Source organism: Dermacentor albipictus, chromosome 7 (genome assembly GCF_038994185.2).
Source record: "Dermacentor albipictus isolate Rhodes 1998 colony chromosome 7, USDA_Dalb.pri_finalv2, whole genome shotgun sequence".
NCBI classification, from domain to species: domain Eukaryota; kingdom Metazoa; phylum Arthropoda; class Arachnida; order Ixodida; family Ixodidae; genus Dermacentor; species Dermacentor albipictus.
Window position 1 is genome coordinate 80,119,640 of NC_091827.1, and position 72,089 is coordinate 80,191,728.

Genomic DNA, 72,089 nt, shown 5'->3' on the forward strand with positions numbered 1-72,089 from the left:
AATGCTGACATTAATATACCTGGGAAGCTAAGGCCACCATGGGCCTTTATTATCACTAGCTGCTTGTAAGCGCTCATAAGACATATCTTTTTTATCAAACACCCGCGGTGCCACCGGGAACAGAAAATCAACATGAACATGCAGATTAGTGGCCGAAGAAAAATACATATTGCCCCACACCATACAACGCTTCACGCCTCTTATCGAAAAGAACAAATATAAGGAAGAATAGCCAATTCCGTGCCGTTATAAATTATGGGATTTTACGAGTCAGAACCCCTATCTGGTTATGAGGCACGTCGTAGTAGGGGACACAGGATTAAATTTGACCTGGTGTGGTTTTTTAACGTGCACCAAAATCTAAGTGCAGGGGTGCTATGCAGGATGCGCCGAGTTTCTCGTTCACCCGAGTTTTGCCCGAGTTTGCTCGACGGCAGTCAGTGAACGGAGATAGCGCGCAACGCGCCGAAGGTGCAGGCAAAAAATTATGTAGACAGAACGCCGCGTATGACAACATGAGCGCACCCTGCGCGGCACGCTGCTTCCACGTTTCAAGCGCAGAAGGCTGCAAAACGAAACGCGCCAGCGCCGCGTATTGTTATCAACGGATTATCGCAACTTAGCGATACCGTGACTGTCCCGCTGTCTGTCTGCACACTTGCCGTGAGCCGCTTGCCACGCCTTTCCCGGGCGCGTCAAGGGCGTGCCTCATCTTTCGCGCACTGTCTTTCTATTCTGCATCGAATGCGGACAGGGTACATGCGGCGCATTCTTGCACCTACACTTTCACTCAAACGAATACGTTAAAATACAACAAATAAAATAACAAACATTTTTGTTTCTTTAGATATCTGTTTTTCGTTTTCAACGCTAGAAATTTGTGATGACAAACGGAGATCGAGCAAATTATTAAATTTTGCACTTCTTGCCGCGAGTGGCGACAGGGAGGCGAAAGCTTAGAAGCGGTACATTGAAACGGGTCGCACGCACGAGGGCGTTCATACGGTGATAAGTCGCCTAGGGGCGCTGCAGTGCTATTCGCAATAAAGTCGGTCTTGATCCATGAAGAGTCATGGCCACTCTTTCTCTATTAGGGGAATAGAAACGCAGCGCCGCGGTACGGCTGTTCATCGCAAGCGTTTCACTAGGCAATTAAGGCCCCCGCTTTACCAACTAAAAACGACACAACAGCTGTCGCTGCCAAATGGTGGTATGTTATTTTGGAGTGCGTAGTGACGCAGTTCAGTGAAAATGTACCTGTTTATCTTTGTGCGCGAAGCCTCTGCGATACATTGCGAAAAGTGCGTGCTGCCCCAGCGACACAATTCATCGCTTGTCATCGCTTGCCCAGTGAAGGCGCCTCGGAGCGCATGTGCGCAGTATATGAGTGTGTTGTGCAGTCGAAGGTGCTTGCGGATTACCTCTGCTGGAGCCAGCAGCGATCGCAGATGGATATCGTAACGACACCGCAGCACTCGCATTTTGGCAGGTGAGGGCTCTTGTGTGCAGTTATGAAATCAGATTTCGAACGGAGAGAGGTGTTGGAACTGTTGAGTGCGCAGTGCTTGTGATGAAGAAATGCCATGGCACTGGGTCTAGAAGAGCGAGCGATTCTCGGACGCTGATCGTGTTTACGACGCTGTGGCTCCGTTTCATCACCGATGACAGAGCAGCCATCTCAAACGACTGCACTCCTCAGCATCGTCGTCCCCCTCGACGCCTTGCAAGCAGCTACAGTGACGTGCCGATAATTATTTACTGTGCGCTACGCGCCACAATGCAGGCAATGAAACCGTGTTGTGCGGCCATCTCAGCCCGAGAAGATGTATGCATGAGCCAGCGACAGTCAACGCTTTGTTTTTGATAGTGGTGCTCAGTACATCACCGATGACAGTGCGTTGTGCGTGTTTTGTGTCGGCGGTCAAGATTGTTGATGCCTCTCAGCTCGACACTGCGTCGCTGTTGCCGGAATATAAGTTGGGCGTGGCCCAACCGTTGTGGGTGCGCGCGCAATAGTTACATGCCTCGCGCGGGGCGTGACCTCTGGTTTTGATTGACAGGCGAACTCGTGCTAAATTCGTACATCGCGAAACCCCCTCCGAGTTCAACTCGGGAACATGGCGGCGGCAGCAGCAGCCTGTTTCATTGCATCCAGCGGCAGCAAGCGTCACTATGACCGTCCGGGTCCGTTCACCTGCATGACCGACGGGGAGTTTCACCGTCATTTTCGCCTGTCGAAGACATCAGTGTGCTGGCTGTGTGACGAGCTAAGCGAAGACTCTCGTCTTCGGAGACAGCGTGGCGGTCTTCATTCGCTCACCGTCGTAGAGCAAGTCATCTGTGCCCTCCGTTTCTACGGGACTGGGAGTTTTCAGGGAAGCGTCGGCGCCGAGAGTTACATTGGACGCCATCATACTACTGTTAGCAACTGTGTCAGAGATGTGTCTGACGCGCTTATCGATGCGGCAGTGCGTAAGCTGTGGCTAGCTTTCCATAATACTGCGGCGGAGCGGGCATATATAAAAGAATGCTTCCTACTTCGTGGGAACATTACGAACGTAGTTGGGTGTGTCGACGGAACGTACGTAGGAATTAAGGCGCCTTCAATGTCAGCGTTACTGTGATTAACAGACTTTTTCGCTGGTTGATCACTTTTTGCCAATTGTTCTAATTGTCTGTCAGGGTGCCTTCCAAATGGCTTACTTTCTTGGGAAAGAGGTTATTTAAGCATAAATAGATAAATGGATATCACAAATTGTGTAAAGTAACCTATGAATCCTAATCTCATAAAGAACTTGGGGTTCTTCATTGGTGAAGTTACTAAGTATGCACAATGCTGAATTTTGGTCATGTGTAATCTATCGGCCGCACTATGAAACAGCGAGGCATTGCACAATTTGTTGCAGCGCTAGATGTGGATGTTGCGCCAAGCCGGTTGTGCCTATGCATTTGTGGTGAAATGAAAATGCATTGAGGATCTTAGTGTGTTGGCTTGCATGAAGCAAATACTTCAGATTGTTTGCTGTGTTCACTGTCGATGCATGTGCCAGAGGTTCAGTGCATCTTCTTTGTTTTGGGGGGGGGGCGGCGTTATTCTGGATGGATAAATTGTATATTTTCGTCTCATAATGCGGCTCTAATTCTTAAGCAGTAGAACAATGCACATCTGATACTTTGCAGAACTCTCTCTACGTGAAGATGTCATGAACCACCAAGGCAAAATTACATATAGGGAGAAATGTGGTGCAGATGCCAATGAAAAGTGGGTCTTTAACCCACCATGATAAAAATAAAAATTGCAGAGCAAATAGACCATTTGTACATCTTTAGAGCAATGATTACAGAAAACGTGTCTACGCCCAAACGAGTAAACGCTTGCCGCAATGCCAAAGTAGGCTGAGCGACATGCAGCATATATTGGCATTGAACATGTCTCGTAACCGTTATTTTTATTGTAAGCCCTCGCTGTCACACCTTTCCCTCCAGCACTCCCTTTACTGAAACGTGGCCCTGTCTTTCCATTGGTGTCATGATGATAATGGTAACGGCAGCAGCAAGGCTGGTTAATGCTTGTCTTTTTGATTCCTGTGAGTTCAGTGGTAAAGAATATGGCACGTGCATACATACAGCTGTGCTGCAAAATTTAACATTTGTGATTTTTTGGAGAGCTAATTTGTGTTGCGAAATTTCAAAGATGTGCACCATTGTGGCCTAATAACTAGAGCATTGGTGAGGTTGAAGACGGTGTATTGGTATCGAAGCTTGAAGTTTAATTGCACAACAATTTGACGGGACACAAAGAGAAATACACACAGCAGAATGCTTTGCTGTGTGTGTTACACTTCTTTGTGTGCCGTTGAATTGTTGTGCGATCCAACTTCAATTAGAGCATTGGGCTTCTTTGGTGCAGGACTGAGGAAGTGTGAGCTATTCGACAACATGCCAGTGCCTTGCCACACAATTATGGAAGTCGGAAGGTTCGCAAACAAAGCTTTGCTTTCAAATCCACCTGCTCATGTAATACAAGCACTGATTGAAAGAACCATCATACAAAAATAATGGTGAAATCAATGGCCTGTAAAAAATGTAATTCGTATATAGGCACTGTTGACATAATAGGTGCCATACCGGCCTCAAAATTGTACTCGACAGAGCAGTTGGTTTCCTGTGTGAAGCACACCCTCCCATTACATGCTGTAGAAATAACCAAGCTCGGTTTGTTTTGACGTGCTACACAACATTCAGTGTAATCTGTTTTTGATTCTAAAGAAGTGCCAAACACCACCTCTTTTTCAAGGATGTCATGGGAATATTTGGCGAGACCTTTTCGAGCCCCTCATAATGGAAGTGTGGCCAGCCAGCTTTGCTTGGATGCCTTTATAGATTTCTGCTCCTGATCATTGTGTGCTATCAAGTTGCAGAAGTCTATGCAACTGGTGCAAGGCATTACGTGTTTCTATAGTCGGATGCAACTTTAGGAGGCTGCGGAATCTGCACTTTAAGGCAGGTGAACACAAGCCTGCACCAATGGGCACGCACTCTAGACTGACATCGTGCCGCCGGACAGACTAATACCTGCTCGTTGGAGAGGGACTATTTCTTTAGACGTGTAAGCAATCGGCTGCTGCGCTTTGGTCATCTGGGTGGGGCCTCTCCTGTCTTCTGAAGTTTTATACGACTGTAAAGGCTGCTGCTTTTCATACAACACAAAAGGACAAAGTGTACAATTACTTGGCCTATGAAATGGATACATCAGAAGTGTGCTATGCAAGGGCTTAAGATGTGTGAAATATGGTACATGCAATTATAAGACAATGTTAAAGAATATGTGGTATCGAACATGCATGTAATGGCACATTTGAATCGGGGAGTGTTGCAGTCATATGCGCAGTCTATAGGTGATAGCATTATTAAGCTCCTGCTGTTTCCTGTCTTCATTGTGAATTACACACACCGTTCATCTTGTGGCTAATCAACACGCACTGTATTCTTGCACATAGAAAGAACAAACAGCACGATGACGTGTATGCTGCATTGGTGTATTTTTTATTTACATGGTCCAAGAGTGGCACATGTTGTCTTACGTTTCTGCCTATTTTGAAGGGACACCAAGTGCATGTTACAAGTCTCCTAATATGCACAGCAGAATGTTTGCTGCAATAATTTTATTCATGTTCTTGAATAATAAACAAAATATTAAACTGAAAGCTCCTTTATAAGGTGCCTTCTGTGGACTCAACAGGAGAGCAGTGAGGGCACTGATACTACTGTTGCAGAGCAGCCCTCTGGACCTCTGCCACACTCTCAAGAGCACGTGCCTGGCGCTCGCCTACTGCCACCAGGCAGTTGAGTGCCTCCAGCAGCAGAATGTTTTGCTGCAAAAAAGTGTATTGGAATGAATCAGCCGCATACAAACAATTATTTACAAAGAAAAATGCTCGTTGCACTATTAGTACTAAGTGCCCTTAACTGTGGAAGCCTCTAGTGTAGTATGCATAATAAAACAATGCGTTGGGACAACGTTGCTTTATTTTTCATAACTGGGGTTTTCTTTTTCAGAGCCAATTGTCATGTTGATTAGTGTGCCAGCAGCTGAGGTGGCACCGCACCTTCACGAGTCTCTACTGTCAGCACCATAAACCTATTTTTGTTCGCTGCAAAACAAATGCCTCACCCTACAATCCCGTCTTATACGAACTGATTGCATCCTATGCCTACAAACATCATATTTTTGTCCCATTACGCAATTTTCTACCATCCTCGGCTGTGGTTCTCTCTCCTTGACATCCATTCTGTCATGCTTATGTAATCACCTGATATGAATTGGCAACAAGTGATCGAATACGTGCATGGCCTGCCTGCCGATTCCTTTCTTTCTTCTTAATCTCAACTAGCATATCAGTTGCCAAGGTTTACTACGCCACTGTCTTCCTGCCTTAATGCTATCTCCAACAATTTTTTTTACTTCGCTTTCTGCACAGTCCTTGACATCTCAAGTTTCTTTGTTAACCTCCAGGTTTATGTCCCATATTGCATAACCGGTGGAATGCAATGATTCTAGACTTTTTTCAAGGATATCGGTCACGTGGCGATCACGATTCGGTAATGCCTTCCATGTGCTGTTCAACCCATGAAATTTTTGTATAAGTTTCCTGCTTTATATCAGTACTTGCTATTGATATTTCACTTGGATAAAGATACTCTTCCATAAATTTTGCTGGCTTAATGTCACTCATGAATTTCTGTTATCTCACCAAGTTAGTGAAGGTTACCTTCATCTTTTCCATATTTTCGCGGGCCCACTTGCATGTAAAAGCACGAACACTCATTGGTTCTCACTGCCTTCTTTAAGCTGCTAGACATTCAGTTCGTTACTACGAAAGTGACTTAATCCGTGCACTCTTATTATGCTAAATATGAAACAGTAGAAATATACTTACCTGCAGTTTGTCGATGTCTCCTTCACTGTGTTGGTAGCGAGATCCATCGTCGGTACCACCTCCTTGTCGCATCGTCGCTATATAGGATGTCTGCCTTTTGCCCACACTATGTAATGTTCGTGACGCTCGCAGTCACGCAGAGTGGAGGAACTCGGCGCACTCGCAGAAGCAGCACCGGACAAGTTGTTTCTTCAGCACTTCGCCGTGAATAGTAGGTAGTAGGTGCGCGTTGCGATCTGTAAAATCGCCGAAGCTATTGGCAGTCTTACCAGGTGCACGGGAAGATTGCCCACGGAGGAACAGAACTATCCAAGAAATAGTGGCCATCGTCGAGCCTGATCACTACGTCGCGCACTGCAAGCTCGTTGTACGGGTTTGTTTACACTGGGCCTCTCTGATGCTTAGCCGCCATGCTTGCCCGTTGAATGGATGTGATGACGCCACTACAGCGCTCCCTCGTGGTATAATGCGAAGCGTACTAAATTACAAATTAGTCTAAGACGCATTCAGTGCACATCTCGTAGGCTTCAAAATGCTTCTAAACCACGTTAAAGTAACTAATAATACTGTACTAAATGCATTTGTTTTACAACTTGCTTCTGCATGTAATGCACTCGGTGGAACGACAAACAAGTGAAAGAAGGCACGACCATGCACCGACGGTATGATCACGTGAGCCCCAGTATGTCGGCCGCCCAGAAGGCAACGCCCAAGGAATGATAGCCAGCCAGAGTGAACCTTGATAAACCAATGAAACTGGAGGCTTGTCGAAAGATAAACTGTGTCTCGGTACCATTCGTGCTTTCATCTTGGGGTGTCGCCAGAGCTCGTGAAGATCCCGAGTTTCGCCAAACTCGACGCATCCTGCATAGCACCCCAGGAGTGTTTTTGCTGTTGGCGACCATTGAAATGCGACCGTTGTCGCCGGGATTTCATTCTACAAACTCGTGCATAGCAGTGCAACACCAAAGCCACTGAGCAACCACGCCGGCTATTTTACAGATTAAGTTTGATGGGCTCAATTTAAAAGCCGTTTTGGTCATCCTTGCCGTCCGCTGCCGCCGTCGGTATGCATCGCAGCTATCGCCAGGGATTTAGAAAAATAGCCAGTTAGCACCGCGATCAGACTCAGGCCTAGTGTGCGAGAGTAAGCAACCACTACGTCACGTCATTGCTTGCTGGCTGCTGTGACAACATGCCATATACAGAGGTCCTAGCGTGCGAGGAGTCAGGCAAAATGAGATGCGCGAAACATAGCGTCAATACGTGTGCAATCGGCATTGTGGTTGGATATTATTGTACCAGGTGGCGCGCCATGCAACATTTGCATTGTATCGTGCCACTTGTCACACGATGTGAGATGCACCGCGTACAGTTGATACGTGCAAACTTTGCATTACACTGGTATTGTATGCCACCACGCGTCATGGCATGTAGCAGATGCATCGCATCGTGACAAGTGTCAAGGGATGTGATATGTCCGCCACCTAGTCTTAATATCTGAGCTTATTTTCGGTACATGTGATGACGTCGTCTCTCAAGGTACGAACCGCTGCTGAAGCTAATCGTACAGCTACGCGCGCGGCTGCAACAAGGCAACCTCGGGCTCGGCAGGCCGCTCTACAGGAAGCTGCCGAAGCGGCAGCTCGCCGTCGACGCCGGGTGAATAGTTCAGTTCGCCCTCTGGAAAAAGTCGCCGGCAGACTTTACTCAGCAGACCCTCAAGTGCGTGCTGCCGAAAATGCAGCTCTTCGAACACCTGTCCGGTTCACATTTTCTATTATAAACAAAAAGTCCGAAGTGAATAGCCGCATGTACTTGGTGAACTACTTATCGGATCACACAGCACAACTAAGTGTGTTTCATTAAACTTTACAACTGCAAACTCTACTTTCAGAATACCTAGTACTACAGGTTACCGTCTTCAGGCAGTTCACAATGGCCTCCTATTGAGCCGCTCCTCTGGCTTACACTTTCACAATGCTGTGTGTGCCACTCTGCCTTACTTATTTGTTTTCTGATATTCCGCCGAAATCGACATGCGAACTTGAGGTGATCCGCGAGGCAATGGGACATAAGCTGCCATAACTCATCATCGCACACACTGTGTGTGTGTGTGATAAACTAGATATTGAAGAGCAAATCTAACACTACCCAAATTGTATAATGGTGCCAGTCAATTACGCTCGCTCATTTTCATGATGTCACGGTGAGGGTGAACCTATGGCAAATTATTATGGTGTCATTTGTAACGATAAGACATGAAAAACCGCCTGGTGATTTGATTATTGTGTGCAATTAGCCACGTTATTTAAAACAGCTGTCCCAGTGTAACTCAGTTTCTGCAGTAGAAATTTGTGATTGTGTCGCCCTTGGAAGTACACGCTTGCGCCAGCTCTGAGTGTTTTCGCCCGCCGTCGTTTCGCCACCGAAAAGTTTCAGCACGGGATGCGCCTTATTTTCACCACTCGGATTTTGGCATTGCTAGCATACTCTTACAGATCCGCCTCAAGATCTCGGCACTAAGTGAATCCCATCATGTTCGTTCACGCACGATGACTTTAAGGTTCATCCGTCGTCCAAGTGTTCAATGTACATGCGTGTGTATACGTCAGCGAAAGGCTCCGCATCGGTCGCCGCCTCTGTGCTCGTTCAGCCAATGCAGGCAACAACAGGGGAAATGTGGTGACTTTCAATGATATGTGTTCCCGCAGTTCGTCTAAAGAGTGATTTCAGTGTGTTTGAAGCAGCTATCAAAGAAACATTTGTTGACTCTAAGACTGCGCAAAGGAGCACTGCAAGTATGAAGAGTTTCACAGTGAATGAGTACAATTGTACGATGGTGGGGTCGTCGATGAGCGTTGACGCGTCAGGAAAAGGCCTCGTTAAAGGAAGATCAAGAAGGTAGAGCGGAAGCTCCAACGGCGTCGGCATTGGAGCTTCCGGCGTGTAACGGCGTTGAAGAGAAGTCGGCTGGTGAAGAACGTCGTATGTAGGGACGGAATCAAGTCTGTTAACTGTCCCTAGGCAATTGCCACGCGGTAAAGTGGTGGGACATGAAATTGGATTGAAAGCATCCACGGCGCTTCCAGTGTCTTCACTTGTGAGTAGAGTGAAAAAAATTAGGAAGCATTTGCGACCGAGAGTCGTTTTAGAAGCAGCAAAAAGAACAATTGAGCCAGTAAGGACGTCACTGGAAAGCAGCCCTAGAGCCGATCAGAAAGGGGGTATCAGCGTATGGGCGGCAACGAACACTTTGGAAGGTACAGGCGGCGATTCAACCAGAAGGGTTACGCAACGGCCCGAAGTGGATTTCAGTGTGGACACAGTTTATTCTTAGGGCACTGTTCATGGTGAGCTCAGCATCGGCCGCATTTCTGTACATGCATTTCCGTATGTTGTAAATCTGATGGAAGTCAAACAAATCGTGAACATATCTACTACTAGAGTGTATTCAAGTTGCTTGAGAAATCAACCATAAATTCTAAAAGAATATGTATGATAACTGCTGAGAGAAGAGTTCGTTGAACGGTAATTGTTTGCGATAAGCCATCACATGCGCGCATTCTTATGCATGCGCTAAACGCTCGCTTACGTTTAGAGCTTCACCGCATGGTGGCGATATCATGCAATTGCAGCTAAATCTGTGTGCATGCCAATGATGGAAAAACGCAGGAAACTTTTGTGCCAGTAACATTTACACATATTTGAAGCGGTCTATACCCAGAATTCACGTAAACTCGCTGGGCCATGCCTAATTATGCCTGAGTTGGCATCATTGCATCAGTGCAGTGTAGCGGTAGCGCTTTCGAGACATGACAATGTTTTACCAGTGGACGTGCAGCCGGTTTCACCAACGAGCTGTGCTCAGGCCCGTGCAGGTGTTCTGCTGAGGACTAACGCCTGCTTTTTCTTTCTGCTAAGCTAAAGCCAATGTATACTACAAGAACACAATTGAAAATGTCAGGACAACATGTTCGTTTCTCCATTTCTGTGGAACATAGAGATTTTTTGCGCATAATTTGGTAGAGAGCAGCTGTAATCGGGCAGCTGTGATAGGGGCTGTATGGCGTACGAAATTCACAAGAAAGAAATTTAAGAAAACTACAAAGAAAAGGTGCTGTTTTTCCCAGGAACTAGAACCTATGTGACCGCATTATTGCGATTGCAAGGAAGGTGTTTTGCCAACATTTCTTAGAAGCAATACAGTACAATACGTTTCCATGGCTCATGCATCAACATTGTTCTCATTGAAACGCGGTAGGTATGAATCATGAAGCGAAAGTAAGATTGGGCGCAGCATTTCAATAGCAATGTTTGTATAAATATAAAACGCTCTTCTGCATTGCGAAAATGTCATATAGGGCGCAATTAATTTGCTTGTAGCCTTAACTAGCATTTCGCTGTACTTTCAGAAATATGACTACGTCTATTGAGGCCCTGAAACTAAGATGCTGACCTTTAGGTTAAAAACAAGAGGTTGTAAATACTGACAAGAGAGATGCATCAAATGAGATTCCGCATGACGTATGGAAACACTGATGCGTCGCCAGAGTAGTTGGGGAAGAAAGTGTAACACTAGTTCTGCTTTACTGTGAAGTCTAAGACTAGGACCGGTATTACTTTAATTTAGTTTATTGAAGCAGTATGGTACTTAGCCGCAAAAATAAAAATGCAAGTCGGATATCCTGACGTTCTACTTTTTGCAGTGCTTGTTGCTACCGAGTAGTCACAGCTATAGAAGCTGCAATCTACAAAGCCGGAAGATGTAAAAGCAGTTGAGAAAGAAAAGCTGCACGATTACTGATAATGGAACACAGCTACTGACCGTTCTTTTTTTACATGATCGCCGTCAGACGTACGACTAGAAGTTACCTCTTTTTCACCACGCTGAACCTGCAATGAGAAAGGCTCTCTTTCTCGAATTCATATCCGTCATTTTACTATATTGCTCGATGCATGCAGTATATGAGAGATATAATTAATACAATGCATTTGTTCACAAAATCTACGTTGCAAGTCAGCGCTCACAAATGTCCACTCTTGCAGACAGCCTTACACGCAGGCTTTAATCAAGTAGCCACATATGAGGTACGCGTGTGCAGATTTTCAAAGTCGTTTGACGCCATGTGTCCAACCACATGTGGCTTCGAGCCCTCTTGTGTAAAATCTGCTGGAATGACGGCCTACAACTAAGGCTAACATGTTCCGTTTGCTTTCTGGGTTACTCTATTACCAAAAATCCGCCCGCAAAAATCATTAGGCTACTTTTTTGAGCAATCTGTTTCCTAGGTAGAGGGCTACTTGTATGAAGACATACAACAGGCTTAGAAGGCGTCTACATAGAATAAAGTCAACTTTAGGAAAACAGAATAACGCCTTATGAACTGGGCACCAACATATCTGTAGGTGCGTAAGACTTGTGTGGAGTTTAGGAACAGCAAACTGCTCATCCTGAATTTGTGGACGTCCCTGTTTGTATAAGCCCACACATTTAATGTGCGTGGTTCATAGTGTGCTTTCTCCAGTTTCGTAGGCATTTTTGAAAATAATCCACTCGACGTCTAACAGGATCACAATGTAGTGAGTTTCCAAATAAAATTTGGGCCAAAATAAACAGGAAATCTGGCGCATTGGGGAGCAGCGATACCGCTTTCGGTGGTCGCGAAAATTGCGCGAAATGCACTGGCGTGATGCCGATCTAAACAACAGTGAATGCCGCCCGTGTTGTAACCCCTAGTATGTAAACATTTCCCTTGGAAATGCGCACATAATATTGTAAAATTTATTTTATTCAAGCTGCGGGAAAGTATCTTAGTGGCAATGCATAATCTAAAATGTCTGTACTTGGTGGGAACGAGGTCGTTGCACAGCAATAAAGGGCTATCAAAAACAGATGTTTGAATACAGCAAATCTTGTTAACAAGAGTTTACTTTCCTTGGCAATAAGCAATTCATCCCAAAAAAAGTCCTAAGTTTACAATTAAGGCACCGACCGTTCTTTCTTTCATTTGGTTATGATTGCGTTCTGGAGGATGCATAACCTTCATTTAAAGAAAAAATTAGGCATACACCCGTTCGTAGCAAATACTACGAAGGAAACCCATACGGGCTCCTCGAAAGAAAAACCTCGCAGTTGAAGAAAAATTCGTCGTGGTCCTGGTCCTGGACTCGAACCCAGTACAACCGCCTTTCCGGGGTAGCCGCTCTGTCATCAGTGCTAACCAGGCGGCTAGCAGATGGCAGGGCGAAGTCGAATTTGTCAACAACTTGAAGCAAAGGCAGCAGCTTGAAGTAACAGTTCTGCGGAAACACGCAAGGTGGAGTGAAGTAGTTAATAAAGGGAAAATCAGGCATCCATCCGTTCGTAGCAAATGCTACGAACGGGTGCATGTCTGATAACCTGCATATACATCGGGCCTCTGAATTGAATTCTGTTTTTTTTTTCTAGAAAACCACGATTTGATTGTGAGGCACAGCGCAGTGTGCCACTGCGGATTAATTTTGACCAACAGCGATATTTGAAGTGCCTCCAATACACGCAACACGGGCGTTTTTGTGTTTCCCAACCGGGGAATAATGATGGGCATGTCCGCGATTTGATCGCGCAACGTGGTGCTTAGAGCGCAACACCATAGCCGCTAAGCCATCACGGCGGCTCATCTGGTTCCTACAATAAGCCATTATGCTAACTAAACGCCCCGCTACTCACTGTGACGTATCTTGTCTTCATTTACTGAAAATAGAAGATTGTTAATGAACGTAAAGCTCTCTCATCGATCTTGGATGCATGCTCGGTCGAAGTGGTTTTACTTACTGAAACTTGGTTATCGTCCGGCATTTACAGCTCTGAGTTTTCTAAAAATGAAAAAAAGTACACCGTTTATTGCTGTAATTGCTGGGGCAGATCTGATGGCGACGTGTTTATTGCCGTAGCTGATAAACTTATAACGCATAATATTGTAACCAACTCAGACTTGGAATTTATTGGTGGTCGCATTTCCTTAAATAAAAAAAAATTATTTCTTTCACAACCTGTCGCCTACCAAGTGCTACTTCGCATTTCTGTGCAAAATTACAAGATGTTCTTAGTAATCAGGCTATACAGTTCCCACGCTCACCATTATTACTCTTGTGTGGTTTCATTGTGCCTTAAATTAAGTAGTCTATACCTGTCCATCTTGCATCGGAAACATTTCCAGGTGTTTAATATTTTGCTGCCTTGCGCTTAGAGTATTGCTAGATTCAGATCGTCTGGCAATCTACTAGAATGGTGCTGCATAGGCTAAGATGATTGGCCTCATCTTAACCACAACGTCTGCTCTTGTCCACTATATTCCATACATTCCGGGAATAAACGACCAAAGCCATTTCTAATTCATTATACAACTTGCAACACTCGCAAGACATATAGATAAAAACATTTAGAGATTGCCAGAATTGAGATTACGTTTAAATTATTAAAGTGCGCGAATTATTCTCGGCTGGTCGCATTCCTTCATTTTTCCATAGTACAATGGAAGAGAACTCGATTTCATTTAAAAAATAGTTACAAGTCTCAATAACAACACAAATCAACAAAAAATCAGAAAAACAACCAGCACATTGGTAAACACGATGTTGAAGAGACTACTGCACAAAACAAGTGCCTTTCATTTAGCGAAGTCTACCAACAATATTGCTCGCCCTCGTGTGTATCGAGATGGTCGGCGCTCCTATCACATTGCTATCAAAGAGGCAAAGCATTCTGTTGTGGAGCATACACTCCCTTCCCTTTTTCCACTAATGCTTCCAAGATTTGGAAGGCTGTTCAATGTGCAACGAAATGTGAATTTCTGTTGTTTACTCTCCTGGCCACTTGCTCCAAAGTGATGAATTTTGTACTGTTCTGAATGCCGCCATCGTTAGCGTCTTTACGGAGTCAACTGCCATTTTCACATAGCATCTGCGTAATATGGATTTCTTTCCTATGAATTCAACTGTAGTTGAAGTTACGGGGATAGCTTGATTAAATGACGAACTAAAGCTTTCCCTTTCATTTGGTGATGATTAAATTAACGCGACGTTTCTGCAGAACACAAATGTGTACTCTTCAGCTTTCGCGTCATATCGCATTACTTGCAGCCTGTAGAATATATGACAAATCCATTAGACTGTAAGGTTGGAGAGCTGGTGCCACTCTTTAAATCTCATAACCCCCCATCCCCTCTCAATGAATTATCGACGAATTTCTATAAGTAGTATTCCGTGCAAACTTTTATAACACGGTTTTTACTCGAATCCTGTCTGATATCGTGGGGCAAATGCTTTTTTTTCGTCCTGACAACATGAATTCCGAAAAAGCTTTTTTATCGAAAATCTCCTGTTATTTAGCCTTCACATTTTAGAAGCTCTAAACCGAGGCCCTCTTCTTCATGGTGCTTTTCTAGACTTTTTAAGGGTTTCAGCAAAGAACCTTATCAACTATGTTAGGCCGCTCATCGTCGAACCGGCAGAATGGACGGCGTAGGGCTGCATGATTGTTTTGTATATACTTTTGCAGTGCCGCGAGTTGCCCGCGCGTTTTGTGAATGGGGACGCGTCCACCCCCCCAGCGCCTCGGGCGGCGACCGTTTCTGTGGTGAGGGGTCGGACGGCCCGCGTGGTGTTGGGTGACGAGCCGAGGCGCGCGCCGCCGCGGGGGGCGCGGTGCAGAGGCGGCAAAACGGACTCGGAGAAAATGCTTTTACTCGGGCTTTGTTGACATTCCGCCGATGGTCATAATAGGGCCACGCGGACAAAGCTCGAGCGGACAAAGGTTGTATACGCGACGTTGTGGCGCCGGCTCTTGAGTCCCCTGCTAATTAGAGACGCAGCTGCCAGCAAGGTTGACCACGTCTGGCGCGTACGGAGCGGGGGGGGTTCACCCCCCTACGCGTTCGGACGGCAGCCACGTGCATCTTGTTTGGAGCGCTGGGGAGAGCCCGCTTTGTGTCGTGTTACAGCATGCAGTGCGCGCCGTAGAGAGGGGCGCGGCGTCGTTTGAAGAGCACCCGAGTCCGGATGCCGCCAGCGGTAATTAGTTTCCTACCAGGAAAAACCTTGAGGGGGGACTACGGTACGCGGTGTTGGGACACCAGCGCCCGAGCCACCCTTGCTGGCTAGAAACGCCGCTGAGGTGCGAGATGGCCTCAATAAATCATGCAGGCCTGGCGTGTTTGACGAGGCCGTCACTGACCACGTGGAAATAGGAGGGGGAGAAGAAGATGTGGGAAGAGGGAAAACAGGGTGGTTTTCCAATAGATTCGCTTATGAGGGTAAGCCCATCCCTTTGGGTTGTGGCTTAAGAAACTGTCAACTCTCATTGGCAATTGCTTCCGTGGGATGGGCTAACGACCCTACCGCCCTTTTTCTTTGTCTCTTTCCCCTATAACAACCGAGACGAGGTGCTTGTTCCTCAGTCTAGGCTGTAATCACTAAACCTGATAGAACAGTAAGACTCCGTACGATGCAACGCTAGTCTGGGCCGTAACCACTTAGTGGTAGAACAGTGAGACTCGGTTGGTCGTATGTAGTGACAGTTGTCCTAGGCTCTAACTTAAGAAAAAAGTAGAAGAGTAAGGCGCTGTTTACTTGTGTGTTTTGTATCAGTGTTCTTTTGCTAACTCTGTATTTGACTGTGTAAATATTTCCGTTGCAATATATCTTCAAGTTTTGTTACCTCCAACCTGCCTCCTGCTTCATCAACGCCGATAAACACCTTGAAGAGACTTTGGTCGACTTCAAGGAGAAACAAACATCAAGTAAGAAACTTAACTGGCGCAGTCGACAGGATCGGCGAGCTCTACAACATCGAATCCTGGACCAGTGGTGAAGGGATCAAGTCATCCAACGAGCACCTCCTGCACCTTTGAGAAGATCCCACAGCAGCCAAGCCCGGCACCGTGGAGGAGATCCGAAAACGACAGTGCATTCAGCAAAGGGTGAGCAGGATTTCTTGCGTCTTTCTCAAGTTGGCATGGCAGTTGATGTGTAGAGCAAATGGTGAGGACACGCAGGGGCGCAGAGACAATGGAGTCTAATGGAGTTGAGGGTGCGACGGTGGCGGAAATGGATCGGAATCGGGAGTTATCAAATGACGATAGGCTAAATTCCGATAAGTCAAATGAAATGAGAGAACCCAGTCAGAGCCAGGAATTTTCGCAGCAGGCATCTCAGCCTTTGCAAATTCCGAATGATACAAGAACGCTTGAGCTTGAAATTCAAAGGCTCAATGCTCAGACTACCTGTATACAGCTTCAGATTGAGTACGAAAGGCTGTTGCAGGCAAGGACGAATGCTGAACGTCTCAATGGCGCATCGTCCAGCGCTGAGTCGGAGCGGGGCGATCGGAGGCGAATGGGCTTTGACTCCGTCGAGCAATGCGCAAAAGTGCTGAAAGGGTTCCGCCTGCCGTGTGACGCGGATGTACCCTTATGGTTTGAGGAGGTAGAAAGACTTTTTGCTACTTACGGGGTACCGTATGAGAGTCGCGTGCATTTAGTCATGCCAGCTCTAACTGAGCGCGTTCGCTACCTACTGCATAACCTCATCCAGGAAGAGAGTACAGATTACGAGTCAGTTAAACAGGCAGTGCTGATGGAACTGAAGCTTTCTCCAGCAGAGTATCTGCAAAGGTTTGAGAGAGCAGTGAAGCGGAAGGAGGAAACGTGGTCACAGTTCGCGTCGCGAGTGAAAACGTATTTCTCCTACTACCTTCAAGTAAGAGAAGCCGACACTGTAGAAGTGATGGCAGAACTCATGGTTGCGGATCGTATAAAAGCGGGCCTTAGTATAGAGGGTCTTGAATACGTGATGCTACGAGAAGGCGAGGGATGGCTTAAGCCACCTGAGATTGCCAAAGTACTACAAACTTTGGAACAAGCCAAAGGCAAAGGATACGCCTCAAAGTCATCAGTGGCAGAGATGGGGCAAAAGCAGACGCGCGTAGCGAAAAGCGCCCTCAGGTGCCACGTATGTCACAGCTCAGGCCATTTCGCTAAGGATTGCCCGATGTCTAGTGACAAGGAAAATCAGCCAAAGAAGGCTATCGAGCCAAGGCAGAGGGCACAAAGGGTGTCGATAGCCCACGAGACGGGAAGTGAGATACCGAATGGAGTCCTCACTGCAAAGGTAGAGGCCTTGAAACACAAAGGCGAAGGCATGACTAACCTGCAGTTGATCCCTATCTCATGCGGAAACGTATCCACAGATGCGATTCTAGATACGGGAAGTGAAATAACTGTCATACGCGAGAGTCTCCTTCCGAAAAGTATCGTGGAGCCATCAGGCACAATAAGATTGGTGTCTGCATTTGGTAAAACTATCGAGGCAAAGCTAGCAACGTTGCCGGTAAAGTTAAATAGCCCGCAAATGGCGGCGGAGCCCCAGAACATTGACCTACTCTGCGCGTTGACTAATGAGCTCGTCGAGGGCACGGATTGTTTGTTGACCAAGGAAGATTGGGAACATTTATTCAAGGCCAGCAGCTCTCTGGAATCCATTGTAGCACCGGCCGAGCCTGCTCAGAGGATAGAGCGATCAAATGAGAAAGCCGAGGCAGTAGCCTGCAATGTTACTTTGGAGGAGGAAGGTGTTTCTGGAGAAGTTGAGCTAATTGATGAAGAGAGGGATGCGTCAATAAGCCAGAGAGAAGAGTTCAGCAGATTGCAGCTAGCTGACGCTACCTTAAAGAAGGGATGGGAAGATGCTTGGAGTGGGAAATCCGGCATGTTCGTCTCTGATGGACTCTTACACCACTGGGACTCAATAGTAGGCACCCGAGTGAGACAACTAGTTGTTCCCAAAGACAAGCGCAGTGAGGTGATGCGTTTAGCTCATGAGTCACTATGCGGAGGGCACCTAGGGCCAAGGAAAACTAAAGTGCGTATTAGGTGTAATTTTTTTTGGCCTGGCATGGAGAAGGAGGTATTAGAGCATTGTCGTTCATGCCATGATTGTCAAATTCGCTCTGACAGGCGTCGCACGGACAGAGTATCTATAACTCCTCCCACTAGGCCAAATCACCCTTTTCAAATTGTCAATGCAGACATCATTGGACCCTTAGACAGACCGTCAGCGAAAGGTCATAGGTACGCGCTATGCTTGGTGAACATGTGCACAGAGTGGCCAGAGGTTGTCCCACTGCGCTCGTTGACAGCTAAGGCGACTTGCGACGCGTTGATTGAAATTTTCAGTCGCACTGGCGTTCCGGAAATGATCTGTTCCGACCAGGGCACTAATTTCAGATCACAGTTCACACAGTCGATGCTCGAGAAATTAGGTTGCGCACCAAAATTCTCAACCCCAGAACACGAAGAGAAAATAGCTGCAATTAAGAATGTGGCGACACCACGCACTAAAAAGGAGCTACGCAGCCTGCTAGGACTGTGCGGCTACTATCGCGAGTGCGTCCGAGAATGTGCAGAGGTGGCGAGCCCGCTCATGCGGTTAACAAAGAAAGGGGTACCCAATAGCATACCCTGGTCAGAGGAAGCTCAGACGGCGTTTAAGACGCTGAAACAGTCCCTGTGCGAGGTCGTGGCGCTCAGCACTCCGGGCCCATCTGAGCCCTACTGGCTTTTCACAGACGCGTCAGCTACGGCGGCGGGCGCTTGTTCGGCGCAAATGACAGCTGAGGGAAAGGAGAGGCCTATTGCCTTTGCCAGCCACCGCTTCACGCCGACTCAGACGCGATGGTCGACAATTGAGAGGGAAGCGTTTGCTATTATATGGGCCTTAAAGAAGTTTGACGACTGGCTTTTTGGTGCCGAGATAAACGTTGTTTCCGACCACAATCCATTGTCGTACCTTACAACTTCGACTCCACACGGGGCAAAATTGACAAGATGGGCGCTGGTTTTACAGCGATATCACGTGTCAGTGCGACATCGGAAGGGTGTCAGTAATGGTAACGCGGATGCTTTGTCCAGGCTTCACAACAGCTCATGGAAGCCAGCGTAATACTATAGTGCCATGCCAACTGGATGGGCGTGAATGTTCCTGCTCACTTGGCGCTGTATATTGCGGACTTTGTGAGTGCCGATTCAAGACACAGAGACACTAGAGTGCTCTTACAGTTTGGAACTGCAATCGTGTGCTTAATAGTTTGATGACATGTACTGTGTATTTCTTTTTACTCTCTTCTTGCTTTGTTATTTGAAAGTGTTTGTTGTTGTGATGTAATTAGGCTAGGGTGTGATTAGAATGTTCATTACGTAATCGCGGCAGTGATTTATCGTATCACTGAGCGAAAATCAGCCCAGTATACTCTTTAGGGGGAACGTGTTAGGCCGCTCATCGTCGAACCGGCAGAATGGACGGCGTAGGGCTGCATGATTGTTTTGTATATACTTTTGCAGTGCCGCGAGTTGCCCGCGCGTTTTGTGAATGGGGACGCGTCCACCCCCCCAGCGCCTCGGGCGGCGACCGTTTCTGTGGTGAGGGGTCGGACGGCCCGCGTGGTGTTGGGTGACGAGCCGAGGCGCGCGCCGCCGCGGGGGGCGCGGTGCAGAGGCGGCAAAACGGACTCGGAGAAAATGCTTTTACTCGGGCTTTGTTGACATTCCGCCGATGGTCATAATAGGGCCACGCGGACAAAGCTCGAGCGGACAAAGGTTGTATACGCGACGTTGTGGCGCCGGCTCTTGAGTCCCCTGCTAATTAGAGACGCAGCTGCCAGCAAGGTTGACCACGTCTGGCGCGTACGGAGCGGGGGGGGTTCACCCCCCTACGCGTTCGGACGGCAGCCACGTGCATCTTGTTTGGAGCGCTGGGGAGAGCCCGCTTTGTGTCGTGTTACAGCATGCAGTGCGCGCCGTAGAGAGGGGCGCGGCGTCGTTTGAAGAGCACCCGAGTCCGGATGCCGCCAGCGGTAATTAGTTTCCTACCAGGAAAAACCTTGAGGGGGGACTACGGTACGCGGTGTTGGGACACCAGCGCCCGAGCCACCCTTGCTGGCTAGAAACGCCGCTGAGGTGCGAGATGGCCTCAATAAATCATGCAGGCCTGGCGTGTTTGACGAGGCCGTCACTGACCACGTGGAAATAGGAGGGGGAGAAGAAGATGTGGGAAGAGGGAAAACAGGGTGGTTTTCCAATAGATTCGCTTATGAGGGTAAGCCCATCCCTTTGGGTTGTGGCTTAAGAAACTGTCAACTCTCATTGGCAATTGCTTCCGTGGGATGGGCTAACGACCCTACCGCCCTTTTTCTTTGTCTCTTTCCCCTATAACAACCGAGACGAGGTGCTTGTTCCTCAGTCTAGGCTGTAATCACTAAACCTGATAGAACAGTAAGACTCCGTACGATGCAACGCTAGTCTGGGCCGTAACCACTTAGTGGTAGAACAGTGAGACTCGGTTGGTCGTATGTAGTGACAGTTGTCCTAGGCTCTAACTTAAGAAAAAAGTAGAAGAGTAAGGCGCTGTTTACTTGTGTGTTTTGTATCAGTGTTCTTTTGCTAACTCTGTATTTGACTGTGTAAATATTTCCGTTGCAATATATCTTCAAGTTTTGTTACCTCCAACCTGCCTCCTGCTTCATCAACGCCGATAAACACCTTGAAGAGACTTTGGTCGACTTCAAGGAGAAACAAACATCAAGAAAAACTTAACTAACTACTTCTACTACAGATGACGACTTTGAATATTAACCCGAATAGCCTCAAATGCATTGAATGTTTTCTTATCTGACCGCAGTCATTGTGCTATTGCGAAGAATTACGGTTCCTCTCATTGTTCTGTTAGCAATGGCTTCTCTCATTGTTGCGTATTAGCTCCACAACTATTCCGTATCTATATAGGCAATATTCCAGATCACATTACCTCTCGTTTAAGGCTATCCGGCGACGACTGGGTTAACTATTGCGAAATGAATACCCCTTATGATGCACTTGTACTTGAATCTGCAGGAAAGTTTCTGAATGTTAGAATAAATGGTTAAGGACCCTTAATATTAAGCAATCCAAGTACATGACACGTTCATAAAGACTGGAAACTGGAGCCCATGACGACATACAAATATTTCGATGTTTACGTGTCTTATGAATTTTCACGGCATACTCACAGTAACTACGTGGTAGGTTGTGCCAGTGACACTCTCGGTTACTTTCGCCAACATTTAGTCAAACTCCAGCGCACCTAAATTTATTTACTTTACGCGACAATGATTCGTCAGAAACTCGAATACGCGTGTGCAGTTTGGGATCCGGCTCACGTTCAATCAGAAGAATCCCTTCAAAATCAACCAGCCCATTTTATTATGTTGAACAAATTACTTATTGCCAGTGTCTCGCAGAATAAATTGTCACTTAAGCTTAAACACCGTGCAGCATCTCGCACCTTTGTTTATTTCGAGGTTTCGAACCACCGTTAAATAAATCAGGAACTCATTTCGCATCCACTCTACGTATCATCCTGCATCAATCACAGCAGTGAGGTAGCTGTTCCTTGTCATATTGACAAGTTCCTGTACTTTTTTTAAGCCAAAAATTTCTTCTGAGTAGAACCACTTTTCCTGTTCCACCGCAACCATAGCCAATGCTTCATCATTCAAGATCGCTGTAACCAATTATGTTTCGAAACAACTCCAGTTTTGCTGTTTTACTTTTTCTTTCTATTTAGTGTTTCTGCCTATTTCCGACTAAGAAGTTTTGATTGTTTGTAAGCCATGCACCCACCCCTTAGGTAATGCCCATTAAACTCTGTGTTTATGATAATAAATAAATAAATGAATAAATGAATAAACAAATAATGAATGAATATTTGATTGAATGAATACACAAATAAATTAATAAATAAACCATGCCCCTCCACAAGGCAGTGCATGTGGCACCTCCTTGCACTAAAAAAGCTAGCACATTTTGCGGTAAAATGTACCTATCAACCCAGCTCAGCTAAACCGAAATATCCGTAAGTATGCTCATAATTTCGGGTGCGCAAGAACTTGACTGCACACAACAGCATACCGACTGATCTGCTGAATACCTCTGCAAAATCTCATCAACCTGCCGTTTTACGACCTCACCTAGTCCGAAAGGTACTACTCTTGGGCAAAGTCAAGTGATCTCACTTTTTGTAGCAGCTTCTCGTTATGCAACGTGAAGGCTGGTTCAGGTGCGTCGAATCCCTGGTTTGAGAGAGTGGATAGTCGAAATGGCATGATGTATCGAGATCACATCTTTTGTCACGTTTTACCAACGTAGATAATAAGCGTGCCAGCAAATATGTGGGCCTTTTTGTGGGATAAATATGTGGGATAGCCGAAAGTGGACGTGGAGGAGCCAAACGGTGAGACTAGAAATGAAATAGACCTCATAGTCTGCGCTAAGCCTGGCATCATACAAGATGTGGACGTGCTCAGCAAGGTGCGCTGTAGTGACCATAGGATGGTAAGAACTCGAATTAGCCCAGACCTGAGGAGGGAATGCAAGAAACTGGCACATAAAAAGCCGATCAATCAGTTAGCGGTAAAAGGGAAAATAGAGGAATTCCAGATCAAGCTACAGAACAGGTATTCGGCTTTAACTGAGGAAGAGGATCTTAGTGTTGAAGCAATGAACGACAATCTTGTGCGTATCATTAAGGAATGTGCAATAGAAGTCGGTGGTAACTCCCTTAGACAGGATACCAGTAAGCTATGGCAGGAGACGAAACATATGATCAAGAAACGCCAACGTATGAAAGCCTCTAACCCTACAGCTATAATAGAACTGGCAGAACTTTCGAAGTTAATCAACAAGCGTAAGACAGCTGACATAAGGAAGTATAATATGGATAGAATTGAGCATGCACACAGGAACGGAGGAATCCTAAAAGCAGTGAAGAAGAAACTAGGAATTGGCAAGAATCAGAGGTATGCGTCAAGAGACAAAGCCGGCAATATCATTGCTAATATGGATGAGATAGTAAAAGTGGCTGATGAGTTCTATAGAGATTTATACAGTACCAGTGGCGCCCACGACGATAACGGAAGAGAGCATAGTCTAGAGGAATTTGAAATCCCACAGGTAACGCCGGAAGAAGTAAAGAAAGCCTTGGGCGCTATGCAAAGCGGGAAGGCAGCTGGGGAAGATCGGGTAACAGCAGATTTCTTGAAGGATGGTGGGCAGATTGTTTTAGTGACCCTGGCCACTCTGTATGTGCAATGCCTCATGACCTCGAGCGTACCGGAATCTTGGAAGAACGCTAACATAATCCTAATCCATAAGGAAGCGGACGCCAAAGACTTGAAAAATTATAGACCGATTAGCTTGCTGTCAGTTGCCTACAAACTATTTACTAAGGTAATCGCAAATAGAATCAGGAACACCTTAGACTTCTGTTAAGCAAAGGACGAGGCAGGATTCCGTAAAGGCTACTCAACAATAGACCATATTCACGCTATCAATCAGGTAATAGAGAAATGTGCGGAATATAACCAACCCTTATATATAGCTTTCATTGATTACGAGAAAGCATTTCATTCTGTCGAATGATCAGCAGTCATGGAGGCATTACGGAATCAGGGTGTAGACGAGCCGTATGTAAAAATACTGAAAGATATCTATAGCGGCTCCACAGGCACCGTAGTCGTCCTTAAGGAAAGCAACAAAATCCCAATAAAGAACGGCGTCAGGCAGGGAGGTACGATCTCTCCAATGCTATTCACAGCGTGTTTACAGGAGGTATTCAGAGACCTGGATTGGGAAGAAATGGAGATAAAAGTTAATGGAGAATACCTCAGTAACTTGTGATTCGCTGATGATATTGCCTTGCTCAGTAACTCAGGGGACCAACTGCAATGCAAGCTCACTATCCTGGAGAGGCAAAGCAGAAGAGTGGGTCTTAAAATTAATCTGCAGAAAACTAAAGTAATGTTTAACAGTCTCGGAAGAGAACCACAGTTTGAACAACAGTTTGGAAATGCATCTACTTAGGACAGGTAGTGAACGCGGATCCGGGTTAAGAGACTCAAATAATCAGAAGAATAAGAATGAGCTGGCGTGAGTTGCGCAGGCATTCTCAGATCATGAACAGCAGCTTGCTCATATCCCTCAAGAGAAATGTGCATACCACCTGTGTCTTACCAGTGCTCACGCACGGGGCAGAAACCTGGAGGCTTACAAAAAGGGTTCTACTTAAATTGAGGATGACGCAACGAGCTATGCTAAGATGAATGATGGGTGTAACGTTAAAGGATAAGAGCAGATTGGGTGAGGGAACAAATGCTAGGTAATGACATCATAGTTGAAATCAAGAGAACAAAATGGGCATTGACAAGACATGTAATGAGGAGGGTAGATAACCGATGGTCATTAAGGGTTACGGACTGGATTCCAAGGGAAGGGAAGCGTAGCAGGGGGCGGCAGAAAGTTAGGTGGGTGGATGAGACTATGAAGATGGCAGGGACCACATGGCCACAATTAGTACATGACCGGGGTAGTTGGAGAAGTATGAGAGAGGCCTTTTCCCTGCAGTGGCGTAACCAGGCTGCTGCTGCTGCTGCTGCTGCTGTGGATGATGATGATGATGATGATGCTGATGATGATGATGGGCATCCTACTTCAAGGCTTAGTTCTCAAACATTCACACTTTTTAATTTGTATAAAGAAAGCAAATAAATGACGATCGAAGTTACCGTCACTATCAAAGAATATGAACACACGAAGAAAGGTGTCACAAGTAGATGAGTAAACTTATAGCAAAACTACTCGAAGCGTCACTCAAGGTATATGTGCCATGAAAAAGGAAAATTTGCCTGATAGGATTACTTCAAGCCAATAACAATATAGAAATCAGCACCACTTATTTTGAGGGTCGTTGAAGTTATTTCACATGTTGTGAGCAAATTTCAGTTCACTTCACATCGAATCCTATTATTGTCTTCATTACAAGCTTACTTAAAGGTGCAGTTGAAACTCGATTTGACGAAGTGATGACGACACTCGACTTAATTCATTGAATCGGAAAGTTTGTATAATCGTGAAAGAAATTTTTCGGTCGCTTGAAATTTAACATTGTAAGGTAGCGAAATGCAAAAGCTACCACGCCGTAGTAGTTGCACCTAATCCAGCCAGCGGTTGCATAAAGCATGAAGTAACGAAAGCAACCACCGCCTCCCCTACCGAGGCGGTGTTGAGTGCGCAGTTCCCTTCGTGGGCGCGGCGGGTAGCCTCGTCAAAATAAAGCTAGGGCCGCGACTAAAGCGCCTAGATGTTTTATCGCGTTAGTTTTAGAGCACATGCTCGAAGAAAAACCTGTCTGTGTCAAAATGAGAACCAAATCACCGCTCTTCTGAACCAATTATATCAGGAAAAACTTCGCCAGATGGGAGTTCGGCCGAGTTAGTTTAGTTAATTCGGGTTGATGTCAAGATGAAACCCTTAGGTGACCTGCCTTGGAATGGAAATTTCTTCGTTAGATTGGAAACTTCATAAAATCAGGTTTCATTAGGTTTACTTTTAACTGTATAAGCTTCAACCGCTGCTGAACAAGAGAATTTTTTTAATAGTCTTGGAGTGCAACTGCTTCATATTTGTCCTCAGTGCGTGATCATGGCGTCCGTCCCTGATACCAGCGGGCGAATGCTTCGTGCTGCGAGTTTATGTGCAATAGAAGAAAAGAACAAAACATCTGTATGACGTCCGTGCCGGTTACTACGCTTTAAACGTGCAATTCGAGATTCTGCCATATCTGCTGAGTCAAAAGGCGAAAAGCGAAAGGTATCCTTTAGAAACCTGCCGTACTTATATTTTCGGAAGCAAACAGAGACTATTATGTTTAAAACATTCTTTTTTATTAGACATATCGTGACATCTCAGCGTACAATTTCTCCAAAAAGAAATTGCTCAACATCGAGTCAGAAAAATACCTTATGTCGCACACTGTTGCGCCAGTCTGCCTACCTATAAAGACGTTGTGTGGCCGCTTTTGAATTTTTCATTCTGTACCTTCACCACTTGATTTGGCAGCAAAGACATGGAAGGAAGAAAGCTGTTAACTGCCTTTCTGCTTATCTTTACCTTCATGGTGTGGAAATCAAGCGGAAAGGTTTACAATTTAAAAAAGGTAGGATATATCTTCTTTTTTGTACGTTTGAGCAAAACGTCAACAAGGTGAATGCAGGAGCCAACGTTTCGACAAGTGTACTTGTCTTCTTCAAGGCCTGAAGAAGAGAAGGCCTTCAAGGTCTGAGGCCTTAAAGAAAACAAATACACTTGTCGAAACGTTGGCTCCTGCATTCACCTTGTTCACGTGTTGCTCACATTCTTGAATTTCCATCTCCCGCTTTCCGCGTGTTTTCCCTTTTTTACGTCTGTCATTTGACTTCATCGAAGTGGTGGTATGCCTGCAGTAACGCAGTGCTCCGTTAAAACGGCCCGTATCAAACACAATTTTTTTAAACGTGTTTAACACGATTGAATGGCTGAGTTTCAGTTTAGTGACAGTACGCCCATAACGAAAATAATTATATCTGGTCATAATAGGATATTCTAAGTGCATTACTTACTTGCTATATGCTTCTGGCTGCGTTGATGCTAGCGTCGATACTCGGTTCCTTTCCATGTCACGCTGCCGTCCGTGTCTATAGCCAGTCGTACTATCGTGTCTTTATAAAGCCTAATAATCGAGCATGTTGGTTTATATGAATGTTTTATTCATAAGGGTGCTTCTCTAAATTTCTGTAGCTATGCGACCACATGCGTCACTATCTGGTGGTACGTAAGATCACCCGGCATTAAGCAGCAGGCGCCGCTCCGCTAAGTCCTTCGAAGTCTCCACCGGCGATAACTTTAGGAGCTAGTGAATATGTCCAATACCGATAAGTTTCGGTCGCGCTCAGCATTCACTTGTTACATTCACAGTCTCGAGCGATGCTCGTTTATTACAGTGAAACTGTTTATGCGGACACGGTGCAGTCGTTTTCGGACTTGGCTGAAACTACCATCATTAGCAATGGCTAGAACATCGTCGTGTTGTACCACAGCTGGCTCGTTGGCGCCCCTTGGCTCTACCACGCTAAGGCGCTCGTGCCACTTCTTATACGTTCGTCGTTGTCGTCGTCTTCTTCCGCAACTGGTTTCGTTGTCACTTGTCATTTCAACGTAGAATTTCACTCTTCTTCTCCAGTCGTAATGGGTATGAGCCATTGCTTAAGGGAGTATGAGCCATTTGTTGTCTTGCGTGACGGGCAGATTTAATTTTGTAGCAATTGAATTCTGAATAATCGCAAGCGGCAGCGTGGGACAGATGTTGCTATTCACACCACCGAGCAAACTCGAAACATCGAATGCAAGCGACAACGGCGGACTACAGGCATGCCGTCACTGACGTCATTCTCTCCGTCGCAGCCGAGTGTGTGTGGAACCTCACTAAGAAACACAGAGACGTTAATCGTCAAAACAATCCAACCAATTGTCAAAACTATTGCAGCACCCTCATCTTCAGTGGTAGGCCCTGCTCCCAATATACGAAACTTTGGATTAATGCTTCTGCAGATTGTTTGTTTGTTTATAAGCTTGTTTAAAAATATTTGTTTGCTTGTTGTTTTTTTTCACCCCTAGAATCGCCTCATTGAGGCTGCAGTATGTATAAATAAATAAATAAATAAATAAATAAATAAATAAATAAATTTAAGTAGGCAGTGCAATACACGTACCTATACGGCATCTTAGCAGTACCTCGCAACAGTGGGGCAGCTGCAAGGCTCTTTAGCCAATAAAAAAAAAGCTAAAGCCGCTCAAGATGAGTTCCTCCATGCCGCGACATCTGCTCGTCGTGTGATCGATGTCTCTGGCGTCTGCTTGCTTCTCTTGTCGGTACTCGCTCCCCACAGTGGATATAGTTTCCTTATAATGCTTGAAAGTGTAGGAAAAAGAAATGCTAATAACTTCCTTGTGATCAAGACAAAGTGTGGCCGTATAGTACCGTTACGTATATCACATCAGATAACCCCGCATCGTTATATGCTCCAACTAAATTAACTAAGCATCCATTATTGTTCTGCCGAAGCTCGCTTGATACAGAAGCCCGACAGCTTGATTTTCGCCGAAACTGATGGGGCAGAATGGTCAAGAAGATACTTGTAGATGTGTCGCACGTGACGGATGTTCTTCTGTAGGGAAGCGGCACCTCCATAAGCTGGTGCGAGGAGCCATTTCACCGCAATTCGCGCAGCTTGTGGCCCTTTTTCTGGGCAAATGCTAGAGCTTGGAAATCCACAGGGCCAGCAGGCACAGCGCCGAACCATGACAGTTTGTCGGCTGCCTTAATTATGGTCCCATTGATAGGGCAAATCTTCGAAGAAAATTCGGAGATGCAGTTAAGTTGCCGAAGCTCACGTTGCGAGCGCAAGTAACTGTTGTTCTTGAAAACGAAGGTGAACGGCTTGTGGTCGATCAGAATGTAAAAACTACTGTCTTTAAAAAAGAAATGGAAATGCTCAACAGTGCATAGACGACCAACATTTTCCTCCCAAAACTGCTGTAGCGAGCTTCTGTAGGTTTGAGGTGCTTTGAGAACAAGTCGATCTGCCTCAAATTGTGTCATCGTGTTGCTGCAGTACTGCACTCACTGCCGTAGTTGATGCGTCTACCACAAGGGGAGTTGGTGCATCGGGCAACGTATGAACCAGCAACACTGCAGCCGCCAACCGCGTTTTGGCTTCCTGGAAGGAGTGTTTCTGCACCGAGGACCAGTGGGACGTACGCGTTTTCTTTCTTTTTTTTTTGGAGTCGCGACGCAGCAGGTCTGTAAGCGGTTGATTAACTTGCGTGCAGTGTGGCGTAAAGCGCGTGTAAAAAATTACGAGCGCGAGACACTTGTGAAACTTTCGGAAGGAGGTTGGAGAGAGGAAGTCTTCGACAGCCCGCACACTTGATTTCAGTGGCTTGAAGCCTTGGGGTGAAATGCGATGGCCGAGGAAATCAAGGGCTTCAACTCCGCAAATGCATTTCTCGGTCATTAGGACCAGGCCTGGTGCATCCAGTCGATCAATAGAATGCGAAAGTGCATTTGTGCTCTTCGTGTTTGCGGCTTCCAACAAAAATGCCGCCAAGGTAGACAAAAATGAATAAGAGTGCGCCTAACCTCGTCCATGAACCTTTGAAAAGTTTCCGTCGGATTTTCAAACCGTAAGGTGTGCGCACAAACTCAAATAGACTGAAGGGAGTAGCGAGTGCTGTCTTCGGAATGTCGCTTGGCTCGACATTTTGCGGTAGGTGACAGATTAATGTTACTGTATATTTTGCTTCCAGTGAGACGGGCCCCGAAGTCATGTATTTGTGGAAGGGGATATTGATCCGGAGTAGTGACGGCATTGAAAACTCAGTAATCACCACAAAGCCTCCAATCACCACAGTCTTGCTTGGGAGCTAGATGAAGAGGCCAAGACGAATTGCTGGAGGAAGCACGAATAAAGCCGAGCCGAAACATTTGTTCGAACTCACGGTGGGCGACTTCTAAACTCTGTACAGGGAGCGTCCGTGTTTGCGTGGTGACAGATGGATCGGCGGTGCTGATATGATGCGTCACCTTGTGTTTCACGGACAGCGCATCGTTTCGGGGATTCGTGAGTTACGGGTACTCAGCGACTGTTTTGTCGTAAGTTGGGACCAGCCGAAAAGTACAGATGCCACATGAGGTGAGGTTAGACTGCAGGCCAAGTACGTCGAGGGATGTGACCTCATACTTCAGGCACATATCGCGAACACTCACATCTAGGTTGGAACGGCTCAGGAAGTCCGCTCCCAGCATGTAAAGGCTGACGTCGACGATCACACACATATCTGTGCAAGCGCCGGAGTCCGATGTCTAGCGTTATTGAAAGCAGCCCACATGATATGACGCGATTGCAGTGTACACTGTGTGGAGCGTGGGTGTGGACTTGCCGCGCTGGCGATCTGCGGCCATGGCGGGAGCGATAGACAGCTCGGCTCCGGCTTCGATGAGGAGGCGAGTGCCGGTGATGCAGCCGACTACCAAGGTTAGGCGGCTTGCGCGAGGGCGGCTTGCGGCTTCCTCCAGGAATGAGGAGGCGGGTGCCGTTGATGCGGTCGACTACGACGATCAGGCGGCTTGCGCGAAGGCCGATGTCGCATGCCGGCGTTAGTGACTGGCTGGTGGGTTTCCTGCTCACGGACACGGCTGGGTGGCGCGATTTGCTTGTTTTCGAAACGACGGTGGTACCAGCGCTACTCCCGCGGCGAGTCTCTAGGTGCGCTGCGAGACTGTGAAGGCGAATCGTTGCACCGAGATTAGTCGCCAATGTTGCCACCTATTTTCACCTTCTCCAGTGCACTTGTAAGGTGGTCGACTGCTTCCTCCAGGCGCGAGAGTGGGTTGCCTGGCTCCGAGACACTCGCAGAGGCGATATGTAGCTGTGCCGCAGACGATCAGTCGCATATGCGATGAGCTAGTGCAGCTAGCCGATCGAGACTCGTCTCCTCCGAACCTGCGATCACTTTGCATGCGGAATGTGGGAGGCGCCGCAAGCAAAGCTCGTGCGAAATTGCACGCTGGCTCTCGTTTGCGGAGTGGCCAACCACCAACCGATGCAACAGATGCAAGAGTTGTGACGGTCGTTGCTCGCAGTGCTCCTTGTGGTGGAGGTGTTGAAGCCTAATCTGTTGCGATGGCTCAAACCACTGCAGGACAGGGCGCTTTAGGTCGTCGTGTGCTGCGGCCGAAGGCGTACCAGCTAGCAAGTCGTCTATGGCATCGACGATGTCGGAGGGCAGCGCGGTGACGACGTGCAGGTACCTTGCTACGAATGAAGTGATGCGCGGGAGTTGAAAACAGGCCTCTACTTTCATAAACTAAACCCAATGATTCTTGTACCAAAAGCTGGGAAGCTCAAGCTCTGTGGTGATGACAAGAGACGTAATAGTGGCGTCGTCTCTGTCAGCACGAGGAGGAGCAGCGTCGTCCATGGCTAGACATCGAAAAAAAGTACGTGCGCAGCTTGCACTACTGGTGCGAGGCTGGAATCAACAGCAGAGCTTGAGATCAGCTAGCTTTAACTTGGCTTGCCTAAGTAGTTTCTGGGTTTTGTGGGCTTATGCAAGGTTTTGCTAAGTTGTTGGTAGGCTTGACTGAGCCATTGCTAGATTTCGGGAGGTTATGGTAGGCTTGGCTAAGTTGTTTCTAGGTTTCGCGAAGTTTTGCTAGGTTTTTCTAAGTTTTCTAGGCGGGCTTGGCGCTGGAAGTTTTCGAGCAGTCGCAGGCTGGGATTGCTTTTTCGGTGACGTCCAGCATTCAGGTGCCGACTTCTGCGTTACCTGGATTGAAACTGGGGACCCACGACTCGGCGTCGCCTCTTCTCAGCCCCAGCTTCGGTGCGGTGTTCCGGATTATCTCGGCGGCGTTGCATCGCTCCTCGCTTCACAGGGCAACGTTCTTCTTGGTAAGCCGTTTCTTCTTCGGGCGTACGGATTTTCTTCGGTCTTCCCACGGCATCAGCGCATACGTACGGAGTATAGAAGGAGAGACATGCGTCGCCGCGCCTGCTTTTCCTAGCATTTACTCACCTGTCACGTCATGACTCCGCCTTACGCGCGTGGGGTGCGAGGAAGTTAAGTGGTTCGGTGATCTCGCTGGTGGTTTCTAGGCAACGCGAGGTGGCGCATAGCTAAGCTGAGTTTTCTGTTCAACGCTTCACGGCACAACTAATCCTTAAACAGCTCCGCTATTAAAACATAAATTTCCCGGGTAACCACTTGCTGGCAGCTCGGTTTAATACGTGCAAGTAATACACGTTGTGAGAGGTTGACAAAAGAGTGTGATTGGCTTTATTCAAGAGTAAAAGCAGGTTTGCCAACTGGCAGTGGTGGTGCCCCTGTCGGACAGACTCATCGGTTCTAGCACGGGCAATGACGCCCACAGCGGGGACAACGAATTGACGGGTGGTTGCTGCAATAAAATATAGCCATACAGTCGCCTGCCTGCTGCTATTGGCAATCCAAGAACATTGCTGGGCCCGAGTATCAAATAACGCCTTTTAAAACGATGGCCTAAGTGCTACTTGATTGGCTTAAAAACGCGTCTTGGGACACTTCTGGCCGAAATTGTGCATTGGCAAAAAAAAAACATAAGGAGGCACACCTTCTGGAAGAGACCGTGGCATGATGAGACCGTTGTGTGTTAGTTACTTGGAAATGTACAAGGTAAAAACACCGGTTTCATTGTAGGACATTACAAGCAACTCCTCCTTTTGCTTACCCACGGAATGGGCCGCATGATCACGTCCATACGTAGCTATAATATGCAAGAAGCACAATTTCCTCAAGGGCCCCTCACCAGTCCCCATAGTAAATTTGGTTATCCAGTTGAAGTTGTTACGTGTCCTCAAGGAAGGGTTACACCACAAAAATTTTTCGAATTGGCTCATTAATATGAGCCTATGATTTCAGCAGGCGGGCTCCACTGCCAAGCAACACCCTCTCTCAACTTGCCCCGTCTAGCCTCAGCAAGCGAAATTCCTTGCCTGCGTTCTCCGATACCGGACCTCGCGGATCGCGTTGCGCATACGTCACAGGCTTCGTCTTCATTTTTTTTTCTCCTCGCTTTTTTTTGCGGCACTACGCACTTACGCTGATTACGTCTCGCGAACTGTCCGCACAACACACGATCTTGTGTGCTGTGCACAATGAACGATGACTAGTGGTATAATTCAGTGGTACACAATATCTGAGGCAGAACGTGCTCACGCGCTGGGTCACGGTAGAAATGGCGTAGTTTCGGTACCTGCGGACGTGACTGCACGACCGTGGCAACAAGCAGAGGAAGCGGACATACGTCTCTTTTGCTTTGGTGTGAATTAAAATGAGAAACGTGTAGACATTCCGTTTGTGTGCTTTATTATTTCTCTAAACTTCAATTCGTCAATTCAAGCAACTGATCGCACAGATAACATATGTTGTCTTGAATAATTTTCGAAGTCACGTGTGACCACGAGCGACGTCCAACTGCAGACACGAGCAGGTAGGCACAGACACACGAGTATGTCATCAGGAAAAACGCTGCTCTGTTTGAAATTTCAGATCTTTCAGTGGCACATAGCGCTGTAATAATGTGTAGACACGATGTTATCGCGCAATGTATGCTCTGCGCTCGTAAGCTCGAAATGATCAGAGCTGGTGAGGGGCCCTTTAAGGGATAAAATGACAAATGACGTTGGGGCCACGGCACTGGCACTGCGATCCTACGCTCACCGCTGATGTTTATAAAGGTCCTGTTGCCGATTTTCCTGGGCCGGCCATGGTCTGTTTCTTCGATGCAACCGGTCCCGATGACACCCATCCGTGAATGGCACAGCGATAGAAGCTCCCCCTGGCTCGGCGCAATTTCGTCAACGGACTGCGGTCTATCAATACCGGTTTTCGCCACTTCACCTCTGCTGGATGCTCCGCCACTTCTGGACGCCGCAGATTTTTCCGTCTGGCAACGTGGGACTGAATCAGTTGAGCGGGCAGTACACAAGTGCGCGCATTCCAACGCCGCCCTGGGCCACGGCACTGGCACTGCGATCTTACGCTCACCGCTGATGTTTGTACAGGTCCTGTTTCCGATTTTCCTGGGCCGGCCATGGTCTGTTTCTTCGATGCAACCGGTCCCGATGACACCCATCCGTGAATGGCACAGCGATACAAGCTCCCCCTGGCTCGGCGCACTTTCGTCAACGGACTGTGGTCTATCAATACCGTTTTTTGCCACTTCACCTCTGCTGGATGCTCCGCCACTTCTGGATGCCGCAGATTTTTCCGTCTGGCAACGTGCGACTGAATCAGTTGAGCGGGCAGTACAAAAGTGCGCCATTCCAACGCCGCCCTGGGCCACGGCACTGGCACTGCGATCCTACGCTCACCGCTGATGTTTATACAGGTTAGCTACTACGACGCTTATTCCTATCGTGACGATGATGTATGTCTTTAACGGTGTTGTGGCCACCCCATGTTTTGAAAAGTGTTCGCGCTTGTGCATCGTATCTGTTGTGCCTGCTTGTTCTGGATGGTGATGTCGAGCTAAACCCTGGACCCATGACCAAGGCTCAAGAGGAAAAGCTAGACCTTGTGGCTGGCTCCATCTTGCGTGTTGAAGCTAGTAATTCTGCGCTGCAAGAATCTGTGAACAAGGTGCTTCATATGCACGTTGAGTTAAAGAATGATTTAGAAAAACTGACAAAGCGTGTCCTTGATCTAGAGCAGAAAGTTGCAGCGGCCCCATGTGCTCAGTCCATCACGAGCAGTGACAACGGTATCGTAGGCGTGCAGGAGAAAAATTGACGACCTCGAAAATCGCTCTAGGCGGTCTAACGTTCTCTTTTATGGATTAACAGAGTCGGCGAGGTCTGAAACTTGGGAAGAGTCAGAACGACTCGTAAGTAATTTCTGTACCGAAAAACTTGGGCTTACCGTGACGTCGATTTCGAGAGCACATTGTGTGGGCCGCTTTTCGTCTGAGAAGAAGCGGCCTACCATAGCCAAATTTTTCAATGAGAAGGAAGTTGAATTGGTTCTGAGCCGCGGCCATAAGTTGAAGAACACTAACTTCAGCATCTCGCGAGATTACTCGGAAGCAGTTCGCGAAAAGCGACGGAGACTTCTCCAGTTCTCGAGAACTATGAAGAAAGACGGAGATCGAGTGCGCCTGGTTTTCAACAAACTGCACTTAAACAATGAAGTTTACGAGTGGAACACCAATGAAGGCCAGGCTGTTCTTCTTTCTCGGCGCAGGGATCAATGATGCTCCTCCTCCTTTGTTTCATTAAGCTCAGTTTCATCTACTGGATCACCCGTAAAATTGCACTCTAGCACTGATAACAAATTTCTCTTTTTATACACCAATGCTAGAAGTGTTATCGCTAATGGTATTGCACTCTCATCGTTCATCGATTCATTCCAGGCTTCTTTAGTGTTACTTACCGAGACCTGGCTTAACAACACCATACACGATAACAACATCTTTACGAGTGAATCCACTTTCAAGTTTTTTCGATGTGATAGGCAACAGCGTAGAGGGGGCGGTGTGCTCATCGCGATAAAGGAAGAATTCATCGCCGCACCCATCATTATCGATTCTTTTCTGGAATGTATTTGGATTTCCCTGAAGGGTGCAGCATTTGGTACGATAATTGGCGTTTTTCATCGTCCACCCGACATGTCTGCCGCGTTTTCCGTTGAGTATCATCGAGTGTTGAGCGAGGTGTGCGCGCATTTTCCGAGGTCGGTGATTATCATATTTGGGGATTTCAATTTTCCAAATATAGATTGGTCGACGCTGTCCCTATCGGCCACGGATGCGGCCGCACATACCTTTCTCAGCACTTGTCTTGACTTTTCATTAACCGAACTTATTAGTCAACCAACACGATCCACTGAAACTTCTGCCAATATACTAGACTTAATTTTAACTAATAATCCTGATATATTATCCGACATAACTCATGAAGCAGGCATCGCTGACCATGATGTCATAACTGGATGCATTAACTTTTGCGTGAGCAAAAGAATAATTACCAAAAAGAAAATAAGGTGTTACGGTAAAGCCAATTTCGACGCAATTAACAATGAATTAACAACATTTTCAGGTCAATTTCTGCATGATTTTCATTCCCGTTCCATTGAACAGAACTGGGTCCTGTTTAAGGCCACCCTCAGTTCACTCATTGACACCTACATTCCTGTGTTATCCATTTCCTGCAAAAGCAGTTCTCCATGGTTTACAAACAAGCTTCGGCGGCTTAATAACATAAAGAAAAGACTTTACAGGCAGGCTAAGCTGACTGGTCTAGCGAGTGCTCATGATAAACACAAAGCATGTGAAAAGGCTTATAAGGCATTACTAAAATCCACTCGCAAATACTTTTTTTCTCGTGATTTACCATCCATGCTAAAAAGTAATACTCGTCACTTTTGGCGTGTGGTGAACCCTGCAATTCGCACTGACATCATTCTTACTTATTCTTTTGGTGTTCCCATCACCGATTCAGATTGCGCTCAACTTCTTAACGATACGTTTGTAACAATTTTCACCCATGAAAACATTAACTCATTGCCAGCTTTAAAGACATTAGTGGGAATCACAATGCATGAGGTAGACATCAGTGAGGCTGGTGTTTTATCTCTACTAACTAATCTTAAAATGTCACCTAGTGCCGACCATCTAGGTTTCAACAATAAAATTTTAAAGAATACATCGCATAGTATTTGTCCTCTGTTAACAGCTCTATTTTCCCAGTCACTATCAACTGGTGGTATTCCTAATGACTGGCGCATTGCTAAAATAATACCCATTTTCAAATCAGGTGATCGTGCTTCTCCCCTTAATTATCGTCCCATCTCCTTAACCAGCACTATTTCTAAATTACTCGAACATATCATACACAGTCAAGTAATCAACTTCCTTGAAGACAATAACATTATTTTTAAGCATCAGCACGGTTTTCGCAAGGGCTACTCGTGCGACACACAACTTGCCGGATTTATTAACGACATACACGCACTAATAGACGCCGGGTTCCAGGTTGACGCAATATTTTTAGATTTTTCTAAGGCATTTGACCGTTTTCCACACCATAGGTTGGTACTTAAACTTTCACAGCTTAACATTCACCATACTATAATTGCATGGATCACCGATTTTCTCTCATCTAGAATTCAGTTTACATCAGTTGACAATTCCAACTCATGTTATGGTGATGTTACGTCTGGAGTTCCACAAGGCAGCGTACTTGGTCCTTTACTCTTTCTAATTTATATCAATGATTTACCCAGTTGCGTTTCATCTAAAATCAGACTATTTGCAGACGATTGTGTAGTTTACCGATGTGTAACAAGTAACACCGATAGCCACTTACTACAAACTGACCTGGACGCAATAAGTGCATGGTGTTCTAATTGGTTAATGCCATTAAATATTTCCAAAACTAAACTCATGTCTTTCACCAATAGGCCACGAATTCTAACCACCTACTCCCTTGATAACAACCCTGTGGAACTCGCAACTACTTACAAGTACCTTGGCATCAATCTTCAATCAAACTTATCATGGAATAATCATATTAACCTTACCCTTGCCTATTCAAATCGTTCTCTCGGACTTATTAAACATAACTTAAAAGAAGCCCCAATGCATGTTAAAAAACTAGCATACACAACATTAATCCGTCCTAAACTAGAATACGCGTCTGCCATCTGGGATCCCGAACAAACGTATGTCATAAGTAACATCGAAGCCTTGCAGAACCGTGCTGCGCGATTTATATTTTCAGATTATTCACGTTACACCAGCCTCACCGCGTTAAAGAATAAAGCTGACTTGGACAACTTAGCACTTCGCCGTAAAATTTCTCGCCTAACACTTTTCCATAAGCTTTATCACCATCCATCACTTCACGATGATTTCTTTCAGTCACCAACAGTTATTTTTCCACGCCGTGACCATCCATACAAAGTCAAACGCATTAATTACCAGTCATCCCATTACGCATCTTCGTTCCTGCCACGCACAATAGCTGAATGGAACGCCTTACCATCAGTCATTGCCGTGGAACCAGACTTGACTAAGTTTCAACATTTAATTCGCTCACGACTTGTCGACTAATCGTATTATTATTCTTTTTTGGGACTTTTACAGTGTTCCTCGATATTTGTTGGTGTTTTTTAGCGCAGTTCACTTATGTTCTCCTAATATGTACTAATGTTTTCTCTGTAATAATTGTGACCTAATTATCTTGTATATTACCTATGTTTCACTGTATTATTACTTCTGTTAACCTCTCTTGTTTTTAGTATGTACAAACTATAACCAGTGCTGGTGATTGACCCCCCCCCCCCCATGTAATACCGTCGTAATGAGGGCCTTTGGGGGTACTTTGAATAAATAAATAAATAAATAAATAAATAAATAAAAAGGGCATATTTTCCTGCGAAGACACAGTGTCAGGCGAATCTTGTTCCGTCGCCTCTATTAGCAGAATGAACAGTCAGAAGCAAGGTGTTTGCCGTAACACGCACAAAACATTGTGTCAAACAACAATGGCAAAGAATAAAATCACAGCATTGGACCTAAATCTGAACTGTTATGAAAGCTTTTCTTTGGCGTTGTCTCAAGAAATCAGTACATCCCTCTAGAAAACCCACCACGACGAATATTATGCACAAAGCGTGCTGTTCTTGAACGTAACCGTCGATAGGCTGGTAAATTACCATAAGACTGTCACCGATGTAGTGTACCATGTTCTTCCCGGCATGACCTCTGACCTGGCCCACGAAGCGCTGACAGTTAGTGTTTGCGTGACGGGGACGGGCATGCTGATGGGAAACCAAGCGTTAGACCTGGGTGTAGCCGCGAGGGGCCTCACCAACGCAAAACCTCAGGAAGGACTTCGGTGACGCCAGCTGCTGAGCAGGGACCCAGACCAGCGCACCAAGACCCGATCGTTTATGCCGACACGCAGCGCTGACACGTCTATTGTCCTTGTGTCCAAAAGCACTGCTTACTTTTTGCAGCTCACTTCGCCACATCTATTTTCACGTGCGCTTCTTTGCGCCAGTACTTTGTCTCGTCTTCTTCATTTTTTATGTGATCACAAACGTCGCCTGCAATTATCACTGACGACACAAAGAAATGCTTGAGTTATTAGAGTTATTACCTAGTTAGCGGTACTATAGTTTACGATATCTACTATCATTTCCATAAGCAAAAATACACAGGGCATTTAGGTTACCCCTAACATTACTTGAAGGGGAAGCTCAAGTGCTGATGCGTCAAAGATGGAGACATGACGTACACCTTACCCTTAATTCACTTAGTCATCCGTCTTGATTTGCTCACTGATCCTCCTAATTCGGCACATCTGTCCAAGATCGTGGGTACGAGTTCATTTATTACCTCAATCTTAACTGTGCCCTAATTACCTCCACCTTTATTAACATTAAAGGACGTGGATTAGACTCCCAGATACGGTCGTCGGTTCAAGTGCCCTAATTGACTCTAACATCGCCTTCATTAACTACACCCTAAAAACAATCGAAGGTGCTATGTTTGAGTGCCTTAGTTACCTCTATCTCAATTAACTGTGCCTCAGTTACTTCCGCCTTCATTAACACCAACAGGTCGCGTGTTGGACTACCACCTGTGGTCCCTTACTCGGACGCTGCAGCCTCTGTCGTCAACCCGTGGCGTACAGCTGACAACCGGCAAATTTGCTATTCCTGGCATTTTCCGGGCCAAGAAGCATGATTCTGCCGCCGTCGCAGACACCATTTACCTGACAGTCGGAGCGCCTCAAGCGACAGGCCTGCTCTACTTCCGTGTCATGACCCATCTAACTTTCCTTCAGACTCGTCATACAGTCGCCACCCCTTCGATTCACGCCGGTCGCCTTCCCCGCGTCGCCGATTCATTTCCACAATGGATAGCCGGCCCAGCCCAGCCCGAGAGGAAAAGTAACAGTCGCAGTTCCAGAGTAAAGAACTGCGTTTACGTCGAACATTTCAAGCCCTCATACTGCCCCGGCGAACGAAATTGAACTGTGCGTAGACGGCGTCACCGTAAATGCAATTATCGACACCGGAGCCGCTGCTTCTATTATTGGTGGGAAGCTGTGCCGCAATTTGAACAAAGTGACCATTCCCCTTACCTCTCTTTCTCTACGTACGGCAACCTCGCATCGCATTCAGCCTTCAGCGTCATGTAGAGCCCGGGCCATCATTCAAAGCGTTATGTATGTTCTCGAATTTGTCGTCCTATCGTTCCTCGCACGACATTATTCTTGGATGGAAGTTTCTACCTGTCAATCAGGCTCTTATGGACTGCACTCGTGTCGAAGTTATGTTATCAGTGCCCTGCTTTGACCCTGACGACAGCTATTCTCCTAAAGTTGTTGCCGCCTCTGACATCGATATCGCAACTTTCTCCACCGCTATGGTCTCTGTGTCATGTAACTCTGCTGCGAACTCATCCATTGTGTTTACGCTGTCGGCCACTCGCCGCGCCGCCGGAACTTTCTGCTTCCATTTCCTGTCGTCACTTTTTGCGATGGTTTTGCTGCCCTTTACGCGTGCAATGTGTCTGCCTGCCCATCATCCCTACTCCGCGGCGAGTGCCTGGGTACTTCTGAAACTTCCGATTGCGGTCTCCCGGCCACCATGTTTGTTGATACGGCATCACTTCCGATTTGTGCCGTCACTTCATTCGCCGCGACTGATACCCCTGTAGACGTCTTCGCTCGTACCGTCAACGCTGAACTCACACCTGCATAGCCTAAAGAAATAATCAAGCCCCTCTAACGTTTTCTTACCTCATTTGACATTGACCAACAATCCATGGGCCGTATCGACACCAGTCAACAATCATCATTGCGCCAGCTTCCGTATAGTGTGTCGCGCGTTGAAAGCCGTATCATTGAGCTGCACGTTGACGACATGCTGAAGCGTGCAATCATCCAGCCACATCACAGTCCCTGCGCATCTCCGGTTGTCCTCGTTAAAAAAAAGATGGCCTCATTCGTTTCTGCGTCGACTATCGCCGCCTTAACCAATTGACGCGCAAAGATGTCTATCCTCTGCCGCGCATCCACGATGCCTTGGACAGTTTGCGGGGAGCGGAGTTCTTTTCCTTGCTGGATCTGCGCTCCGTGTACTACAAGGGCCAATGGCACAGGCTGATCGCGAAAAGACAGCCTTTGTAACACCTGATGGGCTATATGTATTTACTGTCATGTCGTTCGGCGTCTGCAACGCGCCTGCTGCTTCCGAGCGAATGATGGACACCATTCTTCGAGGGCTGAAGTGGAAAACGTGCTTCTGTTATTTAGATGACATTGTGGTTTTCTCCACCGACTTTGCGTCGCACCGCATCTTCCTCAAACAAGTCCTTGCGTGCTTCTCCACTACAGGACTGTATCTAAATTTGAAGGAATGCCACTTCCGCGCTCGCACGCTTACTATTCTCGGCCATGTAGTTTCAAAAGACCCAAAGGACCCAACGAAAGTTAGCGCCGTATCCGAGTTCCCTAAACCAACTACGAGCTACATCGGCCTGTGCTCATATCTCCTAAGCTTCATCCGTAACTTTGCCACTAACATCGCCCCCTTGACGCCGCTCCTCAGCGGTAGTTCTGACCTATCAGCCTGGTCCCGGCGTGGGATGACGCAATTGAACTGCGACGCGTTCTCACCTCTCCTCCAGTACTGCGACACTTCTATCCATCTGATCCAACTGAGATCCATACGCACGCTAGTGGTGTCGCGCTCCACGCTATACTTGCACAACGGAAGGATGGCTTCGAAGAGTACGTCGTCGCGTTTGCCAGCCGCACCCTTATCAAAGCTGAGGCGAACTACTAGGTCCCTGAGAAGGAATCTCTGGCCATCTTTTGGGCTATCGGAAATTCTCGTCCGTGTGTGTACGGGGTCCATTTGACATTGTGATCTACCATCAAGCCCTATGCTGGTTATCTCCACTCAAAGATCGAACTGGTCGGCTCGCGTGTTGGGCATTGCGCCGTAAAGAGTACGACATCCTCGTTGTTTATCGCTCAGGCCGAAATCATTCAGACGCAGATGCTCTATACCGGTCACCGCTGCATTCTGGTCTGGTCCACTAGTCTATTTCCAACTGCAGCGCCTTCGACCCAACATTTCGGATATGCCATCAGAGCAGCGCAGACACCCATGGATCATTTCACGTACTGACTTCCTGTCTAGCCAGTTGCCTGCGCCGATCACTCGGACGCTCCGTCGTCAAGCCACGCATTTCATCATATGGAAGAACCTGCTCTACCACCGCAACTACAATTCGAGCAGCCGCATGTGGTTGCTTGTTATGCCCCGACACATCCACTCTGATATCTGCGCCACGTTCCACGATGACCTAAAATGCGGCCACGCTGGTGTATTAAAGACATACTCTCGTCTCCAACTTCGGTACTACCAACGCGGTATGTACCGTTTCGTTCGCCAGTATGTCCGGTCATGCCACATACATCAACGACGCAAGACGCCAACTCAAAATTCTACCGGCCCCTTGCAACCTTTACCATGCTCCGCGCGCGCGTTCCACCACTTCGGCATTGACCTATACAGACCGCTTCCCACACTCCAAGCGGAAACCACTGGGTTATTGTTGCTATCGGCCACCTCGCGCGGTACGTTGAAACTTCAGCCCCAGCATGTGCCACAGCAAAAGACGTCGCCAGGTTTATCCTTCAAAACCTGGTTTTACGCCATCGAGCACCTCGAGAATTAATGAGTGACTGCGGTCGCGTTTTCCTCTCGGACGTCATTTCAGCATGGTTAAAGAAGTGCCGTATCATTCACAGTGCCACAATGGCACATCATCCTCAAACTAATGGGATGACAGAACGTTTCAACCGCACCCTTGGTGACATGTTGGCCATATATGTTTCATGTGGCCACTAGAATTTGGATCGCATTCTGCCTTTCGTCACGTACGCTTATAGTACTGCCACGCAAAGCACCACTGGGTTCTCCCCTCTTTTCCTCCTTTACGGACACGAACCTTCATGCACTAAGGACACGATTCTACCTTACAGGCCAGATACTTTGAGTTTACCATTGCTTCTAGAGCAGCTGCTTATGCCGAACAATGTCGCCAGCGCGCTCGTTCGTTCACATCCCAGGACCAGTGGCGCCAACATCATCGCCCCGATTCATCTACTACTGCTACGTGCTTTGCTCCTGGCTCGATAGTCTAGTTGTGGGTGCCCTCTACTCCTCCAGGCGTTTCCTCCAAGCTGCCCTTCAAGTACCAATGTCCTTATCGGGTACTGAAAGAAACATCTGCGGTCAACTACCTCATCGAGCCAATAGAAGCGCCTTCCGACCAGCGTCGTCCCGGCCCGGAAATTGTCATCGTCTCCAGGCTCAATGTCAACGTCTCCCATGACCCCCCTCTGTTCTCCTGTCCTTATGTAGCCAAGATGGCTACGCTTTCGGTGCTGATTGATTGTGCTGAAGGCACTGGGCAGTAGTCATAGTGCTGGTGAAAGAGAAGACGACAAGAATTGCTTGCTTCCCCGTTTCGATATAGCACTGACCTGTTTAAGCCCACCGCTACAACCTAGAAGTTGTGCTGCTAGGCGAACACCCCCGTTGTAAATGAAATATTATTGAGCTTTGAAGAATGTTTTCATATTTTTTTTTCAGTTTATATGGACAAAATACCCCATATGGACATATCTTACCACAGATAGCAGAGAATGTTTGTGTCAAGCGGACGTAATGCAATCTATGAGCGAAAAAGACATTACTTTCAATCACAACTATCTTGACAAGCATCAACACAGGTACTGTGTCACTGTACAACAGTTTAAATCGCAGATCTGACTTGAATGTACATCTTTTACAGGGGACACCAGAAACTGGTTGGAGTTTTGGATAAAAAGAATATCATGTATGTCCACGTTTTCGGTAATGAAAAATAACATTTATTTTTATCAAGAGCACACTGAAGCTATGCTAAATTTGCACTGTATTTACAGATCAGGCTACTTTAAACAAACTTATTCTAGAAGAAAATTGTGGGCTGACTACGGCCGCGATGCACTCGGCTTTATACAGTATGGGTGCGCAATTCTTCAAACTAAGGAAGCTGAAGTAATAAAATTATTTCCTTTGGGTTTACTTTTCCCGCAGAAATTTTAATTTACTAATTAGACAAGCAAGTCTGCGAAACAGAATATATTGCCCTCTAAACAAAATAGTCACGCAATTTATCCCTACGGAATACTTTAGCCATACAAGGATTTCATAATCGTTTCTAGAAATGAAAGAAATATGCTGCCAAGTTTACCGCACAATCAGCTTCGAGCAATTTCGTCCAGAAAAGTAAAACTGAAGAGCCGAAGAGCTCAAAAGACCGATCTTGTGTTGAGGGCCATCTATGAGCGACATTACTTCTCGGACCTCCTCTTGGGGCGTGTTTCTCGAAAGCAGCGCATTATTTTGAAGCAAAGAAATTTGTTTGACACGTTAGCACGGCAGCAGAACTAAGACGACTGCAACTACGATAGAAAGACGATAAGAGCATGTCAAAATATTTTTTTGCTGTGACGAAGCAGTGTTACAGCCTGATTAGGTGCAACATGGCCAATCCCGATGGTGATACATAGTCGCACGGCATCTCGCTAGCGTTACCTGCTATGAAAAATAGATTGAATAATGGAGGAAGATCAGGAAGTTGGCGCTTTCAGCATAGTAGGACGTCATAAAACATTAGATGGGACAAGACCAGACTGAAAAAGAAAATCTGGCGCACCTCTACTATTCGTGCACTGTATTTGCAGTGCAAAGTCTGTGAGTTTATTCGCGTTTTTGCGTTGTTAGCAGCCACTTAACTTGGTCCAGCAACTATGTGCAGCCGGTGTTTTGCTGTGCGTGCTGTTTATTCTGGTGATGCCCACGTTTCTGTCGTCCTTTTTCACGTCTTTGCCTTCCCTTCGTTTGTGCGCACAGGCGTAACGCGTTTTATTCAATATGTTATTCCAACAACTGTGGTTTCTTCTGGGTATTTCCTGCGGGCGCTGATTGTGCAGTCTCCATCTCGCGACGTGAACACACCACATGCGCGCAGCAAACGACGATGACACTGCCGGAATTCAACATGGCGGCACTGGCGACGTTATGCGAGCGTTTTAGAGTATAGCTAGAGGAAATTTTCACTATTCGACAAACTGTATCACCACTAACAATTACAAAATTTTCGCAAGGTAAAAAAATACCCATGGGCACCGTAGTTGTGTCGCAGGTTTCCTTCTATTGACGGCTTCTGCACGCCGTGTGCGACAGTAACTCCTTTTCCACTCGAAAAGTAGTTGCGCGATCTCCTTTCCCGCAAAGGAACTTTGCCGTAAAGGAGATACTCCTTTGTCGTGTGTCACTGCACTTGCACGCCTTTCCGGTAGATGTCCCTTTACCTAAATAACTTTACGGTGCCCGTGTGTCAGGGGTATTTAACTTAGGTTCACGTTTGTAGCGTGAACATTCAACATTCTGTAGCAGCGTTACCTTCAGTGAGCGGCCCTATTGTGTTATCTGTACTGTGTTCTACTTTAGCCTTTAGATATGTCCTATTGCTCTTCCTTTCCTGTTTCCTCCCCTCCTTCATATCTTCCATTTCTCTGTTGCTGTCACCTCCCTTCAGAAGAGTAGGCAGGTGTTGTGCCCCTTCCGATGGCAGGTGCCAGCCTGCTCGAGCATCAGGACGTTATAGACACGAACGCGAGATGATAAAATATTACCGCGGCAACACCACGAAATATTGTGTATTAGTGCCAAGGAAACATACCTTTGCGGCCAATGCGATCTTTCAAGGAAGGAGTCATAACAGAAATGGTCGCACCAGTGTCCACTAAAGCCGTTTTGAATACTCTATACTCCACACGTTGAATACTACACACGTGTATTTTGTGCTTAAGCGTCGTAACTAGCAGGGAAATTTCACGTTGGTCATGCCGGCTAGGTTCCCGGTGGTGGCAGTGATGCGAGCCGCTGTCGCGGTGAAGGCGAGCGGCGAAGTCGAGCGGCGAAGTCGAGCGGCGAAGTCGAGCGGACGCCGGTGTGAAACTAGGCTAAGAAGCGGGAAAACCATTGTTCTGATGAGCTGGTCGTGAGGTGCTCCTGGAATACGCGGGCCAGGTATCGTTGTCGTGACCGTTGACAGCGCGAAAAAAAGGTGAAGGCGGATCATATCGTGACGTTTCCCCACGTCCACGACAGAACTGGGCTATGTGGCCGGTAGCACCACAGCTATAACAAGCAAGATTTTTTTTATATGCAATGTTCTTCACATCTTCACACAGCTCCTAGTGTGTCACGGGCTACTGTCGAGGATAGCTGAAGCGGTTTTCGTACTTCGAATCTGGCTAGTGATTAAGCTGCGGCCTCGGTGGCGAGCGAGAACTGTAGTTGTAGTTCTCGACGCCAGTTGCAGCGATAGAATCATGATAAGAGGGGCCCTGAATTGGCGCAGCATCATAAGCTGTCGAATGCGCGTGCCGAGTGAGCTCTTCCCGTATAATACCCGGTATTCTAGACGCGAGATCAAAGAGTGTAGACATCAACGCTTGCAACGGTAGTCAAATTCGGTAACTGACGAAATTTAGGAGAGATAGACCGCATATTCAAAGTCGCGAATGTACCACGATGCCGCACGATGTCACCTACTATACCAAGATTGTCTTTGCGGATGAGGGAATGATATGCATCCTCGCAAATTCCTCTTAAGAGGTGGCCGGCCCTATCTTCCTCTAACATGCGAGGGTTGATTATCTTGCAGAGCTTCAATAAAGCTTCAATATACGTCATGGACGTCTCGCCTGGGACTAGGGCTCTTTGCAGCAGCGTTTGTTCAGCCTCATTCGTCTTCGCAACTGAGTCCCAAATACGCTCCTTCATTTCGAGCCCGAAGCGATCCCACATCCTGAGAGTGTCTTCATGCTTGCCAAACCACACAAGCGCCGGGTCCCTTCAGAAAAACACAACGTTTGATAGCTGAGTTACCGCATTTCAATGGTAATAGTTGCTCACCCGTATGTAGTGTGTGAGCCACATCCACGTCCTCGCCAGATTTACCTTCAAATACGCGACGCTCTAACAGGTACTGACGTTGTTAGGGACCAGCCGAGGCTGAGGCACCCAAGGGGAGGCTTCTTTTCGCCTCAACCAAGGTGTTACAATATTACACCCATTTCGCTATTTACGTATCAGTAAACACTTGCCAGAACATGTCGCACAGGGCACTCCGTGAGCAATCTTCAGTTTTTGACCATTTTAGAGATTTGCTCACTTACGAGGCTTCAGGACATCCAAGAGGGAAATCTAGCAAATCAGTTTTCAGGGATTTCATAGCACCATATCATCGTATTTCAGTACGTAAATCGAAGAACAGATGATTTACTGTGGAAGTCACACTGCATTCGAGTAAATAAAGACACACAACGTATGCACTTTGTACTTTTTCATGCATAACAGTTGATATTGTAATCCTTGCAGCGTTTGGTTTCTTAATCATTATTCACTCGTTCCTTATGTTTCAGGAAGTACGCTTAAAGTTAAAGAAGAAATTGAATTTTTCGATAAGGTCAACAAATGTGCGGTGATTCACGTCATGTCAATGTCTTCCTTTATTGGTAAGTGTCGATTTTTCTATTATTTTAGAATCTTGCTACCAATGCAATTTCATATATTGCGCGTGAATTTGCTCGGATGATTGCTTCTTCTTTTAATTGACGTTTTACATTGAATATCGTGGCACTTAAAATGTGGTATACCATACATCAAGGCAGAATATAGGTCATAAAAAGTAGGCTAGGTACGAAACATTTCTTGCTCACGCACCCAATTGAATGATTGCTGCTATTTCAACTAACCGTGAAGTGACCACGTATAAACCATGCTTTGCCTACGCTCGTGCATATCTATTACTAATTTCATACTTCGCTGACATCTGGTGGCGTGCCAAACAGTGGGACATTTCCCGTCAATTCAACATTGCGTATCAACGCCAATGCGACCATGAAGCGTTTGCACCCTCGACATATTTTATTCAATATGCAGGAGTGTCTACTCCACGCAAAGTGGGCGTCTTATAATGACGATAAGTGGCAACATCGGCAATAGTACGCAGAAGCGCGCATGTCACTTGAAGCGTGAGGGTAGTCTCCTACCCCAATGAATTCAAGAACACATGGATATTGTTTTCTTATTGCTTAGACATTATAGTTCAAGCAGACACCTCGTATCTGTTTATAAACACGCATCCATTTTAATTCTTTGCAAAGCTCGCCGGGTTTTGTGACCATTGGTGCAGCGGCCTGGCGGTTCTCTTGCCTAATAGGCCAACTAAGAACAGCAAAGGACGCACGCTGCGCATTCCGCTGGGTTTCTGCACCTCACCAGATGGTGCTGTTCTAGCAAGGGCTTGGAGGCGCAACTCACCGCCCCGTTCTAAGGGAGACGCTCATAACACCCATACATCCAGCCGCGGCAGCGGCAGTGCTGGCCATGCGAGGGTAGGGAAAAAAGAAGAAGCAGAACTCTCACCTTCGAACATCCGCAGCAGCAGCACCAGTATTGCATTAGCTTCTTTACAACGTCTGAGAAGCCTTACATGTTACTCTGTGCGGATATCTAACAAACGAATTTGTGTTTCTAAGCTCTATGCGCTTAACACAAAGCTTCGTTCTATAGCGCTCAAACTCTTCGGACATTCTGCATTTTCATAGCGTTACTATATTTAGGGTACTTCACGCACTTTCTAGAGGATCGATAATAATGTGTAACTATGTTTGTTTCTGTCTATATACAAGCATGTTCGTGTGTAGCCGTTTCCTCGTATACCTAGAGCGATCGGCAGTTTGTACTCAAATGAATAGCGCATCGGACTGCCGTGATGAGGTAGCAGGGTTTCAAACCAGACATTGGACCAGCTTGGGTCACTAACTGTACATACGCGTCGCTCTTCAACGAACCTCTTTCTGCCCGACATGGGAAACTGTAAGTTGCGGGACTGAGTAGGTACTGTAGTCCGAAAATTTCACGCACACTTGAAGCACTGGGTATCTGGCATTCGGCACGTGCTGGCCTTCAATGTACCTCCTAAGTTCCACCCACGACACAAGGCTTCCCATGCACAGGAACCTGATGCATTATCAGGCTGCGCCACAACTGAACTGGGTGTGCGACAGTTTTCAAAGAACGCCTTTAAACGTAACGTTTTACCCAGCTGCGAAATTATTGCATAGGGTCTGTGCCACTTTGCATTGAGCATCTCGCTACTTGGGTCACCGACTACGTGCCATCGAGTTCGCTGGAACCGGCACGCCAGGTTTCTCGTCTGGGAGGCCACACGCGCACTTACAAGCAGCGTTACTAGATTGCACATCGTGTGCAGAAAGACCCGCGAGAGACGAGCCCCTTTCCCGCATGACGCGTTTCCGAGCGTTCGCACGCACCGACGCGCCATGCATTTATGGGGCCACGCGCACACTTGGTGGTTTCGGCGCAAGATGACGCAGGGCATCGCAAGGAAGACGAAATAGAGGGATCCCGCTGCAGTACACGCCTCATATACAATTCCTTTTTACGGTGGGAATACGTCGAGTCGCCATAGTCAACGCTATTGCATTACCGTGGAGAGGCATCATCAGGCGCGTTTTGCTGCAATTTTAACGCGATAGCGTTAAGGAGCTCGTGTCGCAGAAAATCCGGTGTCGTTGGCATCGGTGTCGGCGGCGTTGGTCGTGAGCGATAAATCCCAGCAAGCACTTCATGAATAAAAAAACAACTTGCAAGATGGGCTGGGTGGGAATCGAACCAGGGTCTCCGGAGTGTGAGACGGAGGCGCTACCACTGAGCCACGAGTTCGATGCTTCGAAGCGGTACAAAAACGCCTCTAGTGAATGCGGTGTTGCCTTAGAAACGAGCTGTTTCTACGGCTCAGGCGTGCGTCGCTTGCTCAGGCGCACATTTCGTTGCCGCGCCGAACGCTGCGTTGCTCGACGCTCACCGCGTCCGATGCGGGGCGCGTAGTCGCTGCGCCGTAGCCCATTGTCTTACACCCCTTGGCGGGTCGACGGGAATGCTGTCGCGTTCCACTCTTGAAGGTGAAGCTTAAGCGTCCTCCAATTTTTTTCTTCATTTTCCGAGCCTAACCCCCTAATCGTGAGCGCAGGCCTATCAGTTGGAAGGAAAACTCAGAACTAGCTTGGAGATGACCCATATTAAAGGCGCGCGTGTTGTATTTCACGTAGAGTTTTTCTATGCAGGGCGGTACCGAAATATCGTGCAGGGTGCGAATCCTCAAGCGAAGCACGTTGGCAAGGGAGCTGGAATTGCAGCGCGTGGCATGCAGTATTACCTCCCGTGTTACGCTTCTGAGCGGGGGACTGGGGTCAAATTCCGTTAGTGGAGGCTGCATTTCGAAGTGACTGAAATGCAGAATCTCCTATTTACCATGCATTGGGTGCATGGTGAAGACTACGAGATGGTGAAATTAAATCCTGAGTCTTCGGTTATGACACTCCTCATATACATATCGTGGCGTTTATGCGTGAAACGCAACAATTTATTTGAAACTAGCAGTATTAGATGAACGCGCTTGTGTGACTAATTAATTAATTAGTTAATTAATTAATTAATAACCAACTAACTGATAGCGCCTTCGCAGTCGGCCGTACGGCGCGCGAAGCGGGCACATGCTTGGAGTCTGTAAATTCATCGCCTGGTGTATTTTAAGGCATTACCAAGGATTTCCATGCTGCACGACCTTTGCTACATTCTGCTAGAAGCGAGTTCCCTGTGCCTGTTTCTGTTCCCTCCAGTTCTTTTTCAAGCAGTGCTCTAAGAGCACGTCAAAGAAGCCGTGGTTATAGGTATGTATGACATGTAGAGAAAGAAGCATACAACCTGCCGTCCGTCAGAACGCCTGTTTTGCTTCTATCTCTTCTTTTCTCGTCCGCCGTGCGAGCGAATGCGCCCAAATGCGTCTCTTTGTCTTGAGTGCTGTCCAATCACATACCTCGTTCTGCCTTGTGATTGCCTAATGATGCCGACCCTTAGAGAAGAAAAAAATATTTACCGAGGCACACTCTATCTACACCAACAAATAACAACTGCGCAAAATATAAGTTGCACAACATTAAATATAACAAAGGACTGAAAGGAAGCAATCCGGGAATTTTGAGAACTGTTATTCCTAGAGCGGGAACGGTAGAAAATTTTAAGATGTGAGAAAGAAACAGGCAATGGCGCTGTTTCTATCTGGCGCTGTTTGCAATCATTTCCTAATCTAACCACCTTAATTGCGTCCGCGCCTGCTTTTATGTGTTCTTTTTTTGCCTTCTGCAAGATTTTATGCCAAACTGGATGGTCGCTATGTAGATACTTCCTTTTTCGTACACAAATATTCTTTGTACAGTACTCGTACTTACCAGCTGTTTATACATTTTGTATTGGCATGTGCTGACTTTCCGTCACACGCACACGCGGCATATCGATAAACACACAATACACGTGGTGTGATCTTTTTGTCAACGCCTGCTCCACACTACGGGAGCGCCAATCGGTGGCCGCTGCTTCTAATTGAGTGTTTTTCAGCATTTTGTACATTATCGCGCAATGTATATTTATAACTGATATATATAAAACAAATAATGACATATTCTAAATTACTTTCTCAAGGTCTCAACTATTTACGTTGTGGCAGCCGGGCTTTACGCACTTCATCGTTTAGAGACCCTTTGAAAACCTCATAAGGATAACATAAACACAAAGGAATTACTTTGTGGCAATGATGCAAGCATTAGCTTGCGAAATAGCGTATTTCCATTTATGACTATTCTATCTCGCCCCGATGTCTAATGCGCAGTGATATTACCACCCAACTAATAACAACATAACGTGATGCCGATTCTGCCATCCACATCAAGTGGCTATGCAACAAGGGCATGGGTTCTTAGCGAGCAAGGTAGCAGTGGCCTGGCAGGGTAGGTTCGGCCAAGTGCCATGGTGAATCGAAGACGTCTCGCGCGGGGTTCATGTTCGGCGAGACAATTATTTATTATTTCAGAATCATTTCTGGTGTCGAACATAATGGAGAATAGATCACACTAGAGTGGTTGCAACACAGCCTTTTGAATCAGTAAGAAGCAACCACGTTCTGTAGTTTGCTCAGAGCAGCAGCTGTTTCCACAACTTCCGCAAATGTCGACGAAGCTATACAGTTCAGACGGCAAGATGAAGCATATCTCAGAAGGCGAATACCGAAAGCCACTGCGCAGTGGTCTCTTTCGATTTTTGCAGAGCCATCTGTGTATACCTACAGGTGATTTGGATAATTCGTGTTCAAATGTTGCACAACTGCGGACTTGATTCCTGCAGCTCGAATGCAGCTCTTTCACTACAATCAGGGTACATTTAGGTTGCATGCAATATGCTGAAATGTCCACGTGGGTCTACCTTCTCGCTCTGTCTCTAGCAGCGCAATCCTAATACTCGAAGCGTGTTCAGAGCTGCATAAATATGTGAGCGCGGCCTGTTACCTACATGTCTTAAGAGGGTATGGCCGGGCGAAGAATCGCTCAAACGTTGTAGCTGGCTCATGAGAGTCTGGAAGGCGTGAAGGCGTGACAGAACTTCCTTGAGACATTTACGAAAAAAAACACAGCAGGGCACGTCATGTAATTCGTAGGTTAGATAAGCGGTGTATCATTGGGGATAAAGAATGGGTGCCAAGGGAAGGGAAGCGCATTTGAGGATGACAGAAGATTACGTGGGGCGATGAAATTAGGAAATTTGCAGGCGCTAGATGGAGTCGGTTGGCGAAGGGCAGGGGTAATTGCAGAACGCAGGGAGAGGCCTACGACTTGTAGTGTACATAAAATAGGTTGATGATGCCGACGTACATATATAGATGTATACATACATACATACATACATACATACATACATACATACATACATACATACATACATACATACATACATACATACATACATACATACATACATACATACATACATACATACATACATACATACATACATACATACATACATACATACATACATACATACATACATACTATAAAGGAGATTTATTGGGGTTCGTAGAGACCACCGGTTCTAGGATGCACCGAGCAGTTCACGAGCTCTAGCCTCTGCTGCGCGCTTGATGCTGCCGATGTTGCTGACTCTGTGCGCCCGTTCGTTACCTTCCTTACAATGGACCCGCGGAAACAAAGGAGCCATCCTGGCGACATAGTTTTCTGGAAGGACGGTAGAAGGGTAGTACGGCTTGAGACGCTGAACTTGAAAGATTTCGCGGTTACGACGTCGCATGGCGGATGGCGGCGTTACCGGCTAAACCAGGTAATCAACGGGTGATGTTCGCTCCAGAACGCGGTATGGCCCGTCGTACTTTGGAAGGAGTTTTGAAGCGAGCCTAGGTGTGCGGTGTGGCACTAATAACCAGAGGAGAGCGCCCAGGAGAAAAGTGGGAGTCGAGTTCTGGGCATCGTGAACGGCTTTTTGGCGGTTCTGGTCGCCCGAGGTGAATCGGAGCACCAGCTGGCGACATTCCTCGGCGTGCCTGTTAGCTTCCGCGATCGGCAGGCATTCAGATGGGTCCAGCCGGTATGGCACAATGGTGTAAATTGCGTGCGAACGATGACGAACGATGAGCAGAACACCCAGGGAATCTCATGTGTGGCGCCAATGCAAGAGAAAGCTACTTTGAGTAACTTCCTAAGAGTAAAAGAACAAAATCATGAAGAAAACAATTTACGATACGTCAAAAAGAAGCTCCTTACTTTTCGAAGCGACATCAGGATGGCTTAAAACGCGTGCCTCTAAAGCGAGGTACAGTCACGAAGAATAAGTATGTGCTACCTACTGAAAAGTTACGGAAATGATGGAGCCAAATATGTGAAGCTATCTACCCAGCGTCGGTTTAGGCTCTCCTGGCCTCCTTGAATACAGGTTCATGGTTAGGAAGGGGACGTAAACATATCCAGAACAGGCACTAGTAAGAGGCGATCGGAGGTTTGGTGGTAAAAAAATATGGAGGCCATAAACGACGCGGGCGAACAAATAAAATTTCCAATACTGGTTAAGAAAGTTTGATGCTCGGAAGTCTTTTTTTCCGCGTGTCTTTGTTCGTAAAGAGATGTAAGGCATTAGGCAAAATAATAACGAAAACTTGGTGGCACAACCCCCCACCTCAATTCAAAGGTGACGCGCAATGCATCCATTCATCCAGTCAAAGCGCGAGAGATGAGCTCGGCGGACGCATTATGCGTATCTCAACGCATGCACATGCGCGTGAGCATTTCGGACGCTACTCACACGCTTCGCTGCGGCGTTGCTAAATGGTGCAGAGTTTTCATAGGGAAGCCCGACAGAGCATTACATGTCTTTTCCATAAGGCGTGTCGACGTTCGCAATATGGTGTGTCTCTTGACTGATGCACTGTTAAGCGCATTGCCAGCGACAGCCATCGTGAGACCGTCTCTCCTGATTTTTCTCATCACGGCACTTCAACATTGACCCATACCCATTCTTAAAGTTTCAATAGGAATGATAACATGCATAGGCCTACATGCCCAATTTTCTATACGCAATGGCCCAACTTGTGCAATTGGGCACATACATAGTGCGCCATGCGCTTTTGTACATATTCAGTAACTAATGTTGAATATTCTTGCACATACCTACTGCCTCACAGCAGCTGCACATATTCTGTTGTCCAAGTTGTATATTCTTGAACGTACGCATTCGCACATTCCCAGTTGCACTTATCTAATGGTCTGCCTTCTCAATTTTCAAGTTGTATATTCGGGTACATATTCAGTCGCCCATACTGGCGTGAAAAGTATTGGAAATGGATGTCACAAAGAAAGTGAAAGACCATCCCAAATAATGGCACAACAACGCCTAGGAAATTTATGTGATATTCGTTCAATGACCCCTTGCTAATGCCAACTTTTTCATTAGGAGCGTGGGAGCGCGAAAAGTGCAAACACACGACAAGGTTTCGATGCATCACATAAGTGATTACCTTGTGAAACTCATGCGAGGCAGAGATGTGACAAGACGTCCTTTAGGTTATGAGAATAAATCACTTCTCTCTATTTCGTGGCCTCATGCCACCGCGCCAGCTTGGGCGCTCTTTGCTCTCGGGGCTTGACACCGACGCTCTGGTATCGCCGATCATGCCGATGTCGCTGCCGCTACAACATAATAGATGTGCGCTGAGACTAGCATGCAGATATTTTTTTCACCTCAACCAGTGAAGGATCAAGATACATCTTGTGAGGTGGTACCACACAAAAAGCATCGGATGGCACCCCAGACAACAACGTAAAGCGATGTGTCAGATGGTATCGATTATGGTAACTAGTAGTCACCTGAAACGGCGCTGAATAACTTGATCTACCGATTTTTTGCCAGTACCTAGCAAGAGAATAAGCTCGATTGTCTCAGTGCAAAATGGCTGTACGGAAAAGCTGCATAAAACCCTAGCTTTATACCTTCCCATTTTTCTTTCACAGGTGATATCAACAGATACGACCTGCGAGTTTGGAACTCATCCAACATAGCCACTTCTGATCAAGCGTGTCTTCAAGCGTTCAAGAAAGTACCACACCGAGGACACCTCATTTACAAAAATTTTTGCCAGAACATATTCCGCAAAACGTCGCAGATCATGGATGCTAAAGGACAGCAAGTCCCAATGCAGTCTTTTTGTAGCAATGTAGTATGACCCACAAACGCGAGAAGGGAACACCTAATGAAAGCGCTTAGCACGCAAAATTATTGCATGGAAATAATATACATTTCACAGTGGTGCACATTCTGCGTTGAAAGAAAGCGAAGAGTCCACATAAGATATTGTTAGGGAGGCATAACATAGCCATCACATTAGAAATAATGTTACCTTGATAGTTAACCGCAGCTAAAATGAAGATTAGCCGCAATACCAATCATGCATCGAAATTCGCATTACCTAAAATGTATTTGCACTCTCTATGACGTCGGTGTTCTGTTGTACGCGGGCGGCGTCACTTAAGTAATAACTGCCCACCTGTTCGAGGCAAGGTTGGCAAAGGAGCTTGCACTGCCAAGAGCAAGTCAGTCAGGAGAATGTAATACAGTCGTTGTACATAGTCTGCCCTTCTCGTGCGGACGGTGCTACGTACATAGGTCAATTAGAAAATTGGTTATTTCTCGCAATAAAGGAAAGGGAAACTAGAAAAAATAATAACAAATCGACTTTTCTTAACCTGTACTGCCATGCATGCGGTTTGTGTCGTACATGAGTGAGACTAACGTCATTGCGAGAAATAAATACAGGATAAACCGCTTGATCATCGAAGCTTCTCACAGTCGGAAAACAGAAGACAGATGCATCAGCCGTACATCAATCGAGTTAACAGAACGAAATACAGTATTGTAACAAATTGCGAATGTGCTGGTTGTGTGACCACGCTCAACGATGTGGCATGCTCAACATGTAGATTTTCTGTTGTTGTGCATGCGTTTTCAATGCTTTTATTGTATTCTTGCACTATGATAAGTTTTCCATACATATTTTGTTAGGTTTTCAATAAAAAGTTGTTGCGAGTTCAGCGCTTGTGCGTGTCTTCATGTCCTACGGTCTGCGTGAATGTTGAGCTGTATATTTACATCATGTAAAATGAAGAGCAACGGCACTAAACGTTGCTGCACTGCCTTTAGAGTGAATCCATCACAATATATCGAAATAGCAGAAATGTTTTTCATGAACGTGGTGCTGCGTATACGCTGTAGGATTTGTAGGGAGAGGGAGCGGGGTAATAACCAGGGCACAGTCATAAACAACGTATCCATCATAAACGGACCTGTAAAGTAGGCGTAACTGGAAAAGTGTTGAAAGTTTAAGGCAGAAAAACAAGATCACTTGCGAAATTTATTGAAATGATTATACACCAAAATGGTTCAAAAACCAAAGCGAAGCAATTGTTATACATGTTATAAGCACAAGCAGCCTACGAAAGGCAAGGGGCGCTTGTCAACGATTAATTTTGAGAATTCGATCCCAGTAATGGGGAAGTCCATATTGCCGGCAATGCTCTACGCGCAAAACACCCAAAGAGAGACATCAGTGAGATAAATGCGGTTTAAAAGTGACCGAAATTCCAGGGAAATTTACGCCAGTTATCCGAAAACAAGTTTTCAAAAAAAAATAAATTTAGTCTGCTCCGGAGACCAGTGGTTTTAGACAGTAACTCAACCATCTCTGTTAGGCAAGAGGCTAAGCAACATTGTTAGTGCTAAACAAATCCATGAACATAGCAAAATCACAGGGACAGTACAAGAACAAATCGTTTAATCAAAAATGTGCAATGGGGAGAACTTTTTGATATAGCTTAAATTGAAATATCCATTGAGCATTCCTAAGGGGGTACTCAATTGTTCTAGATAGGTAAAATAAAAGTCGGCCGAGCCAATCGCATGATGACTATCGATGGTAATGCGTTTAGCACTGAACCAATATAGATACAGTGTATTGCCACTATAGTAAGGAGTTGAGGTATGTACTGCGGTGGGAGTCCTGTCATGGGCTTCTCTATGAGCACGTAGTGGCATCTATTGGTGCCACTACGAACCCTGTGCGTGGCCTCTGAAATGAGATATGCTCATGACCTGCTGCTGCCCGTCGCCTTCGAACGCTGAAAAATGCGTAATGCGGCATCCGTGCTTCTGTCACGAGCTTTTTTCTGGACACGCTGCGCCATCTAGCGACGCTTGCTAGAAGATTCAGCGTGAAATCTGGAACAAAGAGTGACGGCAGGTGCCTGCGAACGCAGAAAACTGTTCCCTCGCTTGCCGCGCACCTAGTCGGAAAGAGGTATATTGAAGAGAGGCATGTACCCAGTGCATTCGCGACACAGCTTGCTAAATCGTTGGCATGGAAAAAGTTAACCGAAATTCAAGTCATACAGAGCGCACTTGTGGGTAAGCCTGTTAGGCGTCGCGTTGCTGTTCTTGGGGAAGCCTTGTGACGACGGCTTCATTGCGTCGAGCACTGACTAAATTTAAAGGATCCTTTTTTAGCATTAGCGTTCTTATGGTATTTTACGGATTTTATCGGGTGAATGTGCGTATCTCTGTTCATATTATCAGGTGTACACCTGATAATATGAACATTTGCATATGAATATTTGCACTTTACGAAACGTAAGCGGCGATGCCCGAATCCGAGATGAACCTCGTTCTCCTCTTCCTTAGCCCTTTTCCTGTGCCACCCCATGTGGCATTACCCCTTCTTGAAAAAAAAACTGAAGGAAAACACGCATAGGACTCACATGAGAGGGCAGAGGTGGCCTAGGACGAAGACATAGGGTATAGTCATAATCACTGTGGTTTGTGATATAGTCACAAGGCACTGAGGGACGAGCAGCAAAAACTAACATAAGCGGCTGATAACGTCGAATATTAGGGGCTGTAGTGCGGTTTCAACCGCACAACGTGCACAATCTCAGATTGCGGTTGTCGACGTCGGGGAGAATGGCTTCTGTCAGGAACGCATTCGTAATTCACGTCACTAGTTCACTGCAACACTCTGTAATGTCCAAATTAGCGACTCAAAAGCTTCTCGGATAGTTCTTTAGGCGCACGGGAGTACAGAACAAAACTTGATCGCCAGGTTTGAACTAGACTTGCCGATGGCGGAGTTTGTAACCCTGCGCATCGATGCTCTGTTGTTTCTTTATGTGAACTCCGACAAGCTGACGGGCTTCTTCCACGCATTGCACGAAAAGTTCGGCATCTTGGGCGAGGTCGACATAATCGATGTTGCCGCACGGCAGAATTGCTTCAAACATAGTCTGCACTTCACGGCCGTGAGCGAGGTAAAACGGCGTGAAGCGTGTTCGTTCTTGCGTAGCAGTGTTATAGACAAACATTATGTAAGGGAGTATCTCGTCCCACGTCTTGTGCTGTACGTCTACGTACATAGACAGCATCTCAGTCATCGTTTTGTTCAGTCGTTCACTAAAGCCGTTTGTCTGCGTCCTTCGATGGGTCTTGCAGCTGAGTTTTAAAACGTGTTCAATGAGCTGTGCTATAAAGGATTTGCGTCAGTATATGATGACGTGCGATGGGGCGCCATGCACGTCATCACACGATGCATGGGCGATGCTCTGTATGAAAAACTGGGCAACCGCGGAAGCTGTGCCTCGAGGTAGCGCCTTCATCTCAACATACCGTGTTAAAGTGTCTGTGGCGACGCTTATCCACCTGTTGTCAGAAGGTGACAGTGGAGATCCCACAGCCCAGAAGATCCATGCCGACCTGGTCGAAAGGTTTTCCATGTGGGTCAATCGGATTCAGCAACCTTCGGCACTGGCATTCCCGGCAGGCTTGGACGTACCGCTTAACACACTCGGCAAGTTTCGGCCAGTAGTAGGATTTGCGTAATCTATCAAGCATTCTTGGAAAACCGAAATGGCTAGACGGAGGCTCGTCATAACAGGCGAAGAAAACTTCGGCACGGAGATCTGCTGGAACAGCGAAAAGGTAGGTCTTGTTCGTGGAGTGGAGCTGAGTTCTTATACAAGACGCCATGTCGTAAAAAAAAGACCACAATCCTCGAGCGATATGCCTGGGTATTGATGAGTTTCGCCCTTCCAAATGTTCGAACATAGGCTGTAGTGCGTAGTCAGCGTGCTACAGTGTGGACAAGTCAGTACCGCTTACGACCCCAAGAAAAGCACCGTCGTCCGCAATTTCTTGGTCGGTAGCGTCGATAGGGGCGCGCGAGTATGCGTCAGCGTCTTCCTGTATGCGTCCCGCCTTGAACACGATGGTCACATCGTATTCCTGCAAGCGTAGACTCCACCATGCCAGTCATCCAGAAGGGTCCCGCAGATTTGCAAGCCAGCATAACGAGTGACGATCGGTTACAACTTTGAATGGGCGGCCGTAGACGTAAGGTCGAAATTTGGCCAGCGCCCATACGACAGCAAGACAACCTTTCTCAGTGGTGATGTAGTTGGTCTCTTCACGTGATAGTGCACGACTTGCGTAGGCGATTACTCTTCCAATACCTTGCCGTTGTACGAGCACCACACAAAGACCAACGTTACTGTTGTCTGTATGAACTTCCCTGGTCGCCTCCTCGTCAAAGTGGGCCTAAACTGGTGCTGACACATGACGCTGTCGAAGCTGGGCGAAAGCGGCCTCTTGCTATGAGGTCGAGACGAACGTTACATCGTCCCTCGTGAGGCCAGTCAGCGGCTCCGCTATCTTCAAAAAATTCCGATGAAACGCCGGTAGTATGCGCAAAGGCCCAGGAAACGTCGGACGCCTTTCTTGTCGGTCGATGTTGGAAACGTGGCTACAGCGGCAGTTTTCGCGGGGTCAGGGCTAACGGCTTCCGCGCTGACTACGTGTCCTAGAAGCATCAGCTCCTTTTAGCCGAAATGCCACTTCTGAGGCATAAGGGTGAGGTTAACCAATACGATGACTTCAAAAACTTGCCGCACTCGTTTCAGGTGGTCGTCCAATGTCGTCGAAAAAATAACCACGCCGTCGAGGTAGACAAAGCAATTTTGGTACTTCAAACCAGCGAGAACGGTGTCTGTGATAAGCTGGAAAGTTGCTGGTGAAAAACAGAGACCGACAGGAAGTACACTGAATTCGTAAAGGCCATCTGGAGTGAGGTAAGCAGTTTTTTCATGGTCCCGTTCATCTGCCTAAATTTGCCAGCATCCGTTCTTTACATCGAGAGACGAAAAATACTTAGCTCGCCGCAACCAGCCTAAAGAGTCATCGATACGTGGTAGTGGGTACATTTCCTTCTTAGTAACATCGTCGAGGCGTCGATAATAAACACAAAAACGAAGCGTTCCGTCTTTTTTCTTGACCAAAACGACCGGGGTGGACCATGGTCTGTGCGAAGGCTGTTTCCACTTCAGAAGCAAAGCACTCGATAATGTCCGTTGATGGTTCGGCGTAGGGGATGGTGGTGCCGCGAAAATTGTGCCGACGCTCAAAGGTCAAGCTGGCAAAGAGGACTGCTGTCTGGCTATCACGTAGTTCTACAAGGCTTCGCGCTACACAAATACCTTGGGTCAGCAACATAGAAATGTTGCCTTCCACAATGGCTTCACTGTCTTGTAGCTCGTCATACTTGACCGGAACTATAACAGTCGCACGCGGCGGTATCGTGATGCTGTCGTCCGAAACAGAAAGTGCGAAACTTTGTCCAATAGCATCGGTCTGTGTTGTTGCCCTTTCTGTCGGGAAAGTGATGCGGTGCTCGCGGAGGTCAATAATGGCGCTACATTCCCGGAGAAAGTCGATCCCAAAAATTAAATCGTGGGAACATTCGCGTAGAACTAGACAAGTGGCGAGAAAAGCAGCACCGTGAATTTCTACTCTGGCCCTGCATGAGGCGGTGTGACGACGTGGTCACCTTCCGTACGAAGTAGTGTCCCATGTCAAGGAAACGTCACTTTCTTTAGAACACTCGCCAGTTTGCCACTAAGAATAGTGTAATCGGCGCCGATATCTACAAATGCACTCATTCTTCTGCCGTCGATCAGCACAAGTATGTCCAGTGAAATCTTGTTCGCGGAAGCTGGTTTTGGCGTCATCGTGTTTTTGTTCTAAGGTCGGCACGATACCAGGTATTCAGCGCGTCGAGTACAGCCCCGTCTCGGAAGGTCGCCGATGTCAGTTTTCCGGACGTGGACTTTGTGGTCTCCCATGCGTAGTTCTCAAGGTGGTGTCACGAGCAGAGAAATATCGCCGCGCTGAGGGTGAGCGTGACTGCCGCTTTGATGTGCCCGGCCTGCTCTGATGTTCGGCGAATTCTGCGATGTCGGGAGGCCTCTGGCTGAACGTAGGTCGAGGCGAATCAATTGAAAATCCACGCAGTCCGAGTCGGTGGTAGGGGCACTCGATACACATGACCAGCTTCGCCGCAGTGGCAGCACTGCATTCGTCGATCGGGTGCTCGCCAAACCTCTGATTTCCTCGCGGGTGCTTGGTGGTCATCGAAATAGGGTAGCGGAGTTGTCGAAGCGGCTTGCGCCGAGTGCAACGCGACTGGCGACGCAACATAAGTAGGATCGAAAGCCGGGATGGGGCGCAGTAATGTTTCTGCTTAAGTCTTGCGCCGGGACTCGCTTGGCAGAGGTGGCGCTTCACTGCTGGAAAGAGATACCTGCAGTGCCTGCTGTACTTTGTTGCGTACGACGCTGGCGAGGGAGCTGACTGGAGGACTGCAGCTCGTCGGGAACCACTGAGCGAATTAGCTCACAAAGGAAGGCGACGTCACACCCGAAGCATACTGGCGTATCCGGAGTGCAGGTGGCATTTCCTGGATGTACATGTTCGACCGTTGAAGCGTCTTCTCCAACGCGGTGACTTCGTTGATGAACTCGGCAACCGTCTTGGGCATATTGCGAACAAGCCCGCCAGTAGGCGAGGCACGGTAGGGTCGCTGACGGAGCGGGCTAGCATTACGCGTGCTTATTCAATGTTTGACGACAGATGTTTGTCCTACAGGGTGCTCTCCAAGCTCGAATATGTCCCAGTACGAGGCTAGGAGGCAACGTATTTCGTGAGCGCGCTGGAGCGGAAGGTCGGGAGCAATCATTTTCATTAGGGCATTCAAGTCTGAACTGGCAGGAGGCGAAGCAACAGTTGCATTAGGAGCTGTCACAAGTTAAAGCCGAAATGTGGTAGTCTCGAGCCGGCATGATTTGCCCCAGGGATATAACGTGCGGGAGTACTTGTGTACAAAGTCCAAAGTTCACAAGCTGTAGGCAATACGTGTTGTCCGAAACGGTAATGACGGTGTGAGGAAAAGCGACGTTTTGCGAGAGCGGGATATCCGGTTTAGGAGATACGATGTAGTAACTATTCTTAAGGTAAGTAAATATCTAATGTATATAATTGTAGGATATATACTAAGTGAAATTATTAATATCAAAACCAAGCATTCCCAGTTTTTATGTTTTTAAAATTACCTAACAAAAAATCTTTAATCCAGTCACCTTCTGGTACAGGTGAAACGGGTGAAACACCTATGTAGGTAATGGCATAGTGAGGTAGGCGAATATAGTATGTGGAACATAGCCGTATCGGAGCACTATTGGCAGGTTCAAAGCAGCAGGTAGAGTGAGTTGCACAACACCAGCCGAAGTCTATCAATGCGGAAAGTGTAGCCAGAAAGTGGAGTCCCAGGATTAGGTCGTAAGGGCCCAGTGCTCTAGAACATAATATAAAACAGAAGTATGATGTCCGGCGACACTAACGCGAGCCAGACACATGCCAATAACAGCTGGTACTCCAGCGTCGACGACTCGGACCACATGCGACGAGGCAGGCGTGAGGACTGTCTTGAGACAACTTCGAAGTTTAGCATCCATCACAAATACGTGTGCGCCAGTGTCAATCAGAGCAGTAACAGGTACACCATCCATGTTGACTTTGATGAGGTTCCGATGTGTGGGCACGGTCAGAAGAGGATTTTTGCCTGGGGTCGGTTTTGTTACACACGATAGTATTCCGGAAGCGTGGGCCGGAAGGAGCTAGGGGACGGTGATTGAAGGGATGGGGGCAATCGGGAGAAGCGGCGACGGAGCGAAGGAGAGCGGCTAGAGCGGGCAGGCAGAGAAGTGTCGCCAGAATTCAGTGACTGCGTTTGCCGAGGGAAGCGAGGAGCAGCATAAGGGCTGTGGGATGGGAGGTAGGGCCAGGGCATCGAGTTTCACGAAAAGCGGTAATGACGTGAAATGTGGCCGATACGGCGACAAGTAAAGCATATAGGCCTGTCTTCTAGAGTGCACCATTCGGCCAGGTTGCGATACCGCGTATGAGCATTCAGGCTGTGGTTGCGCAGGACAGTGCTGGACAGAGTGTAGTCAGCACGATTAATTTAACAGACGTTGGTCAAGCCAAAGTTGGACAATTTCTAGCGCATGATGGACTGTATCAATGAGACGGTCGCCAAGCAATTGCAGGGCCACGGATTGGGGTCGTGACAGGGGATGCGGCTTTTATTTCACGTCGGATGATATGTACTATGCCATTAGAGCTATTGAGCATGGGCGAACTGCGGTGGTCTTCGCAGGTGGATGTAGCAGCCGTGCTGGGAAGGCAGGGAAATGGATGGGCAATGCGGCGACTCTTGGCTCCTTCAAACCACCGACATTCAGTAATATCGGCTTGCACAGTGGAAGAATTCTTGAACACAAGGAAGTGGAAGGCATCATCTGCTATGCCCTTAATGGCATGTGCAACTTTATCAGGATCAGACATCTTCGGATCCAATTTGCGGCAAAGAGAGAGCACGTCCTGGATGTATGTGAGGTAGGATTCATCGAACGTCTGGGCACGCGAAGCGAAGTCTTTTTGGGCGGCGTGCTGACGTCCAACGGGCTGCCAAACAAATCCTTGAGCTTCTGTTCACAAATGTTTCAGCTAGTTAGTTCCTCCTCGTGGGTCTGAAACGCGACACGTGCCATGCCCGCGAGGTAAAATTTCAAATTAACGCGCATGATGGTCAGGTCCCAGTGGTTGCTGGCGATCACGCGTTCACATTATTGAAGCCAGTCTTCAACATCAGTGTTGTCGGTGTCAGAACAGGTTACTGGGTCGTGGGGCCTCGTCTTGAGCTGCCATTGTAGATGCAGCCAAGGAGCGTCCGCTGCGTAAATCCGTCTTGATAATGATCCTGCAACCTCCACCAAAAATGTTACGGGGTGAGATGTTGTGAAAATATATTAACAAAATATTTACTATAATTATAGCAGCTGATGAGATAGTAGACAGCGCGCGAAGTCCAGAGCGTCGCCTTCTTCAAACAAGCCTTAAATCTCTTGATCAGCCTGTCGCAATATGTACGCATTCCAATATGCTCAGTTATTGAAGCTGGTCATATATTTGCTTTCGAACCGTGTTATCTCAGCACTGCAGCCCGCTGCGCTCACCATTTGACCACGGACTACGGTGTGGCCCCGGTAGGTGGGAAAACATCTATACGGGTACATGGACGGAAACTTAGATACATAGCTCCCGACAGTTTATAAAGTACGCTACCATACCTAGAGAGATAGTTACCCTATCGTAAATTAAAAAGATGTACCATAATATTGCTAACGCACCAAAGTGTAGCATTGGCTTGCTCGATTTGGAGTGTGATGGTCCGCATTATGATTGGATTACCAACGCTCAAACGACATTTGGTATAATTCAAGTGATAAACATGGCATGGCATCAGCATGGTTTTAGGTCTGGTCGTTCTTGTTCGACCCAGCTCCTAGAATTCAGCCACGATCTTTTTCATTTATTCGATCTCGGTGTACAGACTGACTGTATATTTCTAGATTTTAGAAAGGCATTTGATTCTGTTCCCCATGTTTTACTGTTGTATAAGCTATCATCCCTCGGTATCTCTCCTTCATTGCTTGATTGGATTAAATGTTATCTACAAGAACGCAAGCAACGTGTTGTAGTTAATGGCTCACAATCTGATTATGTTGATGTTACATCGGGAGTTCCCCAGGGATCTGTTTTAGGGCCATTGCTGTTTTTGGTCTACAATAATGACATTGCTCAGGTTGTGTCATGCAAAGTGCGTCTGTATGCGGATGACTGTGTGATTTATCACTCCATTAGGTCTGCCACTGACCACGAGTATCTGCAACGCAATTTGGACTGTATAACACGCTGGTGCGTTAGGTGGCAAATGTCTTTAAACCCCAGTAAGTGTCAGTACGTGTCCTTTACACGTAAACAAAATCCACATCTATTTCATTATACATTAGACAATGTCCAGCTATTGCGAGTAACTCAGTATAAGTATCTTGGTGTTTATTTTTCATCGAATTTAACTTGGACTAAGCACGCTGAATATGTTACAGCGAAAGCCTGTAAAATGCTAAATTTTGTTAAACGCAACTTCCGGCTAGCTCCTCCCAAAATTAAAGAACTACTTTATTTTTCGAACGTAAGACCCATATTAGAGAATGCCTGTATGGCCTGGGACCCGCAAACCAAAACTCTGTCTAATATGCTCGAGCATGTACAAAACCGCGCAGCCCGTTTTGTCTGTAATAACTATGACTTTACTTCTAGTATTTCAGCACTTAAGGATAACTTGGGGTGGGAATTATTAAGCACACGCAGACAAAACATGATGTTGGAAATGCTTTTTAAAATTTATTTCGGCCTGGTTAAAATAGATAGAGAAACTTACCTTTTACCTCCTCATTTCTTGTCTCACAGAAGTGACCACTATTTAAAAATAAGAGAACTTATTTGTAGAACAAACGTGTTCAAGCATTCTTTTTTTCCACACACAATATCACAGTGGAATCAGCTACCGCAGGAAATTGCTGATTGTCACACTGAAGCATCATTCCGAGCATTTCTGCTGAGCATATAGTGGCGTGAATTTTTTCTATTGTTGTGTTATTTTTGTTTGACCAGTTCTGTATTTTGTCGAGCTTACGTACACTGTATATTCCCCCCCTGCAATAATGCCTTCGGGCGCTGCAGGTACTTGAAATAAATAAATAAATAAATAAACAGTGAAAGAAAAATGCATTAAATTATGTCAAATATACCCGCGTGTTTACATTTCGTGTGACTATGCGAGGCCTGAGCTGGGAGCTCTTGTGACAATGCCTAAGCTGCATGAACTGAAAAGTAGTGTGACAAGAAGAGATAAATTGAACAATAGAAGCATTGTGCTGTTTCACTTGAGTTTATTCTTCATATTTTTCGGTAAATCCGCTATCGAACTTCATAAACATGAAACGAGAAAAACGACTTCATTGTCCTGAAAAATTGGAAATTTTCAGTGTCGTGTGGACAATGTATGCGAATCTGTGCATCGAAGGTTTCTCGGGCAGAAAGTATTACGACAGTATGCTTGAACTGCTGTAAACATATTATTCTTTGCCTCTATGTCGAAGCACGGTATATGACGCGGACGCGGAAATTTGTTGAGCTTTTATTGCAATTGTTCGCATACAGTATTTTGTTTTTGTTCAAAAGACATAGCATCGAAGACTTAGGGACAATTTTGCACACAGTGGTGGCAATAACACCGCCTGACCACAAGTCCTATTATGAAGTGACCACTCTCTCCAGCGAACGTTGCAAATAACCAGCGGAAATACTAATTCGAATGAGTAAACGCGATCATTTGAAACACTGGAACGGTACATGAATTGTCAGCGGACAAGATTTAACAACACGTCTGCTTCACTATAAATTTGCTTTTGGCTCACGTAGCATTTCATTTGCTTTAATGAAATATTACACGAACAAAGCAGTAACCGGAAACGTGCATGTCAGTTCCTGATATTTCACCAACAAGGCTTGTCGTTGGACACAAATTAGAGTGAAGTTCCTACAAAGCCGGGCGAATTAAGAAAACAATCAAAACACTTAAGCTGTGGAACAATTAGGTGAAATGATTCTGTGTGATTGGAAGAAAAACAAACGAAAAATAGATGTTCGTGTGATTGGCGCATGTGAACATTTTGCGTGCCTCCTTGTTCCTACAGTTCCCGACTCGTTTGTCGATGGGATATGATTGGTGGAGGCAATTTTTATGTTACAACGCCAGCTAACCTGAAATGAACATGCTCACGGTGGTGCCTGAGTCAACACTTGCGACTGAGCTATAAGAAAGTGCTCTTATCGCGATAAAAATTGCCTTGAATAACAATGAGCAGCACTGCAGTATGTACACTACCAACGACTGCCATGCAACTAACTGTTTAGGTCAGTGATGGATTAAAGGTAATAAAATATTGTAATGCCAAATATATCCCACATAAAAATGAGCATATTGTCAGGTTGTAGTGACCATCACGAACACAGCAGCAAAACTAAATGACGAAAGTGGCATGTATTGGACGTACCTGTGCCCAAAAAAACTAGTGAGACTCGAAGCGCAACCATAGCGGCGAACATACACGGCGATCGTCGAAGTCTGATGTGCCGTTCAGGCGCGTTGGCTGCTTTGCATGAGTCACCAATGGCTCTAGAGTAATCGCTGGTGCTCGCGTGTCTTCAAGAAAGTTGTACACAATTCGCCGAAGCTTCTGTAACAACAGACAACGGATAGTCGCATCGATATTTCCAGCATCTTCTATTTGGATCTCGCGATTGGGTGCGGGTGTTGGCCGAAGTTGTGTTGGCTAACTAGTAAAATTTCATCCGCGATGGGCAGAAAACGTACGATACGGTCGGTGGCAAAAGAAACACTTCTTTCCAGTGATTCTCTCTTTTAATCTGTCGAGTTTGTCGGGGTCATATTTTTAGAAAATCGTCCAGCCTGTCAGGTGTCGTCATTTTTATAGAAACGTAGAGCTCGTGCAAGTGGCGTCATGCTGAGCCCATCCGTCGGCTCTATCCTCCGATGGCTGCCACCGCGCGTCACTGCCTTCCTGCCTGGAAGGCGCTCAGTTGGAGGGAACGGGTCATCCTTGAACGAACTTGTAGTGCAGTAGGGGTCAACTACGTCGAGTCTTGGGGCTTCCACTTGCTGTTCCAGGCAACGTCACACAGGGGGAGCCACAAGCTATAAGCGCAAGAGAGAAAGGCGGGATGACCAACCTGCCTCGAAGGTCCGGCAGCATGTTCAACGTGCACATGCGCACCATAATTGGAATGCGACGGCGGGTGGTTGTGTTATGAAAATTTCAGTGATTGTAATCGATGGTCCGTATCTAAGTGTTCCAATCCCACAGTCGCGTATGGATCTGAACGATAACTTTAAGTTGTTCGGGAGTGAAATACTGTCCCGTAGAAGAGGATAAACGAGTACAGGTGTCATGCTCTTGAAAACCATCGTCCCAATGGTACGAACACGAGCGCAAGAAACCAAAGCACCTGCACTTAGAAACAACATCAAAGAAATAAAGTGCCAGAGTTAGCGCTAATAAAAGGGCTTAAGGGGCACAATATAGACCATTTCATGTCATGAGCGGCGCCACTAGCATTGCGAAATGCCATCTGGCACGACCTCATATTCCAGTGCGCCAATACATTGAATGATCATGTAGGGTGCGGAATAGCGTCGAAAATATTTCTCACTAAGTGCTCGTAGACGTATTAGCGTCCAAACCCAAAACGGTTGCCGCACTGGTATTCGACATAGTGTCGTCGAAGATAGTAGTTTTCTCGGCGGGTACTCTGATAATTCTTGATGCGCAGACAGGCGAGCTGTCGCACTTCTTTGGCGTGCTGTAGATACGCGGCCACGTCGAGATCCCCTTCGTTAGTGAAGTGCCGCCGCATGGAGTCTAGAGTCGTCACCGGGTTCCTGGCATAGACAAGTTCGAATGGCGTGATTTGCGTTGTTTTGACAGCGAAGCTGTATATTGCTAGCTTCCAGAAAAAAACTGTGTGCGTCTATGAGCCGTGCAGAACGAGAATTCTTCCTTGCGGAATATCTATTTGTCTCCGCCGCGACTGGCATCGAGGCACGCTCGTCCGCGCGCGCAACACGTCGGTCTGTAAACGCTAAAGGTGCGTTCTTAGTCCCACTTTATGAGTGCACCTTTTTATTGTGACGCCAACTACGCCTAGCGACGCTATCAGCAGTGGTGTACTGGCTGCGCTATGAGCAGAACGCGTATTGCTAGCTCCGAAGAAGAACCTACCCTCAAGGAGCGGCAACGAGAACAGGAGCCAAGAGCGTGCAATACCGTGCTGGCGGCATCGCGATTTACGCGAAGACTTACTACGTGGGCGTTACACCGTATACACTGGCCGCCATGAACGCAGCCACCGTCTCCGATTCTCCCGACGATTGTTCTGTCAGGATGGAAGATGACACCGTGGTATCGACAAACTAGATACCTCCGGCTACGTCCAAGAGTGACGTGAAAACGTTTGTCACAGATGTGTTTCTTTGGGTGACTGGCGGTGACGCTATACCCATCGTCATTGTAGGTGATTTCAACGTAGACCTAACAAGACCAGATGGAAAGGGGTTAATCTCGATCATATAAGAAAGGTTTGGAGTGAGGTGTTACATTGAAGTGTATATGCTGACCGCGTGTCATGGGGAGTGTATCGGTCTGATATTCGGAAAAAACTTGGCTAGAGAGAAAGTGCAACCAATTGCAGTATATCACAGTGACCGCAAAGCAATGGTCACCATTGTGCCTAAGTACGAAAAATAAAATGCGAGAACCACACTAAAGTTATGTGCATGTCTTTATTCAATCAAAATAGTTATCATGCCGTAAAGCCTCGCTGGTCATCCTGCAGAGAGTGGAAGGGCACTAGATGTTTCGCACGGGCGCAAGGTAAGCGAAGGTTACGTATGACAGGACAAGATCCAATGCTTCGCGCTCGATATCGACGTACATTAAAAGCATGGCGGCGAAGGTCTTATTCAGCTGCTCAGTAACACAATTCGCCTGCGCGTGGTAAGAGGGTGTCCTCCTGTTTGGCTGTATTGCTGAATGGCTTGAGTGAACTCTGCAGTGAAGGACATTCATCTGCCGGTGATCAGACCTTTTGAGGCTCCATGTCGCATCTGGATGTTCTCGACAAAGAATTTGGCACCTTCTGCCGCATTAGATTGAGGCAGAGCTTTCGTTTTGGCATAACAGGTAATGTATTCGGAAGACGCAATGACGTTATTCAGAAGACCCACTTATTTCCAGAGGTTGACGTTCAAACGGCCCCAACAAATCCATTTTGATCTGCCTAAATGGTCGGCAAAGAGGCTCTATCGGTTGCTGTTATACCGATGACCTTGTCGGTGGTCTGTCTTCACACAGCGGGCGACGTCGGTGCGGCACGTACTGCGTTTCATGTGTCCTCGATAGCGTCCGGAAGAAGCCGAAGTGCTCAGCGGTAAGATCATCAAATACGGCGTGCAGTACCTCTGGACGCCATGCTGAGGCACAACAAGAAGGTAGTTGGTGAGAACTGGTGAAAAGTCCTTTACGCGGAGTCGTCTGGCAGCGAAAACGAAGACAATCGTCAGCTAAATATATCGTGGACAGCATCAGCGTTGCCTTCCGAATACTGGGCGAGGCTTTTTATCTCCGGGCCTGCTCATTGTCATTCAGCAAAGTCTACCGCACCTATTGTTCCTGGGAATACGCCGTCATCCTCGTTGTATTGCGGTGGTTGGTCAATGGGGCGCGTGATAGCCAGTGAGCATCAGTTCTTCCGCCCCGATTTATTGACGACGGTGATGTCGAATTTCTGGCTCTCAGATGCCATCGTGCGAGAAGTTCTGAAAGTCCTTTAAGCTGGCCAACCAACACAAGGCGTGCCAGTCACTTACGACTTTGAAGGGCTTCCCTATAGGTAAAGGCGGAATTTCGCCGTAGCCCAAATGATGGAAACATATTATTTTTCTATGGTAGAAAAATGGGCCTCCGCTTTCGACAGCGACCCGTTAGCGCAAGAAATGGCCGCTTCGAATCCGTCTTTCCTTAGGACTGGGACGGTGCCGAGGCCTAGGCTATTTGCGTCGGCGGGGATTTCGGTACCGGCTTCTTCATCAAGCTTCAGAGCACTGGTCGTGACTGGAAGAGCTGTTTCAACTCTTGGATGGCTTCGGGTTGTGGCTCTTGCCACTTGAAATCGACGTCCGACTCCGCGAGAGAGGTAAATGGCTCGGCGATGCTAGCAATGTCCTTGACGAAGCGCCTTTAATAGGCGGACAAGTCAAGAAATCTGTGGACTCCCTGCTTGTCGGTGGGCTGGCAGATATTGTCTGCGGATCATATCCGACTCGATATTTGCTATTCGCGAGGCACAGAAACAGAAAGAAGCTCGTCGTAAGCAAAGCGGCACTTCTCTGGCTTCACAGTGAGCCCTGATGAGTTGACGGCCTCTAGTACTATCCGAAGCCGCCTAAGATAATCTTCGAAAGTCGCCGCCAATACGACGACGTCATCTAAGTAGACGAAGCAGGTCTGCCACTTCAACTCTGCTAACTCCATGTCCTTCACGTGCTGGAGCGTTGCAGGACCCAGTACAGTGCAGACTGCACGAAAATAACATCACATGGGCCATCCGACGTCGTTTGTCGTTTTAATTCCGCTCGCTTGTGCTCTTCTTCTGTCCTGATCTTTACGCCCTACTC

The 72,089-nt window shown here is 46.8% G+C and overlaps 1 long non-coding RNA gene across 1 annotated transcript; it reads left to right on the plus strand.

Annotated features, from left to right (window-relative positions):
* The first annotated feature begins 26,337 nt into the window (after window positions 1-26,337).
* LOC135898985 (uncharacterized) lies at window positions 26,338-56,586 on the plus strand. The gene is made up of 5 exons (XR_010563473.2): window positions 26,338-26,504; window positions 43,607-43,746; window positions 43,809-43,870; window positions 47,497-47,589; window positions 55,510-56,586. It is a non-coding gene; the product is annotated as an uncharacterized lncRNA (long non-coding RNA).
* The last annotated feature ends 15,503 nt before the right edge of the window (window positions 56,587-72,089 follow it).